Here is a 72089-nt window from a genome sequence, read left to right on the forward strand (position 1 = left end):
AAGAAAATGTACAGATACATGTGCCTTAGAATAAATCTTTATTGACTTTACTTTAGAACTAGCAATAGAACAATAGACATTAGCCTACAAATGCCGTAAAACAATGCATTCACTCGGATAATGCAAAGTATGTAACACGTAACGTTTACAAAGGATATAAAAGATGCAGGGATTTTTTTAAATAACTGAAAGTAGTAATCAAAGTTATCATTGATTTTTTTTCTGTTTTGTTTCCAATCTCAAAACCATTTGATCATAAAACAACATAACTAATGCTCCTATTCATTAATTCATTTTAAGATCCGTTAAATTGAGAATTTCGTAAGTGACGCCTACATTTTTTTATAAATAAATGAACGTCATTTAAATTAATAGTGCAACAAAGCAAACTCTTTGTAATAATCCTATCGAAGTGCATAACATGTCAAGGCAAGAGGCAAATACATCTTTTTAAAAAAAATCACATTTATAATGGAAAAGGCTTTACCACTTTTTAATTATAAATATTTTTGAAAGACATAGCTAATTTAAAAAGCTTTCAATATTTACGAGAAATACTTAAATAAAATGAATCATGCGCATCACTATACTTGTAAAAATCTGAATAAAACTTTTTAAATAAATACCTACCACACAATTTTTTTTACGAATTATAAGGCGTATTTTTAAATGACAAAAATAGCAACTGCGATGGTTTAAAATTTGTTCACGGTAAAATTCAAATAAATTTTAAAGACAACGCGGAAGGAAATAAAATATTGGTTAAAACCTTTTTCAACAGAATTGTCCTTATCATAACAACACACAGACATATTTTGTTTAGCATAAATAATTAGCCTTTTTTAATTGAATTTGAATTGCAGCTTAATACTTTTGAATTATCTACCTAAGAACAATTTGTGCAAATGACGACGTCGTACAAGATAAAGATGGTCTAGTACAAGACCTCCAATGCGTGTATGCAATTAAATGGTATAAATGGTTTAACAAATGGTTCACCAAAAAAAATTTGACTTTCTTTAAAAGTCCACATTATCATTTGATGGTTTATATATGCGTTTATGATATACAAACTGCAAATATACCGAAGCATCTTTCAAACAAGAATATAAATACATCAGTATGTATAAATGAAAAAAAAACAACAATAATCTATTCTAGAGCAGGTTAATAGAAACTGATCATAGTCTCTACTGATTAACACTATTTCAAATATATTAAAGAACACTTCTTTTACAATGACAATTTCAAAGTTCAATCCTTAACATTTTGCATCAAAGCATAGATACCAAGCAGAGGTCCAAAAATGTACCAGAATGCCATTTGTCATTCATAAAACAATCGGTCCGATTGAAAAAATTGTTACAGATTTTATATTTAATCTAGGTTTACATTGAAAAATTAGGAACAACTGCTAACTTCGTTAAATCATCAAATATGATATATGTTTTAACGTTTTTCAGTAGTAAAAACTCTCCGTCCGAGTGGTCTTCTTATATATTATATAATTAATATATAACCTACAAATATATCAAGTAACATCCAAACATGAATATGAATAATACATTCTAGGATGTGTTGATAAAAACTAACCACAGTCTTAATAATGATTTACAACATTTCAAATATATTGAAAAACATGATCTTGTGCAATAACAATTTCAAAGTTAAATAATCTTTTACATTTTATTCAGCATCATAGCATAAAAAAAAAAATTTCAAGCATTTGTTCCCAAAATGTACCAGAAGTCCACTAGTCATTTATAATACAATCGATCCGATTAAAAAAATATAACACAGTTTACATTTTACCTAGGCTCACATTAAGAACATTAGAATCAACTTCTAGCATCGTTAAAACATCAAATATAATGTATGTTATCACGGTTTTCAGTAGTAAAAACTCGTCTAAATCGTCTTCTTATTAAAACAGTTACAATTATAATTGAAAGTATGATGACCAAAGCACCGGTTATTGTTGATGCTAATATCACAGTTCTCACCACCATCGAGGAATTTTCAAAATGGTTCCCTTTAAAAAGAAAAGAACATATAGTACGATATTCGGTTAATTGCATGAAAAATATTCAAAATGAATAAAATTATAACCTAATTCGTAAGACTCTGTAACTACAGTTGTATCCATTCCAACGGTGCATCCTATTATATTGTTGCAGTCTGATTCATTGCATCTGCACATTCTTTGACATCCTAAACCATAATTTGGAAACCGACATGGTTTTGAACAATTGGGTCCATAAAAACCAACAGGACATTCTATGAATATTGAAATTAAAAAAAATAACAAAATTGTTACAAAACAATATAGCGAAATTATGTTTTACGAACATAGAAAATCCCAATATATCTTCATATCAGAAATTGAGAATGTTGAGTTTGTTTCTATTACAGAAATAATTGTTGCGTATTATTTGAAATGAAAGAAAACGTTCAAATTTACCTTGTGTTATAAACTTTCTAACTATATTCAATGCTTTGATATTATCACTGTGACATCCCAATACATTGCTACATAATTCTTTACTGCATTGGCAATTGTTCTGACAAGAAAGCCCATAGTTGGGATATCTGCAAGGCCTAGAGCAATTCTTCCCGTAAAATCCAGGACTACATTCTATGAGGAGACAAAAACACAGGTGACTAATCTAAAATAGTCTATTATTTTGAAACATAATTTTACAAATTATACTGAATGTCACAAAAAGTGCTATCAATACACACACAACTTAAACCTTATTCCGTAATTGATTTCTTGCTTAATACCCAATACATATACAACACGATATATTATATTGTATACAAGATTCAAATTAGGTGAATTGAATTGCATTGAATTGTTTATGAAAGAGGTTTTGCAACCTTTTATCAAGATCCATCGAGTCATTTAAACATTCTAAATGCAAAATGTTTGCTACCGACATTACTTTAATTTAATCTACCAAGTACATTTCTAAAATATTATTGTCTGATTCTTTTAAGTAATGAATCAACTACCGTTCTCTAATCTAATCAATTGTCCATCAGTAATTAAGAATCTTGAAACAACGAAGCATAAACAATTGAAAATTCAAAAATCAACCAAGTTATGTACTATACGGATAAAAATATATCAACAAATGTTATAGCAATGTGTAGTTGTATTTCTTAACAACGATAAAAAATCTTTATTAAATCATCAAGTATTAATGCAAAAGAATATTTATGAAGTAACAGTTATAACATAGTAAGATGTACCTCTGCAAATTCCCATCGTATTGTCCCAATGGTTGTCGGGTGAACAGAGTGTAGACATCTTCCTGAGAAAAAAATATAACTAAGCAAAGATGAGGAATGATAAAAAATACATTTGAGTAGAAATATTTTACTTACGAAAATTGTAAAAAGTCATAACCCTGAAAAGAATAAAATGAAAAATAAACCATCAGAAACATTCTCAGCATCTTTGACATTTTATTTTGAAACATGTTTTAAACAAATTAGATTTTATGGTTAACACAGGAAATGCTTATACACATGTATCAGGAAACCATTCAATTGTGGGTAAACGGACCTAATTAAAGTCATCTCTGGAATATAATAGCTTTATTTTTGTGATGTTAGTAAGTTTCAATGATAAATTGAACTTGTAGAATTTAACTGTATTTGAACAAACTATAATGCATAGAATACAAGCTATTATAAAAGCTTTTAGTAAACCCATGTGTTCTATAATTAAAATATATCAATAAGGAAATGTTAATCTACACAAACATTAACTCAAATATTCAAAATTGTCCGTTCAAATTCTAAAAATTAAGGATTCTCTAGAAGCATTGTCTAGCCGTTTTGCTATTTTTTGTTTTGATAATAGACTAATTAAATCTATTTTTAAAATACCATATACATTTATATATAATTAAATATGAATGATTTTGTCAAATAAAGAGCGATAACTGAGATAACTTTGTATTTTGGGTTAAAATAGCTCACTTCATAAGAGGAACTAAAGGAATTTGTTGTTTAAAACACCTCCTTCCCCCTTCCCCCGTAAAACAAAAAGTTCATTTGGGTGTATAATATATTGTTATTTAGCAAATTCATACCAACGGATTTGTTGCTTCATGGGGGAACATATGTCTACAGACCAAAATACATTCCAAAAACGCATTTAGCTTTGTTACATTTCAAAAAATAATTAACAAATATGAATAAACACAAAAATCAACTTTATTATCTAACGTAAACATGTGATTATCTACGTGTTTGCCCACACAGGCCTCTAGGTAATATTTTTTAACTCATAGAGACCGATTTCAATGAAAAAATGTTTAGATCCCCTGCAAGCAAAACTTTCGTTTTAAAAATAATTATTTGGTTGAAAAATTTATTTTCATGTAAATGAATTAGGGATTCATTATTCCTTTTAGTAGATCAATTTGTTTTTGAATATCTGACAGAAATTCCGAAACATTTTTATGTAAAATGTAGTCGGGAAACGGGCGTTAGCGTTCACAGTTCTTAAACAACTGCTACATCTCGCACTGTTGACATTACATACATTTTTAAGAGAATTTTCCAGAAGTATTCATAACGTCTAGGGATATCATTTTATGTGAAACATTAAATGCATAAACACTCTCTTTTAATCCTTATGTTTTATTTGAAGCATGCAATTTTGTATTTATCTTGATATATATTAGTGATTAGCATCAGACAGTTCAGAAATAAAAGGTTTTTTGCTAAATATATATGTTTTTTGTTAAGAATTCATATTAAGCTATTTTCATTCTTATTACATCAAAACAGTTTCAATAGGGTATTTAACAAATCCTTTATTTTTATTTTATTAGATTACTTTTCTTAAGTATGCCCAATTTTTAACAATTAGATTGGTTTTTTTTTTTAAATAGAAATCGTAAAAATAACAAATTAAAGCTATAAACTTTAAGTAGCAACGAACAATTGATATTTAGTTTGACGATAGTAATATAATAGAAATTTAGGTAGAGTGAGTTTGCAATAAATCATATTGAGGAAAACCATTTTGCTGAGAATTCATCTGAGTAAATTTTGTGTGAAAACATTACACTAAAGGACTATGTGCGGTATGGTCTAATATCTGCCCCCAATTTTAACCAATTTTTAAATAGTGTCGTATAAAAATCAAATCTTCATAAACCATTGTACAGTGGACGCCTGTCACTGTAATCTTGATTTTAACCACCATTGCTCATTGGCTTTTTTTCTATGACGTCAACTTTATGACCTTATTCCTTCAAATGTGCAAACGGATGAAAATATTCTCATTTTTGCTTTATATTTTGCATTCGGAAGTATAGAGCGCAGGTCTGCTCAAGTAAGATTTTAACATATGTTTTTTTCCAGATAATTATACACATTATACTAAAAAATGGTACTTGAGCAAGCCTGCGCTCAATGTTTCCCAGTCGAAAAAGCATCGGAAAACACCCATATGTTTCCTCAAAACATCAATTTATCAAAATTAGGCAATCTTCATGACGTCATTTCTACACTATGACGTCACTGTGGTGATAACCTTTTGCACCCTTATTTTTTATATGATTCTAACTATCTTCACCATTATTTTTAAAGCGCTTTATAAAACTTTAATTTTGGGGGCAAAAAATGCATAAAACCGCACATAGTCCTTTGTGTAAATGCTCTTTACACATACATTGTAAAGAACATTTAACTGCATTAAATGATCATACAATCAAACAAACATAAAATTAAAACTGACACCCTTTTACAATAACTTAATACTAGGAATGTTTAAAGTGTATTTTAAATATATTCTAAAATGAAACATGCAGCAATCGCATCTGGTGAAAACGCATTATAATAACCCCCACCAACATGTGATCGCATGGGAGGTCCTGGGAATAGATCTGGACGGTTCACTTCTTATGGGCGGATAAGTGCCAATCTTCATGGATCGGAAGAATATGTTTTCCCGCAAAAAATTAAACACTTCTTTCGATTGAGATGAAATTCAATCTCTTCGAATCTGTATCATAAGGCGAAGCTTAAGGTCATACTTCAACACAGATATGTACATAAAGAATACGGCGAATCAATTTGGTAGGAGTAAGAACAAATCAACGGAAATACTAGCTGCTTTGATAAAGTTTCTTCTTTCAAAATGACATTTTTAATACAAGTAACAACTGCAGACATTTGTCTTTAGGTTTTAATGCCTTCATCAAGTCTAACTAGCTAAGTTATTGTCATTTATCAGCCAAAATGATCAGTCAATATAATGAGAGTAATAACATGCGGTTAATATTACAACTATTTCTTAATATCTTTCGTCACTACACAATAAAATACGAAACGTAAAAATTACTGTAATCATTTGAAATACATTGAAGAATAATGAAGCCTGGATGTGAAGTTTCATTTGTATATTAATTAGAGTATGAATCATATTCAATCCCAGACGCTGATTTATTTGATTGAATTTAGTTTGGTCTGAATAAAAACCATGAAAATCATTCAAAACTTCTGTATTATATATCATTATTCGTTTATAGAAACACTTTATAAAGTTAAACTCGATATTAGTCGACAAAATATATTGAAAGAGGAACTAGCTGACCAATGTATATAATCATGTACAATGTTTCCTTGATGGAGCATAAGAGTAACAAGTAAAGTGTAATAAAGTTCAAAATATATGAGTACTGAAAAGTGGCTGTATGCATGTGGCTGTACATGTATGCATGTTTCGAAAAGAACTAGCTACGTGTCGTTACGCAATAATTATAGAACATTCCCATATTTCAGGTCGGTAAAATATCGTAATTTTAAAGTGATTTAACTAAATTACGACATATTCAATCATATAATGTTAATGTTATGTAAACACAAAATAGCCTGTAATGATGAAGAAAAAATATCAAATCTACACTTGAATATGATTTAATATAATTTCAAACCCTGTGACTCGACAGGTACTGTGTCTATGCTTAGTTAAACATAATCAGCAGTCTTATAATATTTTTGCTTTTTGCGATTCAAAAAAAGTTAAATAGACTCAAGTATCTATCACAGCGTTTTATTCAAAGAAGGAAGCTGCATATATAAATTTAGTTCTTAACAATTAATTTTTTTTGGCTCGTTCAGCTCTTTCAAGAATAGTTCAATATATTCTCAAAAGACAACTTACTAACTAAAGTACGTAGGATAAATCTAATTACTTCCGTTATCCTCAATTAATGATTTTCCTCATTGATAGATCTTCTATGTCAAACACCATTCGGCTCGATATTGAATGAGATTTTTTTTAAATTATAATGAATGAGCCCATTTATATGATTTATACTTCGTTTTTCTTCTCAACGGCTTATTCCTTTGTATCATCATCGTAAGTATGTAGTTTGATTTTCATCATGAATTAATTAATAAATTTAGTGTCATATCATCACCCTTAATTTTTTTTTTCAGAGAAAGTCCTTTGATTTGTCCTTTAGATAGATATTGGGACAATGTTGCAGGGATATGCAAAGGTAAATTTAAATATTTTTCAAACAAACAACAAGGGGATCGAGCGGTCACATCTAGAAAGGTTATTTTCATTTGACATGCGTGTTTCAAGAGAAAGAGATTATTTTCTTCTTTTCTGCATCATCTAAATCAAAAAATTAAATCTTGATGATAACTTTCCCATTTGATGATATTATTATGATATGCGTGAATACATACATTTAATAATAAAACGGGTCCGTTAGAATCACGCAGGGAAATTGCCTTAGATGTTACACTTACCTGCTGACAAAGACATGATTCAAAATGTATATCTATTTATATTTATCTTATTAAACGATTCTCTAAATATATCAACAAGGACACACAACATAATTCAGAATATGGCAAAGGAAAATTTTGTTAATATTTGTCTTTTGAATATTAGAAAATACTAGTTAGATTAATAGTAAAACGCATTTTTTTTACTCTTTTTCTGATTTGTGTAATTTCCACTATTTTGTTGACTTTAAATCTTATGTTCACTCATGAACAAGAGCTATGTTATTGAGAAAATAGAAAGACGTCACTTTGAACAAGAAAATATCAAGAAGTTTACAAAAAGAACAGTAAAAGGGGCCTTGTTTTATTTGTCTATTGAATACATTCCATCCATATAATAGTTATATTTATCAAATATAAAGCATATTAATCTTGTTTAATCTTTTAAAACACAAAAATGATTATGTTTTGCAACAGATTAGGGGGTGTAAGAAACATGGCTTAATGAGTCTGTTTCAATGTACATTGTACCTGAATTTGAATATGTACCTGGATTTGAATAAGGAGAGAAAAGATAACCTAATTTAAAATCTTACTAAAAATAAATTAAAATTTTTTATATTCTCTATCGTATGATGATCCCATGAAAACACTCAGAATGTGTCCGCATGTATGGGGATGTATATATTAATGTACCATAGAAATGTGTCTCAATTTTTTGAGCTCTTGTGAATACTTCAGCTGAAAAAAAGTTTAAATTGGTGATTTTTTAACCCCGAAAACATATTAAAATGTGGGCATTTCCAATTACATATTATATGCTTTCTCATTGGCCTCAATCAAATTCAAAATAGCAAGTTACAGGTGACAGAAATTAACAAGTAACACAAATGTATATTTGTATATATAGTTTGATTTTTTGAAGGCAGAATCATTCATCTTATAAAATATATTTTTCACGACATTTAAGATTAAAGAAAACGATTTACATTCTCTCTGAAAGTATCATAAATTGATTATGAATAGTATTGCACTTACTATAAGTTTTAAGACCCTTTTTTTAAATGAATGTCAATGAAGAAAGATGTATTACATGTATGTATGTTTCAATATTTTTAAAAAATAGATTTAGATTGTTCCGTTTTTGTAGAATGTCTGGATTTAATCATCTCAATTGCTCAATCCCATGTCGATTTCCAAGCTATAGCTTTGAATGTCGAAACAAGTGCAACTGTAGTGATCAGATATGTAGCAATATCTTGGGATGCAACATGAATTATGTCAGAAGAAGAAAACAAGAATTGGGAGAAAAGGGTATATAAGAAATATGTCTTTGACAGTTATCATTTAGCATTAGGACTCTCAAACGATTTTTACGATCTACACAATTGAAGGGACAACCCTAAAAAAAACTGATAAAAATCGATATGACAGCTGCGATTAATATACGATCAAAACTACTATATGAATCGCATGGCGAATTCTGAAAAAGAAAATGTATTGGCAGATATACATGTATACACATCACAAAGTAAAATCTAAATTTGAACACTTAAGGCTTATATCCTGACCTAGATTCTTTGCACATTATATCCATGCGAGACATGATCCAGTATGATATACCATATATTTGTTTGCCCATATTTTTCCATTTTCGTAGACCAAATCATTTTTATTAACACATCATGATCATTGAAGATTTTTCAGGGATAATTATACATCTTATAATTATGAGACATTATACATGTAATGAGATTGAACTAAACTAGGTCCGCTAGATGGTCATACAAATTTTATAACATAAAACTCGGTTATAGCGAAGTCCTAAGGAACAATGGATTTACTTCGTTACATCCGTATTTCGATATATTCATATAACTAATCCGTAATGAAATCTATAGCAAATGCACTATATACATGTTTTCTTTAACCGGGCTAAAATTTTTGCCTAATAGAGGCTAAGAATGAAAATACATTCCTTTGATACCATTAACAATCGGATTATTTATTGAAGAATTTGTGCGAAAATAAATTCATTCAAACTATTATATACTATACTGATTCCCTTTTTATCAAAAGCTCTTTTACTTAGATATATGTAAGGCAAATATTGTCATATTTAAGGCTATATGGCAGATGTGTTTGATAATTTGTCGACCATTTATTTTCCTTAACTCTATTGTGTGCTTAAAAAAACTGTGTAAAATAGACTCTTAAATGTTATAAATTCATAAAAGTTATATTTGGGATTTGTATCAGTTTTTCCAAATTTCACTCTTGATTTCGGTACGTAAGACAGTTTCTAAATTATGTGAATGACAATCCTTTTGTATCATTCTAAATTCTTATTTTTCTTTTCTTTTTCATTTTGGATATACAAATAGTTTGCAATGTTGGTTATCATGGGCTCGATTGTTTAAAGCCATGCCGATATCCTAACTTTGGTCCATTATGTCAAAACAAGTGTGATTGCAACGAGACAATCCGCAGCAATGTAAGAGGATGCATCTTGGATATTTCCACCAAATTTGTAACAGAAGTGAAACATATAGGTAAATTGATAACGATTTTTTACATCTGTTTAGAAGTCAGCACATCCTTATATATTTTTAGAAAATAGGAACTAAAATTACAAAAAACACATATTTTTAAAATACACAATATCTTTTTCAAAGGAAAAGAACTTGAAAATTCTTCGGTGGATTCTTTAACGGATTCTTCGGGAGATATTAATATTGGAATATTGACAACAATAATAACCGCATCTCTTCTTGTCATCATAGTTGTGACTCAATTAATAAGAAAGCAATGTGGTCGAAGGACGCCTTCTTTTGAAACCAACTACAACACTTATCATATATAATCATCATACAACTACCTCCTTTGGAATCATATATAACTGTAACTACAAACATTAACAAATAGCTTGTTAATTTTAACATTACTCGATTGCTCTGAACAAATTTTACCATTTTTTTAAATTTTCAAACCTCTTAAAGTAATTTACGGTAATATTTAGTGTTTCATTTTTGGCAAACCGATCCTTAATTGATTTTTCAAGTATTTGTTCAAATACAATTATCATAAGGAAACGTTTAAGTAATTAAAAGTGCTGATGGCTTAGTAAACTTTATAGAATGATTTAATTTACGACTAAAAAAAGAGCAAAGGTCGTGAAAAACAAGTTGAGCTCATTTCTGTGAAAATAATTCTAAAAACTGGCAACAAAGCAACAATATTTATCAAGATACACATTTGAGATAAAATTTGATTATCATTAGTATATCATGAGTATATTCTTATAATATTGCCCATCTTTAAGGATAATAACCAACTTATATTATGTGACCAGGGACGCATTACATGTAACACAGAGTAGCGCGTACTATACTGTCTGATTAAATATCAAACGTATATAATAATTTAATAGCTAACAGAAATATGTTTGTATGAAAAGCATTATTTGTTGTTGCTGTTTTGTTGTTGTTGTTTTTTTTTATTGGGGGGGGTCGTTTAAGTTAATTGACACTTTATACTAGTAGTAAATCTCAAAGTGCTGTTCAATTATAGATATAAGCTTTGTGTTTTATTTCAAAATTCGTAGAAAAAAGTTGAATTATTTTTTCAAAGTTTTAATTAACTAGGAAATAAATAGCAGTTTAATCTTTGTATGGGACATCAATGATTCTAGTTTGCCTCAAAAAGGGTATTCACAGCTTTTTCTACAGCTTCCACACAATTGTGTCATTTGAGCAATACTTTGACAACAATTCCACAATCAATATTTCCAGCAAGAAATTTGCAGCCTAATGTAACTTCATCGGGAAATAAAAATATCTAATATCGACATTTTTTTTGGTAAATATGTATAAAATTGTGTCATGATGTATTGTATTATAATTCATTGTATATTCTAACATAATAATATGGATTTGTAGCATATAACTGTTCAACTGTATTTGTAAAAAAATGATATGATGTAAGATCATTTATGTTGAGCAACGACTTTATCACAGTTGATTTCATTTATTTTATAGAGACTACAATTTAAGCCTATAGAATTCCTATTCTGTCAATAATCTAAAAGGCTGTTTTAATTATTAGCTTTATATGTTTGATATAAAATCATTTCTGAAACATCTTCTTTGATTTTGTTTTTGCTAAAATTGCTCTTCTATTACAGGGCATACCTACATGTATGATACTCTCAATGGTTTGATGATTCAAACTAATTACAAAGATCATACACAAAACTATATGTTGTACATTTGCCTAATGAGCCCTTGTCAATTGAATTAAACAACAGCGGGTTTACTACCACTTAGACAATTTACACCTCTAAATAGCCATTTAAATCAATTGGATTCAAATGTTCATCTCTCAATTTTCGGAATTCACTTCGATTAGTCTGTATGGTAATGATGATAGTCTGTCATAAACACGGCAAATTGATCGACACAAGTGACGTTATTTCGAATACATATATAGAATATGTACTTTTTTGTCGTTGAATGCACTTTGATACCAGGTTCATAATTTTAACAGAAATAAATTTTATCATCAGCAGAGAGAAAACAAGAAGTAATCAATATTTGGTTTATGATGGATTGTATATTTGGAGATGCTTATACTTTGCATTCTATTTTTACGTTAGCAAACATTGAAGGTAAACCTAAAGAAGACAATTAAACAAGCTTAACATTTTGAGAACAAATCGTGGATATTTTCACGATCTTTTAAAGTTACTATTATCTTATAATAAAAGTTCCTGGAAAAGGTGAAAAAAGAGAAGGGATTTCTTGTGTTAATAATGCGTTACAATATAAATGTATCTACAGAGTTCACGTTCGTTTCGCTTGTTTTTTAAATGTTGTTGCCAGTGAACTTTATTCGTCTTCATGTCATTAGATAGATTAAATTGGAAACTGCAGTCAAGCATACCCATAAAGCCAATTTTATACATTTTTATGATGTTTTAAAATAATTTTTAAAAATTGTGCACATTTGAAAAAAAAAAACCCCGCTAAACTCTCTAATTTTGGTACAGATAGGACATGAATTAAACATTTTCAGGTACGATTTGCCTATTATATCACATAACCCAGGCAGTTTTATTGTTGTCGACGAAATATTTATTATTTCTATGCACTTTCACGTTTTAATACAAAGTTCTTAAAAATAAAGTAATAATGTCTTATTTGCAAGATAAATGATGGGTTTTTTATTAGTTTTATTCAGAATCTGTTTTTTTTTACTTGCATAATACTTGCATAACTTGCATGTTTCTGTGATGATGCAATCAAAATGTCCATGAAAACAACATTTTAACATTTCGTGTCTATCTACATGCAATTTTTACTATTTGTTTACATCATTGTGCTTTACTTTGTTAATTTAGAGTGCTTGTGTAAAACGGAATAGGAAGGTTTGTTATTTTAAGATTAAAAAACACACCCAACGGGAACTGAAAAGAGAATGCCAGTTTTTATATTTGTGATACAAATTTTTCTTCTAATGTTCCATTGTAGTATTTTTGCCAATGGTAAATGCGTTGGGTAAGTGTCTTTATTTTTACTTTATAAAGGTTTATTTATTCGAGTACAGTAGCATGATTTATATTAGATAATTAATGATCATTGAATAAATATTCAGGTCAACAACTCAACCTTGCTGTGTTAATTACAAATGGAACGAGGAAATAGGAAAATGCGTCCGTAAGTAATAAAATATTACATTTTTGCTATGCATTGTTTCAACCACTATTGAAATAAAACCACTATTGAAATAAATTATTTCAATAGTGGTTGGGAATGTATTTCATTAGAAAAATCACCTTGCAACCACTATTGAAATAAAACCACTATTGAAATAAATTATTTCAATAGTGGTTGGGTGCGTATTTCATTAGAAAAATCACTTTGCAACCACTATTGAAATACAACCACTATTGAAGTAATGATTTAATAAAGAACTACTTTACAGACACCGTTAAAGTTCAACTACTATTAAATTTATTTTTTTTTATGGTACAATTTTCACTGCTATGAAGAAGTAAATAACCAATTCTCGCTGATAAACATGCATATACATTTGTTTTTATTTAACAAACGATTCAAATACACAATTAAGGTACTAAAGACTTGCATACTTTATAATTATAGTAATCAAGACTATGGTGTAAATGTACTTATTTTATGATTTTCACTGTTGTGGTAGAAATAACCAATCCTCGCAGATTAACATATAGAAATGTTTTCATATTTGTTCTTTGCCTTTTTCTTTCTATAGATATATCATGTTTTATGGAAATTGTAAACTATTTGTACTAGAAGACAACGTTGTAAATTGCCAGAACTTCTATTCAAAACCCATGCATATTAAAAAATGATTTATAGCTTATATATCATTGTTAAGATAACTAATTTCAATGATGGTTGGGAATGTACTTCATTAAGACCAATATTGAATGAAATAAATTATTTCAATAGTAGTTGGGTATCTGTTTCATTATAACCACTATTGAAATAAATTATTTCAATGGTGGTTGGGTATGCGTTTCATTATAACCACTATTGAAATAAATTATTTCAATAGTGGTTGGGTATGCGTTTCGTTATAACCGCTATTGAAATAAATTATTTCAATAGTGGTTAGGTATGCATTTCATTACAACCACTATTGAAGTAAAGTATTTCAATTGTGGTTAAGGATGCGGTTCATTACAGTCATTATTGAAATAAAATATTTTGATAGTGGTAGGATGTTATTTTAATGCCTATTATTCCGACTGTGCATAACACTTTCGGTTCCAGATGACAGGTGGTATGGGGAACATGACCATATAGAGGTAAATCAAAGAACATCATAATTCATCATCTCATAAGACATACTTCTTTTCTGAAGAAACTCCCCTAGCAGAAAGGAAAGTGTTACAAACAGACATAATAATAGACATAAAACTGAAACGCATCATCAACCACTATTGAATAACTTTATTCCAATAGTGGTTGAAATGAAAGGTATCCCAATCCACTATTGAAATAAATTATTTAAATAGTGGTTGAAATGAATCGCATCCTTAACCACTATTGAAATAATATATTTCAATAGTGGTCGTAGTGAAGCAACCCCCAACCCCTATTGAAATAATTTATATTAATAGTGATATTTATAATAATATTTATCAATAAATAATTTTTCAATATACAGGAGGTTTGAATAGAAGTTCTGGCAATTTACAAGATGTTCACAATTGTAAATTAATGAAGGAATTCATTCTAAGCTACGATTGAAAATATAATTTTAATTGAAATTGTACTTCAACAGTGTCTGTAAATTGATTTTCAAAATGGAAAACATCCCGGAATACTATTTAAATATTTTATTTTAGTAGTGGTTGTATTTCAATAGTGGTTGTAAAGTGATTCTTTAGATGAAATACATTCCCAACCATAATTGAAATAATTTATTTCAATAGTGCTTTTATTTCAATAGTGGTTGCAAAGTGATTTTTCTAATTAAATGCATTCCCAACCACTATTGAAATAATTTATTTCAATAGTGGTTTTATTTCAATAGTGGTTGCAACAATGCATACCTTATTCAAACTTTTGAAATGAAATGTCAAGTCAAATAGGTTTCTTAGGCCTCTTGGACATAAGTCACATGTCAGACAGTTACAAAACGTTTTATTTTTATGTTTTTGCAGGACCACACAGATTTTTATCAATTAAACTGAAATAAAGTTTGTAAAAATAATATCCCTGACCTTCCAAAAAGAAAATGTTTTTCCTTTTTTTTTTCAATCTATTATGATATGCGTGCATACATACATTTAATTATATAACGGGTCGCTAAGAATCCCACTGGGAGATTGCTTTAGATGTTACAAACAAAGATATGGTTCAAAATGTATATCTATCTATATTTATCTTATTAAACGATTCTCTTAATATATCAACAAGAACACACAACATAATACGGAATATGGCAAAGGAAAATTTCGTTAATGTTTAAGTGTTTTTTGAATATTAGATAATACTAGTATAGATTAATAGTAAAATGCATTTTTTTACTCATTTTCTTATTTGTGTAATTTCCAATATTTTGTTGACTTTAAATCTGATGTTCATTCATGAACAAGAGCTATGTTATTGAGAAAATAGAAAGAAGTCACTTTGAACATGAAAAAATCAAGAAGCTAACAAAAAGAACAGTAATTGGAGCCTTGTTTTTTTTATCTTTCGAATATATTTCATGCCTATAATAGTTATTTTTATCAAATATAAAGCATATAAATCTTGTTCAATCGTTTAAAACACAAATATCGTTATGTTTTGCAACAGATTAGGGTTGTAAAAGAAACATCGCTTAATGAGTCTGTTTAAATGTACATTATATCTGAATTTGAAATATGGAGAGAAAACACTCAAAATCTTACTAAAAAGAGATTAAAGATTGTTTTTTTCTTCCGTTTAATGATCCAATGAAAACACTCAAAATGTGTCTGCATGTATGAATGTATATATTAAAGAACCATAGTAGAAGTGTGTCTCCATTTTTTGAACTCTTATGAATACTTCAGCTGAAAAAACGTTTGAATTTGTGATTTTTTTTTTACCCCAAAAACATTAAAATGTTTGCTTTTTCGATTATATATTATGTGTTTTCTCATTTGCCTCAATCAAACTACTATATATATATATATATATATATATATATATATATATATATATATATATATATATATATATATATATATATATATATATATATATATAGTTTGCAATCAGACTTTTCAGCATGCTCAAAAAATGTCGACATCGATTTCGTGAAAAAATGACAAATTAATTGTGTGAATTGTGTGCCTAAACTGTCATGATCTTGAATCAAAGTACTGAAAGTACTGTTAGACGGTGGCGTCGTTTGAGAGTGGCATATTACACGTAACAATGTGTGATGTATGATAATTATTTTTGTCGGTCAGTATCGCATACATGCACTAATACTTAACGCTTACTCGCACAACTGGTCGTGAGTTTCCTACATGGATAATTCTGTGGAAATCGTAGCTGTGATCTCAACCTACACTTTACAAATGCTGTGTCTCTTGGTCGTCATCTTTTGGGGAAAACCCAAAGATTTATCACAGTAGTCTTTGTCGTATAGAAGTTTGTATTTATATTTTGTATCAATATGTTTGTATCTATATCAGTTGACATTAAAACCCCGTTTGAATGACTCAATAAATATATGGGTTGCCACCACATATTGAATGAATATTTAATCAAATCCAAAGAGATTTTATCACAGTTCGCCCAAATATTTGATTTTTTGAAGAAGGGGAATTTTGGTTTTTTCTCTTTTGACCTTTGGGTTGACCCCGCAAAGGGGAACAACTTTTGAAAAGTGTGGATTGGACTATTGTGCTTTAAATATATTGTAGATTTCTCAAGTAACGAGAACAAATAAAGCTTTGGCATGATAAAATACTTATTTTTACTAACTATTTGGGCATACGTATAGCATGTTAATTGTCCCTCTCGACAGCATTTTCCCTCAATTTCTTCACGGGGAAAAAGTTGCAGTCTTGTGGACCATCACATTTGATTTTTTCCTCATAGTCAGTTAATACATTTAGGTGTAAAGAAAACGGAATGGGTTTACAAGAACCTGTTTGATAAAATTGGTATTGCTTTTCGAATGCACGTCATCATGAAACAGAAGAGTAAATCAATATTTTATCTTCGACTTTAGTGGATTATTTCCATTTACTCACAGCGAAAGTGAATGAAAATTTTAAAGAATAGCATACAACATTCAGTCGCGGCAGTTTCATTAATCAACGTTTTAAACATATGTTCTATTGTATTTAGCAATATATTTATTCAAATCATTTGAATGAATTCGGGAAAGTCACATGCTATATTTTATCGCTTCTCGGTACACTTTAACACATATAAATTACTTGCTACATTAAACTTTTCTAGTAAACTTACAACAAATATTGATTAATTGTACAAAATTAGTTTTTAAAAACACCAAACAAACAAAATTCAAGTTAAATGCACGTTTTTCTGACCGTACAGCTGTGTTAATAAAGAAGATGGGGGAATAAGATATTTGATATGGTATTATACAAGTTTACAAAATGGTAATTTCTAACTATATTCAGTTTGAAATATTTCAAAAAGATAAGAAAAAAATAATAAATCTTTAAGTTTTGGTGGTATCGAACCCACAACCTAAAAACCCAAGTTCTATAAAGTTTCCTTGTGGCTGGTGCTCTAACCACTGAGCCATTTCATTCACAACAAAGTGTGTTGTTGAAATGCTATATGAGACTATGACCACGAATTTACGGACTTGTATTATATTTCTTAAACGTTCAATTGTTGAGCTACAAAATGACATTTTTGAACTGTAGTAGGTCATCTCTCCACATTTTAGTTAACTAAAATCGGTTTAAAATCCATTAAACCACATTTAGACTGTAAAAAAAAATATTGAGCTCAGACCCACTCTATGAAAGAAAATGCATTAAAGTTATAAAAATTACACTATTAGGAGGTTTTGACACTCATACACAAGTTTAAATCAATATATTGCAAGTATTTAAAATATTTAAAGATCACAACCCGATGTTACCTTAAATATTCATTGTTTTTAATAATTTTTTTAAAAAGTATCAGATTTAATGATATTTTAATTTTGCCGTATCTAACCATTCCTCATATGCGCATTTTACACGCCTTATTCACCCATTCTATTTAATGTTATTCTTTGCATGTACTATAGACAATAGATCTAGGGATCGCAAATCCCGGCAATATTTTCGGGAAGCTATAGTTCTGTAGCTCAGCAGAATTCTACAGTCATCTATGAAGCACATTTTTTTGCCTTCATGTTTCATTATTTATCGCAAATATAGCATGGATGTACATACGCTACGGCTGATGTAGCATTGCGTTCAGTGATGACACTTTCTAACCGGTGTGTATTTCAATTGCGAGTCTCAACAAGCTGGCGCATTTATATAGGCCCGCCTATTTGTAAATGCATGTTGACAAAATGATGCTAACACTTGGAAACAAATGTCGAAGAAAGTTCATAAAAGAGTTGTACTCGCGAGTTATAAAAATTATTTGAGAACAAACGGGGCGATGTTTACGTACAAATGTAAATAATTTTATCTGTTAGTGAAAAAATGCCCCAAAACCAAAGAAAAGATTCTCTAATACATTTAGCAGGGACGGGCGCATATGAATTAAAGCCACTATTTGTACTTCGCTCATCGAATTGCGTTATTCAGCTCATTGAAAAAATAATCGACAGAAACTGTTTAGTTAACAAATTATTATATCTTACATTACCGTTCACAATGTACCATAAATATATATGGAATATCGCATGTTTTTTCTCACAAAAAAGCTAGCGTTTGCTGCAAATTAGAGATACACGAGCTGACACGCCGTGAAATCCATAAGACGCATACTCAGTATGTAAAAAAAAAATCTGAACTAAAAATATTTGAAACATCGTAAAATGTAGTTTATATACATTTAAAATGGCGACTCGATTTGCACGTGAATTTTACAATCCGACGTCGATTAGCGTGTTTGAGAGAAAGTCAGCAGCAAGTAAACCGTCAACATCGGCGGTAAATATTGTCTGATGAATATCGAAGTGCCTGTAATAAAATTAATGTTTCTACAGACTGAGTGAGGTACAAATTAAGGTACATTGTAAATCCCAGGTCAGTCGAAAATTAACATAATTTTGTATCGTATATTTAAAGTTTTTTGTGTGTTTGAAAACACATGCACACTTGTAGAAGAAACTGTGCCATTGATCGGTTGAAGTTCAATAAAATGTAATTTATGTAATATTCATTGTCAGTATCTCTTGTGAATTCTTTGGAATAAGCTACAACGACAAAATTATACTGCTCAACTAAAACTAATGCGTTGAAAATGGCTGAATTTGTCGATGAAGCATAATTGTTGAAATATGAAATGGCAAACCAGTTTAAATAGTGTGTTTCTGACAAATATTTATATCATAAAAATAAACAAGAAGCAATTATTGTGACCATTTGTGACCAATTATCGCAGTGATATAGTTTATACAGTCCTGATACAGAGTTGCTGGTGCTTAAATTATTAATACCGCGTAAACAGACAGGGTAAGTAACGGAAAACACAATTTCATACATTATTTAAATGTATGTACAAAATAATTAGCAGCTATAATGCTTAAAATATCTGATAAGATAAAAATTAGTTCTCATACTGAAATCGACACGCAGATAAAACATTGTCTGTATGACACTGCATAAATGTACCTAACAGAGTTATCGTTCGTTATCCGCTAGGGTCCCCGTGAGAAATACTCTTCCGGTCAGGTCCGTAGCAATAGACCGTGGCTATTTATAGCCACCGTCTAAAAATGATTCAAATATAATTTCAAAAATGTTTAATTTGAAAATAATCTTTTGGAAATAACATTTGTAAGAAACAAATATATGTTTACGTTTCAGTCCCTCGAAAACTAATTAAAATATATCCGGCAAAAGCAGAAAAAACTAAATTTTAAAGAATAGAAAGAACACTTGAAAAATACCTCTTGTCAAACAACACATCTTTGTTTGACACAAAAACGTTTCGTGAGATCGTTGATGTCTTCATCACATTCATTCAAACTGTGTGTCGTATTCTATGCGTTAATGTATTACATGTATGTACATTTCACTATTTGTCAAAATTATATTTGGTTTGTTCCTTTTTGTAGAATGTAGGTCTGAATTTAATCATCTCAATTGCTCAAACCCATGTCGATTTCCAAGCTATGGTTTTGAATGTCGAAACAAGTGCAACTGTAGTGAACAGATATGTAGCAATATATTGGGATGCAACATAAATTATGTCAGAAAAAAAGAAAAAGAATCGGCTGAAAAGGGTACATAAGAACCATGTCTTTGACAGTTATCATTTAGCATTAGGACACTCAAACGATTTTCCAATCGACGCAGTTGACGTGACAGCCCTTAAAACCTAATGAAAATCGATATGACAGCTACGATTAATATACGATCAAAACCACGATATCAATCGCATAGCGAAATGTGAAAAGAAAGATGTAGTATTTGATATATAAACAATAAAAAGTAAAATCTAAATTTGAACACTTTAGACTCAGGCTCATATCCTGACATAGATTCTTTAAACATTATATCCATGCGAGACATGATCAAGTATTATAAATCATTTTTGCCTATATTTCTCAAGTTTTGTAGAACAAACCATTTTTATGAACACATTATGATCAGTGAAGATTTTTCAGGACTGGGACATTATAATGAGATTGAACTAAACTAGACCGCTAGATGGTCATCACAAATTTTATAACGTAAAACTAGGTTATAGCGAAGCCTAAGGACCAATGGATTTACTTCGTTTTATCCGTAATTCGCTTTATCAATAAAACGAATTCGTAATAAAAACTAGCGAATTCACTATATACATGTTTTCTTTAACCATGCTACAATTTTTGCTAATTGAGGCTTAGAATGAAAATACATTCCTTTGATACCTTTAAAAATCGGATTGTCAATTGAAGAATTTATGCGAAAATAAATTCATTCAAACTATTATATGCTATACTGATTTCCTTTAGATCAAAAGCTCTTTTACTTAGATATATGTAGGGCAAATATTGTCATATTTAAGGCTTGATGGCAGATTTGTTTGGTAGTTTGTCGACCATCTTTTTCCTTAACTCAATTGAGGGCTTTAACATATTTGTGTAAAATTGGCCTTTAAGTGTTATTCATTCATGAAAGGTATATTTAGTATTTGTATCAGTTTTTGTTTTTCCAAAACGTTACTCTTGATTTCGGCACGTAAGCCTGTTTCTAAATTATGTGAATGACAATGCTTTTGTATCATTCTAAATTCTAATTTTTCTTTTTTTCATTTTGGAAATGCAAATAGTTTGCAATATTGGTTATCATGGGCCCGATTGTTTAAAGCCATGCCGATATCCTAACTTTGGCCCATTATGTCAAAACAAGTGTGATTGCAACGAGACAATCTGTAGCAATGTAAGAGGATGCATCTTGGATATTTCCACCAAATTTGTAACAGAATTGGAACATTTAGCTAGTATAGGTAAATTGAAATAGTTTTTTTTATATCTGTTTAGAAGTCAGCACATCATTATATATTTTTTAGAAAATGGGAACTAAGAGTACAAAAAAAAAACATATTTTCAAATTCACAATATCTTTTTTCAAAGGAGAAGACCTTGAAAATTCTTCGGTGGATTCTTCAATGGAATCGTCGGGAGATATTAATATTGGAATATTGACAACAATTATAACTGCATCTCTTATTGTCATCATGGTTGTGACTCAATTAATAAGAAAGCAATGTGGTCGAAGAACGCCTTCTTTTGAAACCAGCTACAACACTTATCATATATGATCATCATACGACGACCTCCTTTGGAATCATATATAACTGTAACTACAAACATTAACAAATAGCTTGTTAATTTTAACGTTACCCGATTGGTCTGAACAAATTTTACCATTTTTGTTTAATTTTCAAATCTTTTAACGTAGTTAATGGTAATACTTAGTGTTTCATTTTTGGCAAACCGATCCTGAATTGATTTTTCAAGTATTTGTTCAAATACAATTATCATAAGGAAACGTTTAAATAATTAAACGTGCTGAAAGCTTAGTGAAATTTATAGAATGATTTAATTTATGAGTAATAAAATACTCAAAGGTCATGACAAACAAGTTGAACTCATTTCTGTTAAAATATCTCAAAAATCTGGCATGAAAGCAACAATATTTTTCAAAATACACATTTTAGATAAAATTTAATTATCATTACAATTCTCATTTTATCAGGGGTATATCCTTATGATATTGATGTTTGTTTATGATCACCTTTAAGGATAATAAGCAACTTATATTATGTGACCAGGGACGCATTATATGTAACACAGAGTAGCGCTTACTATACTGTTTCATTAAATATCAAATGTATATGATAATTCAATAGCTCAACAGAAATATTTGTGTAAAAAAGCAATTTTTTGCTTTGCTGTTTTGTTGTTGTTGTTTTTTATTTTGGGGGATGGAGTCGTTAAAGTAAATTTACATTTTTATAGTAGTAGTATACCGTATATCAGGTTTTTTCCGCGTGTATCCAATTTCCGCTTTGTTCGCGACGATTTCCGAATCGCGGAAAATAAATCAGCGTAAATTTGATACAAAGTTTCCTTTTTGTAATAGAGTTCTCTCTTTCCTGATGAAGTGTACAGGTAAATAAAAGTACGGTGAACTGTGTTCAGTTAGTTTACTTAGAGGTACAAATCGCGGGATCGGAGAACAAGTGCCAGATAATAGATTTGTATGCCGCGTTGTTTATTTAATAATCCATTGACAAGCTTATTAAAACGTTCGCTTTCCTTGCATAAACCGATGTCTAATTATACCAGAGCTATTGGTATATGTAACGGTACAAGATATTTTTATTTATGACTGTTTGCGTCTCCGAAAATAATTGTCGGTAATTATTTCACATTACGGAAAACGTGTAAATGGATTCATTGTCCGAATTTTTCATTACAAAGAGCGACAATTTAGATACTTTTCGCCACTTTCCTCACAGGTTTAGGCAATCGTAAATTATATTTACAATGTGACTTTGAAATAGTGAAAATTAGATTCGCGTAAATTTTATATACCCTTCCAGGCTCTGATTCGCGGAAAAAACATGACGCGGAAAAAACCCGATATACGGTATCTCAAATGTGCTGTTCAATTATAGATATAAGCATTGTGTTTTATTTCAAAATTCGTAGAAAAAAGTTAAGTTTTTTTTTAGTTTTAATTAATCAAGGGATTAATGCAACAATGTCCACCTTTGATTGACTCGTTTGAAAAACATTGATGGATAAACGACTGTGGCAGTGCTCGGTGCAGATTAATTGTTAACCATCTTTATAATTCCTTGAAGTTCCTAACACGTCGGTCAGTACATCCCTTAGAGGGACCAACTATTATATGGATTAGCCCCCATATACCCATATTATTTCTATATTTTTATTTTTTCTAATGATGGGAAAATAACAGCCTATTTTTATTCCAAAAAGGAACTTGCTTCCAAAATTTACAGGTTACTTTTAATGTCGTGTCAAATTGTATTCAAGGTATTTATTTATATAAATTTATCTTTTCTTGTTTGTCTTAAAGCGAATTACATTTGACTTTAATAGAGTACATTTACTGCAGCTTTTGTAATCTTTTAAAGCAGTATGAACAGCATTTTTAAAGTTTTCTGCTATTTTGACAATTTTGCATTCAACATTGACCGATAATATATACACATAAGATGAAAATAAATCAGGTGAAATATTTGACAACTAAGAAAAAAATAGCAGTTTAATCTTTGTATAGGATAACAAATAACAATGATGCTAGTTTGCCTCAAAAAGGGATTATTAATAGCTTTTTCCACAGGTTCCACTCAATTGTGTTATTTGAGCAATACTTTGACGACCATTCCACACTAAATATTTCCCGCAAGAAATTTGCAGCTCACGCCTAATGGAACTTCATCGGGAAATAAAAATATATAATTTCGACATTTGTTTTGGTAAATATGTATAAAATGGTGTCATAATGTAATGTAATTCATTGTATACTCTAACATAATAATATTGATTTGTAGCATATATCTGTTCAACTGATTTTTAAAAAAATAATAATATAATATAAAATCATTTATGTTGAGCGACGAGTTTATCACATTTGATTATATTCATTTTAGAGAGATTACAATTTTAGCCTATTGATTTCAAAAATATTCAATAATCTATTTTTTATTATTTTGTTTGAGCTTTAAATGTTTGATATAAAATCATTTCTGAAAAATCTTTTTAAATTTTAAAGATTGCTAAAATTGCTCTTCTATAAGAGGGCATACCCACATGTATGATACCCTAATTGGTTTGATGATTCAAACTAATTACTAAGAACATACACAAAAATACATGTTGTACATTTGTCTTATACGCCCTTGTCAATTGAACTAAACAACAGTGGTTTTACTACCATTTAATCAATTTACACCTCAAAATAGCCATTTAAATCAATTGGTTTCCAATGTTATCTCTAAATTTTCTCTGCGATAAGTCTGTATGGTTATGATGATATCCTATCATATACACGGCAAACACATGTGACGTTATTTAAATTACATATATAGAATGTGGAATTTTTCGCCGCTAAATGCACTTTGATACTAGAATCATAACTTTAACAGGAACAAAGCAAATTCAATCATCAGCATAAATGAAACAAGAAGTAATCAATATGTGGTTAATGGTGGTTTGCATGTGGCAATGTTTATACATGTATAATTCTATTTTGACGTTAGTAAACTTTAAAGTTCGCTACCTTAGACATTAAGAGCTGATTTATTAAATGATTTAAAGTAATATGTGTTCAAAGATTTAAAACAATATATAAACTTTTTACACATTTAAAAGTTCATGCACACGCAGCATAATGACATACGTTTAAACACTCATCTTTAATCTGGGCCAATTTAAGCAAAAATAAACAGAACAGTATTCTACAGATGACTATTACACAAGTTTAACATTTCGAAAACATATCATGAGTATTTTCATGGTTTATTTAACGTATCCAATACCTTAAAAATAAAATTCTCTGGAAAGGGTGAAAAGAAAGAGAAGGGCTTCCTCTATTGATTATGGGTAACAATATAATTGTATCTACATAGTTTACCTTCGCTTCATGTGTTCTTTAATTCTTTATTCGTGTTCATATCATTTGGTAAAGTAAACTGCATACAAGCATACACAGAAAGCAAATTACAGACATTTTTAGGATGTTTTAAAAACAATAGTTAATAATGCACATTTGAAAAGAAAACGCGCTGAATTCTAGAGTTTTTTGTTTAGAAAGGGCATGAATCAAATATTTTCAAGTAAGATTTGCCTATCTTATCACATTACCCCGTCATTTATATTGTCGTCAACGAAATATTTCTAGTATTGAATAAATTAATTATTTCTTTGCACTTTGACGTTTTTATATTTAGCGCTTAAAAATAGAGTCATAAACATTCTATGTGCTTTTTTGTAAGATAATTGATTGTTTTTTTTTTTTTTTTTTTTTTTTTAATCTTATTCAAAATCTTCTTCAAATTTTTAAATTACGTGTTCTCATAACTTGTATATACAGTGCTGCTATCGTGAAAGTTGACAAAACTATCCTATCCTATCCTATATCCTGTATCCTGCATCCTATCCTGCAAATAAGCTCTATCCTATCCTATCCTATCCCATACTTTCAAAATATAGGAATGCAAATTAAATGAAACGAAATTTAAAAATAAAATGATTTTATCAAATAATGTAGTACTCAAAATGAATAATTAAATCTTAAAACCGAATATTCATCGAGCGGGATAACTTACTTACCTGTGCTACGGTAAAATTAAATCGTACGCGGGATGGACACAATAACGTAAACAAACAGGTAAGCGATTAGTTTTTGATTTAATTATATTTATACATAAAAAACAGATAAATAACTTCGATTCACTTATTGAGGAACTGTTTAGTCACATATTTTTATCAAATTATTTTCTTATCACATATAACTGAGCGTAATTCTCATTATTCGAGCGATTCGTTCGGCGATAAATGTAAACACGATCTGAATATAAATAATTCCTTTAGGAAGTTTATATCGTTTATAGTTAAACAACTCGAAGTTATTTTTAAAGCATTTATAGCTAGCTAACATTTATTAATTCGATATGTTCAGGTTAATATCGGACAGAAATATGCGTCCCTGTTATTGGGCATCGAAGAAATTATATAAACGTGAATCAATGTCTGATTCTTGTATACATGTTTATCTTTTAAAATGCCAAATTAGTCGTTTATAAATTCAAGCTTTTATTAATTTGCAGACTTTAAATGAAGTAAATACAGAAATCTATTTCTGACGTTGTCAAATGTTGCAACGAATTCTCGCAGTAACTCCGTATTTGCGTACGAAATGACATAGATGTAGCGCCGACATTTTAGCGCGCATTAATGTTATGCACCGCGTTCTTGATATAATGATTATTCTTAAATGGTTTAACTTGTAAAACGTATTAAATTGACATTGAAAATACATTGTTTAGCCAATTTTCGTTTCGCAAAAAAACTCTGAAATTTATACTCGAATCTGATTGGCTACAGGATGCAGGATAGGATAGGATAGGATAGGATAGAACCTAACTTTTATATTTCTATCATGTATCGTGCATCCTGCATCCTATCCTATCCTATCCTTGTCAACTTTCAGGATAGCAGCACTGTAAATCATGCTTCATTCGATCAAAATTCCCATGGATGCAAAATTTTAACAACCTGTGTCTATCTACGTGTATTTTTTTTCTATACCTTTACATTATTGTTCTATACTTGGTCATGTTAGAGTTTCGCGGTAAACCGGAATGGGAAGGATTGGTTATTTCGGAATCAAACAACATACACGATGGCAAAAGAGAAGAAAATATCAGTTTTCCTATTTGTGATTAAAGTTTTTCTGATCATGTTCTATTGTAATATATTTGCGGATGGTAAATGTGTTGGGTGAGTTTCTTTGTCTTCATTTTTTAAGGTCTATTCATTCGAGTACAGTAATATTATTTATATCAAATAATTACCACTTAATGAATATATATAGATCAACGTTTCAGCCTTGTTGCACTGATTACATATGGAACGAGGAAATGGGAAAATGCGTCCGTAAGTAATTAAATTTGTGCTGTTTTATTCGTGCTATGCATATCATAGTTAAACTTATTTTAAATTTAAAATTCAGGAGGAGAGTAAGGTTTCTTTGTACATTTGTCGACTGTCTGTAAGAAAACATTTCATTTTCACAACTTTTCAGGACTACAAAACTTTTCTCTCAATTAAAATAAATTAAATTTGTAAAGAGATATTTCTGACATGAATTTGTTTTACAAAAGAACTATCTACATAAGCCAAACTGGGTGCAAAAATAAATTTGAATAAATTCTGACAAATGGCAGACAGCAAAAAAGTTTGCTGAATACATATTTGGCAAATATATAAATTTGACACATAATTGTATAAAAAGGAATTTAATCAATTTCACGCACAAAGAAGTTCAGAGAAAGTTCAACTTAAACATTACCAGAGTTACCAGGTAATAATTAGAAAAGTTTTTGTTAGTGAAAGGTGGTTAAATGTGTATTCAATAGTCGTGTTTTGTTGATCTTCTGTATTGGTATTTTTAGGTTGCATGGCCGGTTTCTATGGCGTCAACTGTACAAAAACGTGTCGTTATCCAAGCTATGGCACTGATTGTCAACAAAAATGTTACTGTGCTGAATACCAGTGTCATGTCATCATAGGATGCGTAGATATTGGTGGGTAAATTGCATTAATATGCCTGTTTAATCCATGCAAAACAAATTTTATAAAATGTATATCGAAATTCAAATGCATAGTTAATAACTCAAATCTCTATAAGAATCCTGGTCGTATACCTTTCTCAAATCAAAATAATTATGAGCACATAAAGTTTATGAATATCTATGTTTTCTATACTATTGATTACGTTTATCTTATTTAACAGGTAGTGATAAAATGACAGTGGAATTTCCAACATCTAATTTCTTACTGGGGTGTATCGTATGTCTTCTTTTTATTCTTGTCATCTTCAAGGTCATAAAATTGATCCCATCCTACAGGGGGTACTTTGAAATCAGACAAAAATTAAACCGTCAGTCCACACAAAGAAGGTATGATTCCATAATTTTTGACGTCCGTTCACCTACCGATACTGTTCTACAAAACTCATTAGATGAACAAGAGAGAAACGATGACACTGTTTGAAACAATGTAATTACTGTTACTCAAGGACTATATGAAAGTGAATGACAAACTAATGTACCGACATTAATATTTCGAGAAGCTTTGGTTTCAACACAGTCTTTTCAATTGCTTATAGGAATATGATGTTTTAATGTTTATATAATTGCATGATTTAATCGTACATTGTATATTGTATTTTGACTGCCCTGCCATTGTCAATAAAACTAAGATTAAATTGGGTGACTTGTGTCTCAACATATGGATAGTAGGAATTCTAAAATATGCCACTGATTATCAAACATTTGAATTTAACTTTGATCAGGATTAAATTTAATTGAACATTGATATTATCTTAACGGTTCATTAGGCGCATTGCTGATCGATTATTGTTTTCATTCTATTCATTTTTATTCATTGAAAGGACATAGTTATTGTCCACAGACTGGAAAGAAATTATGTTAAAGGATGTACAAAATCATCAATAATTCGAAGTCATTACAAAAAATAATCATTCAAGCTATGAACACAAATCAAAATGTGTCATTTTTCCTCACTTTCATTCTAAAATTATCACAAATTAGTACATAAATTCTGTAATTCGACACCTTAAAAAATGTTAAAGGAGTGCAGATTGAATTAAACGCCATAGATTTACAATAGAAGTAAAAATCAGTATGACGATTAATGACAAGACAAATATACACTAACAGTTACTATATAAAACAAATCTTAAAATATAAGTAAATGTTCTACCTCAATTTTTGGAAAACACAAATATTAATCTCGATTAAACAAACCCTGTCTATAGCTGCATGATAAGATCATCTTCTCTCAAGTCTGACGAAAAGTACTCTTCTCAGAAAGACACAGGAAAAAGAAACAAACATCACGAACAATCCCGAAGACATCATCCCTATGGTGACGTAAATTACATGAATTGAGCTTTCAGAGATTTCCTCAGGATAAGCAGTACCTAGATAAAAAAATTCATGATAAAACGTGTTGTTTTATAGAAAAGTGCCGACTTTATCATTCACTCGTTTAAATGTGTTAGTCTATCTTTGACTACACTGTAAATATTCATTAACATTGTCATTATTTTCTAAAATATTTCAGACAACCTTTGGGAGTTATATCAGTTGTGCCACAGCCGATTTTTATATCACATTCTTCTTTTTCACAGTGAGAACAGTCGTGTTGGCAATTCGTTCCATAATTTGGATATCTGCACTGCATCGAACAGTTCTTCCCAAAATAACCAACCCGACAGTCTATAAAATTAAACTTATGTTTAAGACAATATGAAGTACACTGGAAAGATTTGTACTTAATCCAAAGTTGGTATTTTTGATAAATTTTAATTCATTGTTTTAGTCCTTTTTAGCATGGTTTTCACATTTCTAGGAAATTATCGGTATTATATACCCTTATTTGATTTTTTTGTCTTTTTCATATTTTTTTTAATTTTAATTATAACAAAATCATGACATTTCTATGAATTTTTTTTTTGGGGGGGGGGGGGGGTACAGATAACTGTTAAAAATAGGTTGACAACAAATAAGCAATGGTCATAACAAGCAAGTACTTTACTTTATTTCATTTGATATGTTATTTTTCATATTCCTAGAACACACTCCATTGTAAAAAATAAAAGTAACTATTAAAAATGTATCAAACATCTGTAAACAGGCACGTAGCAGGGGGGGGGGGGGTGGGCAGTTTATGCTAAGCAAAGATTTTTCTTAAATTTACATACAAAAAATTGAGTTAACATGGAATCCCCCTCCCTCCCTTCTTAATGGGACCATGTAAAATATTCAATTGAAAATAAGGAAATAAACGTAAATGGCGTTTCACTTAAATGTAGAAACGAAAACCTAAATCAAATTCATTTCATTACTAATTATTAGGGGGGTTACATTCCTAAACATCACGATAACAATACATTTTTGTTGCCTACCTTTCGAATATACAATTCTCAAAATCAGAAAAACTGCCAAGACAATTTGGTTTTTCATTTTAATGATCTTTTGGTTGAAGTGTTTAGGTGTTAGTAATAATTTCCCCTTTCCTTTCGATTTTGGTGCTTGTAATTATTAAAATGAAATGTGAAATTTGTGAAATCATTTTGTTGTTTGTTGTTGTGTAAGTATTACATGACGGAAGTCAAAATAGGCATTGTATTAATTTATGTTTTCCGTGGGTTTGTTTCCTATTATTGCATAAGGAATTGAAGCAATTGTTGGTAATCATAGTATACTTAATTTAGAAATATTAAAAAATTTTCAGTTAATGTAAAGTTCTAAATTTATATTCATGTAAAGAAAAGAACAGCAAAAAAAAACAACAAACAAATAAAAAACAAACACGCAAACAAATTAATCATTCACTTTTAACCAATATGTTTTTGAAAGATATCATTGACATAATATGTTACAATTGCAAATAAAGAGATACAAAATAACAGGGGCTTATTCACTCTCTTATTCAATTTTCTATACATTTAAGAACAAGTGTATAATGTCAACTGACTTAGTTTATACTTCATTTTTAGATGTTATATTAAAAAAAAAATATTTATTTAAACTCGGTGAATAAAAAAATCATATCACTAAAAATACAAAATGTCCTTTTTTCGCAATGACAATTTTTTTTAAAATTATGTTGGTTAGTGAATGCCTTTAAGACAACCACGTCGTTGACTTTGATTTGTTGCCTACGCTATAAACCAGTCTACTGAAATTATGTGATTACTGGATATACCGATTTTATTTCATTAATTTTGATAGAAGTCCATCTCATGGTTCTAAAAATAAGGACGATGAAGTTCTATTTAGACATTCGTTATATGAGTCTTTAGAAGAAAAATAATGCTGTCTAAAACCACTAAAATTTTCACCTAAATCCAAAAAGAAAAAAAGACCTTGGTGTTGAACTACAACCCTTTATATATATATATATATATATATAGAGATATGTATATATATATATATATATATATATATATATATATATATATATATATATATATATATATATATATATATATATATATATATATATATATCGGAGGTATGAGGCCCGGCATGAGATTTCAAGGTCAAAGTATTATGACGTCCATAGCTCTCACGCATATCCACAGTTAGTAAGTAGCTATATGTTGTAATCCCTGAAAAGTTGCGAGATCGACTGTTGCTGGAGATACATGAAGAGAACATAAGCATGTAGCGCACAAAATCTCTGGCTCGTGGATATCTGTGGTGGCCTTCTCTAGACCGGGACATTGAAGATATGATTGAAAGATGTTCAGCTTGTGCATCAACTAGAAGCACTCCTCAGGAGAGTCCTTTGCATCCGTGGATATGGGCCTCACGACCAGGTCAGCCAGTGCATATAGATTTTGCAGAATACAAGGGACAGTCCTTTCTTGTTATAGTGGACAGCTATTCTAAGTGGCTGGAAGTAATACCTGTTCAGTCATCCACAAGTAGCAATACAATAGAAAAATTGCGGACATGGTTTGCTTCAGCTGGGATACCGAAAGAGTAAGTGAGTGATAATGGGCCCCAGTTCACATCAGTAGAGTTTAGGGACTTTGTAAAGCATGATTGAATCAAGCATATCCTTGTGGCGCCTTATCATCCTCAATCAAATGGATTGGTATAAAGAGGAGTGCAAATTCTCAAGAAAACGTTAAAAAGGCAGGATTTTGATGTGCGCAAATGGTCTCTTCAGCTACAACTGGCAAATTATGTTTTTTATTGAGGTATCGTGTCACACCTCACCACTGGGACAACTCCAGCGGAGCTGTTCCTCAAGCCTCAGCTGCGTACCAGATTAAGGTGCATCAAACCTAATCTACGAGAGTATGTTGAGGGAAAACAACAGAAGATGAAGGACCAGCATGATGGGAGAAACTCCCAGATGAGAGAATTTCAGAAGGAGGACCAGGTTCAAGTGAAAACGACTGTTCCAGGACAAAAATGGAAAAGGGTATCAGGGGTAATTCACAGACGATTAGGACCATTGACCTATCTTGTGAGAGTTGGAAAGAGAATTCGGTATTGTCATGCTGATCATCTTCTAACGTCGTCAGCCATTTTATTGGAGCGGGACCCTACACTTCAACCGCTGGAGTTGTTATCTCTGTCAATGAAAAACCTGTACCGAATGACATACCGGTGCTTTCAGCGTCTTCCGGACAACCTGAGGAGGAACCTGGAGAACCAAGTCTGGAGGACGCCACGGACAAGTTGGAGAAACCGTATGCGGAACGAGGAAATGAGACACCAGAGTTGGTAAACCAGCCCAGCAAGCGCCGATATCCCGACCGCATTAAAAAGCCCACCATAAATTGGACTTGTAAATCTTTTGTTTTGGGTTTGTATTTTGCCGGAGCTATGACAATATTAAGTTTTAAAGTATGGTAAAGGATCATTTGTTGAAACTGTGGTCTTTGTTAAATTTTTTTTTTTGGTCTACCTTTATATTTTGTCCATTTTTCTATCTCCTCTTTTGAATGAAACAGGTAGGAGTGTATTGTATTTACGTTTTTGCTCGGGTTCGGGGTACGCATAATATAGTCGAGCATTCTGGAATAAATGGATGTCTGAACCACATGTTTATGTTTTCTTCGATTGAATATACTACACCATATGCTATCAGTTTCTGAAAGCATTCTACCTCTACAACATCTTCTGGCTGATTTTGATGCAGTAGACTTGTTTCCTTTGGCATTCCGTTTATTGCATACATTCCGCTCTTTAGCTATAATTTTTATTAATGAATAGATTGATTTTAATTTTATATAACTGGTTATGATTTTTATCTACAATAAAATTCTTTCTGTGTATATATATATATATATATATATATATATATATATATATATATATATATATATATATATATATATATATATATATATATATATATATTCAACAATGCTGATGCCATAAAGTTTTTGTCTACATGTACGTGTTTGAGCATCGTTGTGCCCGACGAAGAGTTTATGAATTTATCACTAACATCACCACTTCTTTTATACATGCCGGATATATCACCAATAAATCAAACATGGAATAATTATTTTATTCGCTGTACAACGTCAAGTGTATTATTAAGGAAAAGTACATTTGATTAATTGTTCCTAAACATTAATTCAAATGAAAATGTTAGGATTTCAACATAGTTTAACATAAACATAATTGTTCACAGTGTAATCATGCACTATTAAAATTTCATCAACGTGTGAACATATCTCGTTTTCTTCATCAAGCCATGATTTTTAAAAAATAATTTTTTGTAGTGTCTGAATTAAATAAGTTTCCTTTTGATTAGAGTCTTGTTATCGACATGAACTTGCTAACATGTAAATGCTGCTCTCTGTAGCCTCACTTGCACTGCAATAACTAGTATATGGTTCAGGAGTTCTATCCAAATTGTTTCTTGTGTAGTTGTGCTCTGTGGCAACTGATCCAACATAATGGGCATTTTCTCTGATATGCCGCGTGTAGAACTTTCTGTTTGCCACAGTGATAACAACGAAAGCAACAATCATTAATACGATGCCAAACCCCAGAGAGAGACCTATGATCATTGGAAGGTCATGGTTACTTGTTGTACTCTCATGTCCTAGAGAAAATAAAGAATATTTACGATGAAACCATCACACGGTAGTTTTATCAAAATTTTCTACCTTAGGTGATTAATATTTTACACGATTTAAACTCAGAGATTTCAATAACATAAACTAGATTATAGCTATAGAATTGACACATTGTTAAGAGTTGAGAAGAATGTCGGTCTTCTTTCTTTAACGTGTCTCTGTCAATCTTTTTCAATGTATTTAAAATTTCCACCGTCTAAATCATATCCAGAGCATCCATTGACGTGACTGCAGACTGTCATATTACAGCTACATTCCTTTTGACACCCTGGCCCATATCCCGGATAACGACATGGTATCGTGCAGTTAGGTCCATAATAACCAGGCGTACAATCTACAAGAAAGTTACTAGAATTAATGGAGCTTATAAACTGCCTAACAAATGAAAAATGACAATCACAAACCTTGAATCATCTAAAAAATTAATAACACGAAACACAAATTCAAAGCAGCGCAACACGGACCACCATATAGATAGAAGTAGGATCAGGTGCCTAGGAGAAGTGAGCATCCTCTGCTGACCGGTCACACCCGTCGTGTGCTCTTTGTCGTAATCGAAAAAACCCCGAAAAAGTCCGTTTACAATTAGGTGATTAGTAGAATTTACGACATTTCTATATCAAAGCAGTAATAATTATGGCCCCACAAGGATTTGCGGGTGCCCTATAGTAATCACTCTGTCTGTCCGTCCGTCTGTCTGTCCGTCTGTCACTTCCGTCCACAAATTTTCTGGGTTTTTTCCAATAACTTTTTTTATGGTTGCCCAATCAAGTTTAAATTTAGTATGGTAGTTCAGTAGGCAGAAATACATATTTTGAAGCTAAGTTTGGTTATCTATGACTTCTGGTGTGGAGCAGAGGTGGGGGGGGGGGTAGATTCCTTAACTATGCATAAGAATGAATGGGCAAAGAGAGATAACTGCTGAGAATGTTACCATTTTATACTTGGGAGGCTGTGCAATATTTGTCCTTTGGCATTAATTAACCTTCCACAAGAAGAAAATCCTAAGCTTTATCTTTATCTGTCACATTGAGATTAATTACTGCACTGCCTGTGTCTGCAAATGAACTTTGTTTTGAAGTTAAGGTCAATTTTGAATGATGTGTAGTATTGTGTACATTTTTTTAAATACGGATTTGAAATATAATATTCATACTTTATTTTGTTAAAATACTGTACACAATGATTTATGATAATTTTATTGAATTCTAAAATCAAGATATATATTAAGATATCCTTTTCACTTTTTTATTTTTATTTTAATTTCTTCTGCCTTAATACTGTTAATTTTAACAGGTAATCAGATAGTAACCCCATTCTGTCATTTCTGAAAAAAAATCTTTTTGTAAATTTAGAAGAAAAGAATGAGAGAGCAGTACAATTAATCCCCTGGGATTAATTATCTTGCCTGCTGCAGAAAATTTAGAGGCTTATCTCTATCTGTCATATGAAAATTAATGAACACCTTTGTCTGCAACTGATGTTTGTTTTGAAGTTAAGGTCAACCCTGGGTGATACAATTTATTTGCATTCACTGAATGGAATTCAAAGTTTTTTTCACTTCTCTATATTATTGTCATAGCGGGGCCCTTCCTGACTGGTCAGTTTTCTAGTTTCCCTAAAATTAAAACATTCAGTATAATAAAATAAATAGTGCCTGTTTGGGAGGATAACAGTTGAAATGTTACACCCCTAGAAAACCATTGTCAACCTCCGCTTTGCGTCGGTTGACAATGGTTTTCTCGGGGTGTCAATTTCAACTGTTACCCTCCCAAACAGATTCCCATCCAATCCGACCGAAATAATGTAAAATTTCTAAACTCCATAAAGATCTGTCCAAGATTTCATGACAAAAATGTATGGGCTGCAGGTTTAATGGACTCTCGTGACACGTGGCATCATTCACCACGATGTGTATGTCTATCATGTATCCGAAAAACGTGCACATATCAACGACCATGTACATGCAATAAAGAAGTCCTTTTTCTTGTTGTAAGTTGGGTTTGCGACCTTAAGTTCTCAAACTTAGCGTGTGTATTTTCGCGTTGACTTACAAATAAGATTACATTTATCGTAATATGCAACGTCATATTTTTTGGAAATAAATTATAAAAAGATGATGTTTGCCTTATATATATATATATATATATATATATATATATATATATATATATATATATATATATATATATATATATATATATATATATATATATATATATATATATGAAATAAGGCAAACATCATCTTTTTATAATTTATTTCAAAAAAATATATATATATACTGTTTACCTTCAATGTTTCTAACATTATTTTACTATTAAGACATATGTGCATCATTGCATTATTACAAAAAAGAAATAAGCTTTTGCATTATTATTAGTAATTTGTATAAAAACACTTTTTTTAAAATCAATAATTGTTTCGAATGTATTATAAAAATCTAAGTAACAAAATGAATTCTTGAGTTTTTACTCAGAGATAATTAACCCTTTTCAGAGTATTGAATTAAAAATTGAAGTAAAAAATTTCAGTGCTAATTACACGACCTCGTATATTTTTTTTCAGATTATTGCTGTTACATGCAATATTGGCTGTTTCTTAATATTTATAAAAATCCCTTTCCTACTAATAACGGTATATCGTGATTTTACTTAATTAGGCAGGCAAAGAATTGATTACAAAATTACAAAATAGGTAAACTAACAACGTATTTTTATACAAACCTGTGCAGGTTTTCGTTATTGAATGGAAGTATTTATCATCTGGGCACTGCATGGCTGATCGACTAAATCAAATGAGAGTTGTTAGAGTTTAGATACATGAAATTGATTGAAATTAGAAAATAAATGTATTTGAATTACATTAAATAAGTAAATATATAAATAAATAAGAGAAAATAACACATGTATACTGCGTAAGAAGCGTTACCTTGAACATTAAACTTCTTTAGCTAACATAGCTCTTGAAGTATTTACACCGCAGTTTCATAGTTTGACGTAATTCAAAAACCAATTTGTATCATTTCGTTTTGTATTGCATGGAATATTTATATAGCGTGTATGAGTAATAATTAAATTTTGAGTAGATGTTTAAGATTAAAAGAGGGACTTTTAAATGAAAATTAACATTTATGAAAAGTCTGATAGTACGTGCACATATTATGTGACAAAGTTAGTCAAACTTAAAAACCAGGAAAAGAAATGGGTCGAAATTTATCAAATTTTCCGTGAAACCCTTCATTTCAAGCATTTTAACTTCACTATCTAATTTGTTTTTAATTGTTAAATAAAAGGTTTGATAGTAAATTGTTCATGTTTTATAACTTCCCTAATATTTAAACACTGCTTGTTTAAACTGGGAAATATAAATTGTCAAGCACGCTAACAACTTATGCAATGTTAAAAGAAAATGCTCATAGAATACTCAGAAGCATAAATCCCTTTCAATTTTTCTTAACTTAATTACGTTACATAAATACATTCCGAATATCAAAGTTTAAACGACAGCTTTTGATGTAACACTAAATAGTTTAAATCTTGTAGAGACCAAGTGTTTTTAACCAAATTATTCTAATGACGACAAAATTTAAATTTCGTGGATAAAAACTGAATGTTTCCCCAACTGCTATACGACTAAAAAAACATAGAACGCATGCTGACTCAAGTACTATAATATATACTTAAAACGATGTGTGAAAATGGAACCTCAGCAGCTATGCGAGTTATAATGTCGTGCTTTTTTATATTGAATTAGCTGCTCAGTTATGTTGCCAATAAAATATTAGTGGGTGACTATTTTATTGGCGTCATAATTGAGCAGCTAATAGACAATGATGACTATCAATAACAAGATTATTGTGATATACATTTCCTTCACGTTTTGAATGATTAATGCATTTATGTTCTGCAGTGTTGATAGCTTTTTATTGTATTTTAAGATGCACCAAAAAATTAACACTTATCTTTTGCTTAAAGGGACACACAAACTAAACTGAAAGGGTGAATATCATTATTTCAATATAATCGCAAAAACACGTTAATATTAATTCTAACGTCGGATATAAAATGACAGGGTAAGAAGAGTCAGTGTATGAGGAGACAGTAAAGGACTTAGTGCGGTTTTATGCATTTTTTGCCCCCCCCCCCCAATCAAAGTTTAAGAAAGAGCTTTAAAAATAAGGTGAAAGATAGTTAAAATCATGTTGGAGATAAATGTGTAAAATGTTATCACCACAGTGACGTCATAATGTAGAAATGACGTCATGAAGATTGCATTATTTTGATAAATTGATGATTTGTGGCAAAATATGGGTGTTTTCCGATGGTTTTTCGGCTAGGAAACATCGAGCGCAGGCTTGCTCAAGTACCATTTTTTAGTATAATGTGTATAACTATCTGAAGAAAAACATATGTTAAAATCGCACTTGAGCAGACCTGCGCTCTATACTTCCGAATGCAAAATATAGAGCAAAAATGAGAATATTTTCATTTGTTTGCAAATTTCCGGGAATTAGGTCATTTAGGTAACGTCATAGATTAACAGCGAATGAGCAATGATGACTAAAATCAACATCAAAGTTATAGGAATCCTCTATACAATGATTTGTGAAGATTTTATTTTTATACGATACAATTTAAAAATTGGTTGAAATCGGGGGCAGATAGTTGACCATACCGCACATAGTCCTTTGCGAGATATACTATACTCTGTCCAGAGTTTTTGCTTCCACCACTGTTCGCTTCATATTTCGATAATCATAAATACCTTTGTGCTCAAACTACGTTCATCTACTAATATGAAAAATGTCTAGATTATCTTTTTTGAAACGCCCCCTCTACCGCTTCGCGTTTCAACACACAACCCAAAATAGAAAGTTTATGGGATATTTGGCATTGCATCAACCATAATTATGCCTGGATGATAACGTTGAAAAATTGTGCGAGGTATTCCGAGTGAGTTCCGATTGGCGAAAAGTTGTAAACATTTCCCATTATAAATCTCCGTAAGAAATTTGATTTAGTTCCTATATTTTATGATTGAAAAATGATAAAGTGTCAATGAAGATATTTTGGATATTATCCCTTTTAACAATTTCATCTGTATTTCTTTTACAGATAAGTGTATTTTTATTATAAGATCTTCAAAAAGCGATGGAAGTAATAACTTGGGACAGACTATGACAAAACAGCAAAAGCGATACACAGCTGATGATGATTCGTTAAATGAATGGAGTAATATTCAACGCGAGATAAAAAATGTGACTGTCACAAAATGACAGAGTGAGCTAGGGATAATAGAAGATCCCGACTCTCAAATGATAAAAAATACGAACTTTACATAAATGATTTATATTTCCTTTCTACATTGAATTATGAAATACATTGACACAATGATTCTTCCATGAATCTGGAATTGGATGAGGGCACTGCTTATCAAATAGATGATCCGTGAAATATAGCGGTTATGTGAGAGTCAGACTGTCCTTCAGATATTGTTCTGCTGGTGCTGGTCCTGTAGGAGGCTGATGCTCCATTCAATGTCAAAGATGTCTACGATGTTTATCCGTGGAACCACACAAGGAAACTACCATGATTCTTAGACCTGTTAATTGTTCAAATACAAATACATACTAATGTCACAAGGTTGACACCATACCAACACGTGGCATATACATAAATACTGCATGTCTCAACGGTAGACATTTTACTTACTCGTAACTTCTGTTACGCATAACATACATGAAATACATGCATTACTTTACACATGGATACACTGACACTTACTCACACTTTACACTTAGTAAAATGAGACCAACGGAACATATCTCATTCATATACATAGAGATATATTTACATCCACCATGTATAATTTCCTCTTTTTCTTACGGAAAAAGATAGTCAATTCATAGCTCTATAGAAAAACAGCCAAACTGAAATTTACACGCCCCATTTATCGATTGGTCAAAATCTACAGCGGCTGAAAGTGTCAGGACTGAAATTGACACGCAAAGTTTATCGATTGGTCTGAATCTACAGCGACCTAAGTAAATTCACGGACTGCACGAAATAATCATGATGATGCCAGACTCAAAGTCTCACAAGAGAAGATTTGGCTGTTTCTTTTACCTAACGTACTTATGTACATTAACAGTAATTTAGTGAATTTTACTAACTTTTCATAATCAATTTATTAATTAATTAAAAAAAAGATGTTAATATAAACAATTAAATGCTTTCTTTGATGATTTATGCGGGTTATGAAGGTAGCGATCATTGCAGGAAAAATTAACATAACCCGCTAACGCGGGTTATGTATTACATATCCCGAATGAATCACCAAAGAAAGCATTTTATTGTTTAAATAAACGGACCACCATAATAAGAATACTAAATATAGGTATTCAGATGGTTAGGATATTTAATGATAAACGTTAATAGCTTTAAGTTGAAATTACCGAGAAACTTCGTAACTGGATGTTTAAGACATTTTCTGCATTTATGAAACAATAACATTAAAACATAATAATTATGACAAAATAAGGCTTACCTCAGAGAAGCTGGACCATAGGCATTATAAATATGAATGCTTAAACAGGTCGGGTACACTACCTTATATGGATAGCACTATTAAACATGTGGCAATATTTACGTCAAACAGGTTCTCCAATCCATTGAATGAGTCGCAAAGCATGACGCTCTACAACGTGTTTACTTTTCAACACATACACGTGGTTTGTGGCTGTTTTATACATGATATTTAATTGCTTGCCGGAAAATTCTAACAACTTGATTTTTACTTTGGAAGGTAAAAAATGAAAGATTACGTACCGTAGACTTTGTTCCATGCTCACATTGAAAATTACTGTTGTTTTAATTTATCAATTGTTGCTTCAAAACTTGATCAGTATCAATAGACCAGCTTACATACGCATACAAGTACAAACAGATTTTGATGTGGAAAACTGCATAATTGTTTATTGTTGACTTAATATTGTACACCATTAATAAATGCAGGTAATTGTACATTTTTAACATAGTACGTAAATAGCCAAGATAGTAGAAATGCAAAATATACAAATACAGAAGTACAAGTTATAGATCATGTTGTATTTTGTAAACAAAGCATTCTTGTGAGTGTTCCTGAAGAAAATTTCAAAATTCTACTAACTAAATGTTGTCCAAAACCTGGGATATCACGTGAAAAACGTCTCACTGCTTCTAATATAAAAGGACGTACCTCTCTTTTGAACTTTGACAATGGGGTATTTAAATAGGTTGATATAAGGCCTCATAGGCAATATTTTTCAAATGTGAGCATGGAAATGAAAGATCAGATATAACTTACCATATTTATTTCATTACTTCTGAAAAATAATTGAAAATGAGTTTCCAAAGAACAATTCAAAATGGTATAAATTTTCAATACATTTTGAATAAACTGAAACTTGTAGTACTTAGCCCACATTGCCTTGCAATTCATTCACCTGATTGGTTTGTCAATAAAAGTAAACAGATAGCTAATTTTGTATGCAAATTTATGCCGGTGTAATAAAGAATAATGACCCCCGTAGAATAATGACCGGGGTCATTTTTCTACGTAGAATAAAGACCCCCCTAGGGGATAAAATATTGTATCAATTTTATGCCCCCCTTCGAAAAAGGGAGGGCATATTGCTTTGCTGCTGTCGGTCTGTCGGTCAGTCCCCTAACAGTTTCTGTTCATTTTCTTCGCAGAGGATGACATATTGAAATGATATTTGGTATACATTTTATCATGATAATATCTAGGTCAAGTTCAATATTGGGTACGATCGAGCAATTTTCGACAGAGCTATGGCCCTTGGACGTAGAAAAATTCCAGTTATTTGCGGTTTCCGTCCATTTTCTTCGCAGAGGATCAACATATTGGAATGAAATTTTGTATACAGGTTTATCATGAAATTAATGATATGATATTGTATCATGATATTGTTATGTATAGTATTGATTAATATGATACAATATTGTATAATATTATATTGTATTATTTATTTATTATTTAATCACATGATACTATTACATATGATATTGCAATATATAATATTGCATCCTATGATATAATATTGTATATTGTATGATATTGTATCATACAGTATTGTGTTATGATATTGGTTTCTGTAATATAGAATTATATAACATGAAATTGTATCTATGATATTGTATTATTTTAAAATATCGTATCATACGATATTGTATAATATGATATTGGTTTATATGATATATTATCATATCACATGTATTTTATGATATTTTAAGATATGTTATTGTATCATATGATACTATGTGTATAATATGATTTTATTATATTATACTTTACTTTATCCCATGATATTGTATCATTTGATATGATACAATGTTGTATCAAATTATATTGTATTATATAAAACAATATCATATTATGTATCAAATATGATACAGTATCATAAAATACAATATCATACTATAATATTTACATTAACTTTCTTTCCCTCTATTAAATTACATTGGTTCATTTGAGTGATATTTACGCACAACACAGAAGACCCAATCACCAAATCTGGTGCGTATGAATACATTTAGTGTTCCTTCAGTATTTCTCGAAGAAAAAGAACTGACTCTTCTCGCGACTTCAAACCGGATAACGACCTGATATTATATTTACGCTGATAAATATTTCACTGAATATATTTTGACAGTTAAATGAATTCAATTGATTAATTTCTTAGTTTACCAAGAGTAAATTCATTAAATTAGATAAAGAAAAATAAAATTGTGTTATTAGAATTTAAAACGCTGTGCACTATTTTTGTCAGCATATTTCGGCTGTTCCAGTGGCCATTCCGTTAATTTTGCATTACTCGTTGAATAAGACAGAGCTTTTTTAAAAAAAAAAAAAGCATACATATGTATTTGCGGGAAGGAAATACATGTTTAAAAACGTAAATATAAGCATTGATTCATTAATTTTTGAAAGATGAGGTCTTATAACTGCAACGATGAGTGAAAACAAATTTTCATAACGCGCTAGCGCGCGCTATACAATTTATGTGACCACATCTTTCAAAAAATAATGTTTGAATGCTTAATGATACAATTTAATATCATATGTTTCAATTTTATGATGTATTATTGCAATATGATATTGTTTCATATAATACTATATTGTATTATGTTTTATGATATTCTATTACCTGATCAAATACAATTATAATGTATAACACAATACAATGTTATATCATACGCTATAATATCATATCTCACAATTTTTTACGGTATTTTTTGGTAGTATATATTAATATTGGAAGTATGATAGGATGTAATTTTAATTATATATTATTGTATTGATTTACATATGAACATATGATTATCATACAATTTTTTTACAGATGATATACGATATTGTGTTAAAACAGAATCCATGAATATCCAAGATCATAAAGGATGGCTTTCATATACATTTGTAATATGATAAAGGTGGTCTCATAAAGGTGATGCCTCATAAAGGTGATGCATCGTCTCGGTGAGCTTTGTAATCTGTGATTACTTATATTTTATAATTGCGGAGCTCTCCATCGTTTAAAGGGTTCCGAGGCATATTTTGGAATTTTTTTTTTTATAAAATTAATAAAATTATCCAGGGGGATAGGGTCCGGACTCCCTCTCCCGTTTTACTGCGTAAAATTATTAATATCGAATTTTCCGGGGGCGGACCCCCTCTCCCCCTCTAGACCCATGCATGAGCAAGGCGTGTCGCATAATGAAATTAGAATGTTACTGTACATGTGTTTGGTCCACGGTAAACAGACGGCTGTGTGTGGAGTAGATAATGATTAGGCATAGCCATTACTGGTAAACATATATGTTACATGTACACATTAAAATATTTATAAACATTCATAGTAAGCGCGATGGCCTAGCGCATTCGTACAAATAATAGCATGGATTAATCGGAAAACCTTGGCGAGTACTGTGCCTGTATTGGATTCTATGTAATCGACCGAGACTTGCTGAATGCAATCAAAAAAGGCGAAAATGCGAAGATGCGAAGGCCAGAAGGCAAAGTTGGGAAGGAGCGATAGTAGTATCGCTCCTTCGCCTTCGCACCTTCGCATTTTAGGCATCACATCTTCGCGCTTCGTCGTCGCATTTTCGTTATTTTGCTTCTTCGTCTTCCCACTATCGCCTTTGCAACTTAGGTCGAAGTGGCCCTATCGGACCACCATAGATATATGTAAACGTAATTGTTAAGATGACAACAATACCCCGATGAAATACAATCAATATCTTGTTCTACCGGAAGGATTTTTATTTTCTAAGATATACCCCTTCTTTTACTGTAAGTTTATTTGAATATGAATTATAATTTCTGTTACTTTCTATAAACTGCAGCAGTAAAAATTACAATAGTGTAAAGATTATTTCACAAATAATAAAAGAAAATATATTGAAAAACTTTAATCTACAAGGGGGTCATTATTCTACAGGGGTCACTTTTGTTCATGTGGAGTGTACTCATTTTTATGAAAATGACACTTATTCTTCAGGCAAAGGGGTCATTTTTCTAAGTAGAAAAATGACCCCCGGTCATTATTTTACGGGGGTCATTATTCTTCATTACACCGGCGTCACAAAATCTAGTGGTAACGACCTTTTAAAGCAAAGTAATAATGTGCCAGGACTTGTACAAAAAAAAAACAAACAAAAGGAGAAGTTTTGGTTGCGTCCTTCGGACTGCCGTGTCCAAACTGTGCACGGACTGATTTTAATTTTAAAGGTCCAGTGAATCGAGGCTCGTTACAAGTGAATTGTACATGTAACATTTCGAAAGAGGGGGCTCACCACAGGATAATTACAATTGTCATAAAATCAAAACAAGTAATGTGTGGATTTTATGTGACAGTGACATAAACCAATTAAAAGACTTTTATGTCGAGTTATTCTACTCTCCAGGTATTACTTTATACATTACAAATAGACTAAAAAACACAAAGTAATCTTAAAAATGACTAATTGCATAACAAAATACCTGAAATACATATCCTTATCCGAACGGATCTTTTTAGTAAAAATGTAAATGTCAACGTAAGCAAAATAAAAATAAGACATTAATATATGTATTATTTCAAATTGCTTGGCAGTAGCTGTATTAAATCATCGAGACATAAGATATTTTCCATGTTATTTACAATGTACAACATCATTTTTGTATTTTACAACGAATAATATTATATGTAAACAAGTCGATAATCTGAATGGTTGAACATTTCTTTTTACCATAAAAAAGTTTCTAAGAAGGCAATATCATAATTGTATTAAACATGAAATCAATGTACTAATTCTAAAGATCGTTTTAATTGTTTAAAAAAAAAAGCTTAGTTGTAAAAAAAAAGGTTTGGGCAAGAATATCATTAATACGATTAACAAAAAGCTTTAAAATAATAAGTTAACAACGGAAATACATTTATTCATTTTACTTATTCAATGAATATAATGCATAAGATTTGGACAAACCGACCACAGAATAAATAAACGATAAATATTTGCATACTTGCATAAACTTAAATTTCATTTTCATTGGTAAAATTCTGATATCCTTGTATAATTTGTATACAGTTTAAAAACAATTTACGACAGCCTTTGAATTTAAAAATAAGCGAATAGCACAACATTATAGCATCCTATGCTGTTCTAGAGTAAAAGAACACTGTATTATTTTTTTTTCCGTGGAACATTCTCAAGCACTACTTTGCTGACCTGTAAAAAAGGTAATGAAGGTAACATAAAAATTAGCATAGTAAATTAATATTATTATAAGTCAATTTTAAAAAAAATTAATTAACAAATGAACCTCTCTTCCAAACTCCAATGTCTTCTCCGTTTCCTTTTGACATTCTTTTGATGGAGAAACATTAACCATCATGAGTGTTTTACTGTTCCCTCTTAAGGCATTTTTAGCAGGTGTGTAAGCTTTGAACTCCGATACATTGGTTGTTCCCATTAAAAGTGTACATATGTACATACATATATTTTTTGAAAAATTGATTATTTTCATATACTGACATAAGCATTTCTAATATTTTTTTCTGTTTTCTGAATGTGTTATTTATACTTTTTGCGAAGAGAGAGCGTCAATTCCAACAAACTTAAATTAATTTTTTTTGTTTCATTATTTGTACTGGTGTTTGCAGAATCCTCCAACCGTTCGCTTCCGGCTAAATCTACTAGCGTCAAAGTCCCTAAAAGGAAAATTAGAGTTTTTATTTTGATTAAAAAAAAACTCATTCTCCAAAAGTTTAATATTTGAATCAATTCTTTTTGTTCTACATGTACGTATTTATAGTTTGATACCTCCAGTATATATATGCATACAGTCATTCGATAAGTACGTTAAATGGACTCAAGTTAAAATAGGACTTCAGAAATAGAACAAACGTTTAATCATATATTCACATCTAATGAGGAAAAAATCGAATCCCATAACTAAAGCTGTTGTAACAAAAAATTACTGTAAACCAACTTTTATTCGCAACGAAATTCTTTCGCTATTTACTGGACACAGCGAGTGAGCCTTATAAAGACCTGTGTTGTTATATCAACCATACGACTAGGGCTGGTTCGCGGCGAGAAATATTCGCGACGACGATGCTATCGCAAACCTCGTGAACATTTCTCGCACGCGAATAAAAATTGGTTTACAGTAATTGAATAAACATGGTATTTTAGAGTAATTTAATGAACGACTAAATATGTAGTTAAGTTAGATTGTTAAGCTAAAAAATATAGTTTGCAGACAGATGACGAGAAATCAAATAGTTCTTTCTTTGGAATATTCAGTTTTGAGAGACGAAAGTGTATTGAAAAGAAATAAAATTCCTCGAACTTTATCACGCATTCCTACAAATTCCAATTTACACATATGCATAACTTAATCGGTTTATTCTTTTGTTTAAAAAAAAGTAATTTCTATAATCGTGATATGTACTAAAGGCCTTCGATCAAAAAAGAAATTGAGTTAAACTGCAAGACCTGTTATATGTTTAAGTAAAAGCAATCGACAGTACTCTTTATCAATTCATATTATTTGGTCAAGAAAGAGCAGCTTTCTGTGAGTAATGAGACGTAGTAAGGGATCTCATGACAATGTCATTCATGTACATTCTAGTCTTTAAGATGACATAAACTTTAAATTTGGTATACATGTAATTCCCATTTTACAGACTTATCATTTTACTATTGACCTTATTAAATAGTTTGCGTGGTAATTGATACTACATTGTATATACATGGATGATGAAGGAAATTACTGCCCAGAATTAATAGTGAGCGTCCAAAACCTTTTTTATGTTTTTTTTAAAATATAGCATTTTACTAAAAATACATGTACTTGGAGATTGACATTGTTTGAATAGTTGTGTTCTGTAAAAACAAAACACATTTATTTACCAGAACATGTTTCTTTAATTTCTTTAAAATGTTCAACTGTTCCATTCATTTCAAGCCGAAATATAGCATGACTTCTGGAGGATCTCTCGATTCGTACTGATTTCGAAGATGTTCTATCTTCGATGATTCTTTGAAAAACTTCAGAACCTGATTCATTACAAAAATTGCAAATTAATTAAGTTTTCAAAGTTTCAAACAAAAATAATGACGCAAAATTGACACTTCATGTCAATGTTTTTATTATAATTGAATTAGTCTCACCTCTACTGTAGTTTTTACTTCCTTTTCAATAATACTCGTTACAGTTGTCTTAATTTCCTTTGCACCCACGATATCATGCTTTGCATCATCACTTGACCCTTTTGCCAAGTCTCTTATCTCTTCGTTGTAGAGTTCAAGGCACAGAATTGAAACTGAATGAAATATATTTAATGCAATAATAAATTTTCTTCTTTAAATCTTATAAAATCATATTTGTCATAATTGATATTATTGTTTTCTGGGAAGAAAAATTCTCATACTTCTCACGATTCCGTGTCTGTCTTAAGGGATTGATATATGCAAAATGTCATAATGTGTTTTGTACACAGTTGGATCAATTATGGCTAAGTTTGCGCTATATCTTTATTTAATACAGTAACTTTCATTAAATATCAAATGAATGTGAAATAATGCAAAGTTATATTGCTCTTTATAGAGATATTAAATTCCGGGCAAAGCAGAAAAATTCATAGAGCGTCACAGGAAATACATGTGATGATCTCATCGATAAAGTGAAACTGACTTGTTTTAATTTCATATACTAGCATAAAAAAGATTTGCTTACTGTCCACCCACACACTAGTAAGTCTCCAGTCACGTCAAACACTTGCTTAATTGCTCTAGGTATTAACCCTTGTTCATCTTTCATTTCTATATCATTTACTTGGGATCCCACCATAGTGTATGTTTTACCAGACCCCGTTTGACCATAAGCAGAAATGCATAAATTGTAACCATCCAGGAAACTTTGAAATGCCAGCATTTTTTATGCAGTCAACATGTCTCATAAAGATATCGAGAATATTTTCGATAAACTTAATTAGTCAAGCATGTTCAAAAGATTTATTTTAGAAATAACACTTACAGTGCATGTACATGTATAATGTGGGGATTAAAAAAACTGGTGGTTCTAGATCTTGAGCATATGCTATACTAGTATTTGTATTTCATAAAACTTCCTCTGAATAATTCTCTGATTTCTTCGTACACTTTTTTCTGGGTGCTGTTAGCACCAAAAACCCTTTCAAATAGGTACGTTTTCTAAAATAGAGCATAAAAAATTTATGTACTTAATTAATAACATGGATTACTGATAGAAAACTCCGTAGTTTTTTCTTTTGTTTTGTTTTGTTCAAAGACTGCAATCGCTCCAAATGAGGTTACTATTAACATAACTTAAAAGCACATATAATTAAATTACCGACGATTCTTAACTTTCGGTGTTTTTGTCAATGGTTACAGAGGTCTTCGTTGATTTAACACTACTGCGGTTTTCACATTTTCTGATGCGGCAAAGAACTTGAATGTTTCCCTTTAGACAACAAGTAATTTTTTTTTTAGGAAGAATTTTCTCTTGATAACTTTAAAGGGGCATGGTCACAACTTTGGTCAAATTTAATTTTATTCTTATTGTTCTAATGAACAACCAAATTTTGAAATTATGAGTGTCAGTTGTAGAGGAATAACCAAAATAGATGATACTTTGTTATGAAAACAAGGCTCGTGCATTTTTTATTTATTTATTTATATTGGTTTAATATACCGATAAAAGTAATCTTTCATTTTAATTTTTCCATTTGCTAATTTGTTTTGACTATAAATACACATGTAAACAGTTCGATCAGAACGTTTCTCCAAACTTCCATTCTTCTTTTTAACATTAAAAATGTTAACACAAACCTGTCCTGAACTTTGTTTGTAAGACAAAAAAATGTGGTGTCTGTATTTTGTTTATTACCTGACGGCTGACACTCAAATTTTGGTTGACTATTGGAAATTCCTTTATGAAGAATTGTTAACGGAAAATGAATTTTGAACAAAATCCTGACCAGGTCCCTTTAACTGCTACATGTATAAGTTTAATTTTAAATGGAAATTGTGAACAAATAATTTGTTTAAAACATAATAATTAAAGCAGATATTTACCTTTGCTTCTTGCAACCGATTGTTAAGTGTTTTACATTCTTTGTTTTTTTCCAAAACTTGTCGCTTGAGTTTTTCTTTATCTTTTATATCTTTTTCTTTTTGCGTTTTCAATAATTGGATATTTCTGTTCATTTCTTCAAAGACAAAGAAAACTGTTATAATGAATTTTTTTATAATGAATACATAATTTGCGTTGTTTTGTAAACTATTGAAAACATCCTTATAATAATTAACTGAAGTTAAATGGATGAAATAATATTGCGTTCTAACATTCTTCGCTAATCCTGGCTATAATAGCTGCACTTGGGTCTTGAGTCATTTCTCAAACATCTGCCGTGGTGTCTCCTGTGTTTTCAAAGATAAAATAAAAATCTTGCAGTAGATTACTTAAAATTGGAAAATGATTTCTGCATGTATGCATATATACTATTGATATTTACATTCAGTATATTACGCCTTATTTTTGCTTTGGAAATCTGCGACGTTCATTTTCTTGTAAATATGGCGCTTTTACGGAGCATGAGCAAAACTATAAATGCCATGACGCGTTTGAATATAATTATTATTGTAAGATTATACGTAACTTTCTAACTTATATAACCAATTTGATTTGTACTTACAAAATATTATTGTAAAATCATGTCTATTCGTTAATAAAAAAGATTGTTCTCGATAAAGTTACTGGCACTGTAATTTTAGTAGCGGAAGAGAACGAAATAACCTGTTTATATGGCTGCTCCATGTACATGTAAAACTAAGTTTGATTTTTCTGACTAAGGGCGTTTAAAATTGTTTTACAGCGACGATGAACAAATATCTTTTACAATTAAACATCAATATGATTATAAGCACTGAATACTTTTTTTTGAAATTGTCGGTTTTATAAGCGTAGGCAGTTATCATGGGCTCGATTGTTTAAAGCCATGCCGATATCCTAACTTTGGTCCATTATGTCAAAACAAGTGTGATTGCAACGAGACAATCTGTAGCAATGTAAGAAGATGCATCTTGGATATTTCCACCAAATATGAAACAGAAGTGGAACATCTAGGTAAATTGAAATAGTTTTTGATATCTGTTTAGTAGTCACCACATCTTTATATATTTTTAAAAATGGGAACTACAATTACAAAAAACACATATTTTTAAAAGAACACATGAAGAAACACGAGAAGAACTTGGAAATTCGTCGGTGGATTCTTCAATGGATTCTTCAGTAGATATAAATATTGGAATATTGACAACAATAATAACCGCATCTCTTCTTGTAATCAAAGTTGTGACTCAATTGATAAGAAAGCAATGTGGTTGAAGAACGCCTTTTTTTGAAAGCAATTACAACACTTATCATATCTGATCTGATCATCATACGACGACCTTCTTTGGATTTATAAATAACTGTAACTATAAAAGTAAACATATAGCTGGTTTAGTTTAAAGGGGCATGGTCACGATTTTGGTCAAATTTTATTTTTCGGTATTTATTATTAACAATACTTTTTGAATGCATTTCTAATTATCAAATGAATCTTGGGAGTCAGTAGTAGAGATATAAGCAAGATACAGGGCTCGCAACTCTTTGTCCTGTAAACAAGGTTCGTGCCCTGTTTTTGTTTACATAGGTTCAATAAACCAGTAAAAATCTTTTTCAAACTGATTTGTATATCTTCTTATTCATTTTAAGCATAGATAAACATTTCGTAACGTTTAACACATTATTTTTTGTCTAAAACTGGAATTTACATTCCAGTATAAATGTAAACAAAAGCTTTGTTTACATAGCAAAGAATTATAAGCGCTTTATCTCACTTTTAACACGACGACTGACACTTAAATTTTGGTCAACCATTACAGTACCGATCAGACCCAACCTAACGCCAGAATAAACCCCAACTAAACCCCGGGTTTACTTTCTGGGTTTACTTTGGGTTTACTCTTTGAAAATTTGGGTCTACTTGGGGTTTGCTTTGGGTTTACTCGGGGTTTACTTTGGGTTTACTCGATAATTGCTTCTGGAGTCAACTATACGCACTGAAGTGTGAAGCAGAACTGTATTTTTTATTATCATCCTATTGCCTGTAATTCCTGTCCTTTGTATATTCCGAATACACATGTAGCGTCTGCTTTTAGGGTATAACTCTGATCGGGGTTAACCCTCCGTGTCCACTCTGTGGTTACTTGGGGTTTACTTTGGGTTTACTCTTGGTCTAGTAAACCCAGAAAGTAAACACCGGGTTTAGTTGGGGTTTACTTTCTGTTAGGTTGGGTCTGATCGGTACTGTACAAATGGCTTACTAAAGCATTGTAAACAATAAAAACGGGAAAATAATTTTTGACCAAAATAGTGACCAAGCCCCTTTAACATTACTCGATTCCTCTGAACAAATTTTACCAAATTTTTATTTTCAAACCTCTTAACGTAGTTTATGGTGATATTTAGTGTTTCATTTTTGGCAAACCGATCCTAAATTGATTTTTCAAGTATTTGTTCAAACAAAATTATTATAAGGAAACGTTTAAGTAATTAAAAGTGCTGATGGCTTGGAGAACTTTATAGAATGATTAAATTTATGATAAAAAAAATAAGCATATGTCGTGACAAACACATTTAGCTCATATCTCTGAAAATCATTCTAAAAACTGACATGAAAGCAACACTATTTTTCAAGATACACATTTTAGATAAAATTTAATTATCATTAGAATTATCATTTTATCAGGAGTATATCCTTATAATATTGATGTTTATTTATGACAACATTTAAGGATAATAACCAACTTATATTATGTGACGCATTTCGTGTAACACAGAGTAGTCTTTACTATGCTGTGTCATTGAATATCAAATGTATATAATAATTCAATAGCTCAACAGAAATATGTTTGTGTGAAAAGCATTGTTTGTTGTTGCTGTTTTGTTGTTGTTGTTTTTTTTATTTTGGGGGAGGTGGTCATTTAGGTAAATTGACATTGTTATACAAGTAGTACATCTCAAAAGTGCTGTTCAATTATAGATATAAGCTTTGTGTTTTATTTCAAAATTCGAAGAAAAAAGGTTAAGTTATTTTTTTTAAAGTTTAAATTAAACAAGGAATTAATTTAACTATTTTCACCTTTTGATTTAAGTTGCTTGAAAAATTTTGATGAATAAACGACTGTTGCAGTGATCGGTGCAGGTTAATTGTTAACTTTCTTAATAATTCCTTGAAGTTCCTAACACGTTGGTCAGCTCATCCCTTAGATGGACCAACTATTATATTCATCAGTCCCCATTTATAAGTATATATATATATATATATATATATATATATATATATATATATATATATATATATATATATATATATATATATATATATACATATATATATATATATATATATATATATATATAACACAATCATCCTCTTGAATTCACGGGCCAGAATGTCATTTAGATATGCAATATCACTTCTAAATATTTTTTGGATAAGGGAAAAAAACAGCCTATTTTAACAAAAAAGAATTGCTTTCAAAATTTATATGTTACTTTCAATTGCGTGTCAAATTATTATTCTGAAATAAACGGTAGGGATAATGTGTAATGAGTATGTGGTTAATTCAATGACCAAAAGAGACATGTGCATTGTTTTAGACAGTCTGCATGCACTAAAACATACCAAAGCAAATTATATGATATATATATGCTTCCTTCATAGCATTTATTGGTTAAATTTATCTTTTTCTTGTTTGTCTTACAGTTAGAGCGAATTACCTTTGTCTTAAATAGAGCATATTTACTGCAACTTTTGTAATCTTTTAATTGATAAGAATAAAAAAGTAGTTTTGAAAGTTCATCGGGATATGAAGTTAGTTGGTCACGTGATTAAAACCTGTGAAGCCCGAAGCGATTCTCACTCGATTTGATCACGTATCAACCAACTTCATATTCCAGTGAATTTTTAAACATTGCTGTTTATTATTTATATATATGTTTGAAAAAGTTAAAATAACCCATATTTTATGTTTACAATAATCAAAAAAAAAATGTTTGTAAGAATTGAACGTTTTCACTATTCTATAGGTTCATATAAGGAAACATATTTGCAAATGTAAATTTAACAATATGAACTGTTTTTTGTTATTATGACAATTCTGTATTTAACATCAACCGTTATGATATATTTTCTTATATGTTTGATATAAAATCATTTCTAACACATTATTTTTTAAATTTTATAGATTGCTAAATTGCTGTTCTATTACAGGACATACATACATGTATAAAACTTTAATTGATTTATTTGATTCAAACAAGTTACAAAGATGGTATACAAGAATATATGTTGTTCATTTCCCTTATGCGCCCTTATCAATTGAACTGAGAAACAGCGGTTTTACTACCATTTAGGCAATTTACACCTCAAAATAACAATATAAATTAATTGGTTTCAAATGTTTATCTCTAGATTTTCTCTGCAATTAGTATGTATGGTTATGATGATATCCTATTATAAACACGGCAAATTGATCAACACATGGGACGTTATTTCAAATATATATATATATATATAAATATATATATATATATATATATATATAAATATATATATATATATATATATATATATATATATATATATATATATATATATATATATATATATATATATATATATATATATATATATATATGATTTTGACGCCGCTTAGTGCTATTTTGATACCAGGATCATAATTTTAACAGAAATAAGACAAATTCAATCATCAGCGTAAATGAAACAAAAAGTAATCAATATGTGGTTTATGGTGGTTTGCATGTTGCAATGTTTATACGAATTAATGTATAATTCTATTTTGACGTTAGCAACCTGAAAGTTCGCTACCTTAGACATTAAGAGCTGATTTAGTAATATTGTGTTCAAAGATTTTAAACTTTCTACTCATTTAAAGATAAATTGCATGCACACAAAGCATAGTGACATACGTTTAAACACTTATCTTTAATCTGGGTCAATTTAAGTAAAACAAAAACAGAACACTATTCTAAAGATGGCTACTACACAAATGTTACATTTCAAAAACATATCATGAGTATTTTCATGGTTTATTAAACGTATCTATTACCTTAAAAAAAAAGTCTCTGGAAAGGGTGAAAAGAAAGAGTTGGTGTCCTCTATTGATCATGCGTAACAATATAAATGTATCTACAGAGTTCACGTTCGCTTTATGTCATTTCTATAGTACTTTATCCGTTCTCATATCATTAGATATAGTAAACTGAGTAAATGCATACAAGCAAGCACTGAAAGTCAATTCCATACATTTTTAGGATGTTTTAAAACAATAGGAAATAATGAACATTTGAAAAGAAACCGCGCCGAGTTTCTTGTTTAGAAAGGACATGAATAAAAAAAAATTCACGTAAGATTTGCCTATCTTATCACATTACCCCGTCATTTATATTGTCGTCAACGAAATATTTCTAGTAGTAAATAAATTAATTATTTCTTTGCACTTTGACGTTTTTATATTTAGCGCTTAAAAATAGAGTCATAAACATTCTATGTGCTCTTTTGTAAGATAATTGATTGTTGTTTTTTTGTTTTTTTTTTTTTTGTTTTTTTGTTTTTTGTTTAATCTTATTCAAAATCTTCTTCAAATTTTTAAAGTACGTGTTCTCATAACTTTTATATAAATCATGCTTGATGCGATCAAAATTCCCATGGATGGAAAATTTTAACAACCTGTGTCTATCTACGTGTCTTTTTTTCTATACCTTTACATTATTGTTCTATACTTGGTCATGTTAGAGTTCCGCGGTAAACCGGAAAGGGAAGGATTTGTTATTTCGGAATCAAACAACATACAAGATGGCAAAAGAGAAGAAAATATCAGTTTTTCTATTTGTGATTAAAGTTTTTCTGATCATGTTATATAGTAATATTTTTGTGGATGGTAAATGTGTTGGGTGAGTTTCTTTGTCTTTATTTTGTAAGGTCTATTTATTCGAGTACAGTAAAATTATTTATATCAAATAATTACCACTTAATGAATATATATAGATCAACGTTTCAGCCTTGTTGCGCTGATTACATATGGAACGAGGAAATAGGAAAATGCGTCCGTAAGTAATTAAATTTGTGCTGTTTTATTCGTGCTATGCATATCATATTTAGACTTATTTTAAAATTAAAATTTAGGACAGTTAGGTTTCTGTGTACATGTGTCGACTGTCTGTAAGAAAACATTTCATTTTCACAACTTTTTAGGATTACAAAGCTTTTCTGTCAATTAAAGTAAACTAAATTTTGTAAAACGATATTTCTGACATGAATTTGTTTTACAAAAAAATTTTCTACATAAGCAAAAATGGATGCAAAAATGAATTTGAATAAATTCTGACAAATGACAGACAGCAAAAAAGATTGCTGAATACATATTTGAAAATATTTAAATTTGACACATAATTGTATAAAAGGAATTTAATCAATTTAAATTTCAGGTACAAGGTTTTGAAATGTGTATTCAATGGTCGTGTTTTGTTGACCTTCTGTATTGGTATTATTAGGTTGCATGGCCGGTTTCTATGGCGTCAACTGTACAAAAACATGTCGTTATCATAGCTATGGCACTGATTGTCAACAAAAATGTTACTGTGCTGAATACCAGTGTCAGGTAATCATAGGATGCGTAGATTTTGGTGGGTAAATTGCATTAATAGGCCAGTATAATCTATGCAAAACAAATTTCTTAAAACGTATATCGATATTCCAATGTACATTTAATATATCAAATCTCTATAAGAATCCTGGTCGTATACCTTTCTCAAATTAAAATTAGTATGAGCACATAAAGTTTATGAATTTCTATTTTTCTATACTATTGATTACGTTTATCTTATTTAACAGGTAGTGATAAAATGACAGTGGAATTTCCAACATCTAATTACCTTCTGGGGTGTATCGTATGTCTTCTTTTTATTCTTGTCATCTTCAAGGTCATAAAATTGATCCCATCCTACAGTGGGTACTATGAAATCAGACAAAAATTAAACCGTCAGTCCACACAAAGAAGGTATGATTCCATAATATTTGACGTCTGTTCACCTACCGATACTGTTCTACAAAACTCATTAAGAGGAACAAGAGAGAAACGATGAAACTGTTTGAAACAATTTAATTACTGTTACAAAAGGACTTTATGAAAGTGAATGACAAACTAATGTACCGACATTAATATTTCGAGAAGCTTTAGTTTCAACACAGTCTTTTCAATTGCTTATAGGAATATGATGTTTTAATGTTTATTTAATTGCATGATTTAATCGTATATCGTATATTGTATTTTGACTGCCCTGCCATTGTCAATAAAAATAAGATAAAATTGGGTGACTTGTGTCTCAACATGATTTGTAAGAATTCTAAAATATGCCACTGATTATCAAAACATTTGAATTTTACTTTGATCAGGATTAAATATAATTGAACATTGATATTATCTTAACCATTCATTAGGTGCATTGCTGATCGATTATTGTTTTCATTCTATTCATTTTTATTCATTGAAAGAACAGAGTTATAGTCCACAAACTAGAAAGAAATTATGTTAAAAGGTGTACAAAATCATTAATAATACGTAAATCATTACAAAAAATAACCATTCAAGCTATAAACACAAATCAAAATGTGTCATTTTTCCTCACTTTTATTTTAAAATTATCACAATTATAGTACATAATTTCTGTAATTCGACACCTTAAAAATGTTAAAGGAGTGCAGATTTAATTAAACGTCATAGATTTACAATAGAAGTAAAAATCAGTATGACGATTAATGACAAGACAAATATACACGACTATATAAAACAATTCTTAAAACATAAGTAAATGTTCTTCCTCCATTTTTGGAAAACACAAATATTAATCTCGATTAAACAAACCCTTTCTATAGATGCATGATAAGTTCATCTTCTCTCAAGTCTGACGAAAAGTACTCTTCGCAGAAAGACACAGGAAAAAGAAACAAACATCACGAACAATCCCAAAGACATCATCCCTATAGTGACATAAATGGCATGAATTGAGCCTGCAGAGATTTCCTCAGGATTAGCAGTATCTAGATAAAAATTAATGATAAAACGTGTTGTTTTAAAGAAAAGTGTCAAATTTATCATTCATTCGTTTAAATGTTTTAGTCTAACTTTGAACACACTGTAACTATTCATTAACATTGTCATTTTTTCGAAAATATTTCAGACTACCTTTGGGAGTTATATCAGTTGTGCCACAGCCGATTTTTATATCACATTCTTCTTTTTCACAGTCAGAACAGTCGTGTTGGCAATTTTTTCCATAATTTGGATATCTGCACTGCATCGAACAGTTGTTCCCAACATAACCAACCCGACAGTCTATAAAATTAAGCTTATGTTTAAGACAATATGAAGTACTCTGCAAAGATTTGTACTTAATCCATAGTAGATATTTTTGATAAATTTTAATTCATTGTTTTAGTCCCTTTTAGCATGGTTTTCACATTTCTAAGAAATTATCGGTATTATATGCCCTTATTTGATTTTTATGTCTTTTTCATATTACTTTTAATTTTAATTATAACAAAATTATGACATTTCTATGATTTTTTTTTTGGGGGGGGGTACAGATAACTGTTAAAAATAGTTTGACAACAAATAAGCAATGGTCATAAAAATCAAGTACTATACTTTATTTCATATGGTATTATACCAATCAATACCAAAAACTCATTTTGTCATTAATTATATTATTTTTCTTATTCCTAAGACATACTCCATTGTAAAAAAAAAAGTAACTATTAAAAAATTATCAAAATTCTGTAAACAGGCACGTCGCATTGGGGCAGTCTTTTGCGCAGCAAAGATTTTTCTTAAATTTAGATACAAAAAAAATTGAATTAACATGGAGTCCCCCCCCCCCATCTATATGGGACCATGTAAAAAAAATTGAATTGAAAATAAGGCAATAAACACTGAAATTGAAATTAAAGGTATACGTGTCTAGTAAACTACACTATTGGATTACTAACCATATAAACGAGGTAAACGTAGAATAATAAGTGAGAACACAACTTTGGCGTTACAATTAATTGTAGAAACGAAAACCTAAATCAAATTTATATCATTACTTCTTATTAGGGGTTTACGTTCTTAACGTCACGATAAAAATACATTTATGTAGCCTACCTTTCGAATTTACAGAGCTGAAAATCAGAAAAACTGCCAAGACAATTTGGTATTTCATTTTAATGATCTATGTGTTAAAATGTTTAGGTGTTCGTAATAATTTCCCCTTTCCTTTCAATTTTGGTGCTTGTTATTATTACCATGAATTTGGATTTGTGAAATCATTTTGTTGTTTGTTGTTGTGTAAGTATTAAATAACGGAAGTCAAAATAGGCATTGTATTTATTTATGTTTTCCGCGAGTTTGTTTCCTATTATTGCATAAGGAAGCAATAATTGGTATCCATAGTGTACTAAATTTAGAAATATTGAATTTTATCAGTTAATGTAAAGTTCTAAATTTATATTCATATATAGAAAAGAACAAACAAACAAACAAACAAACAAAAACTAAACAAAAAAAGCCCCAAACAAACACACAAACAAATTAATCATTAACTTTTAACCAATACGTTTTCAAAGATATCATTGACATTATATGTTACAATTGCAAATAAAGAGATACAAAATACCAGGAGCTTATTTACTCTCTTATTCAATTTTTTAAACATTTAAGAACAAGTGAATAATGTCAACTGACTTGGTGTATACTTCATCATTAGATTTTATATTTTAAAAAAAATATTCATTCAAACTCAGCGAACAAAAATTCATATAACTAAAGAGACGAAGTATCTTTTTTTCGTAATGAAATTTTTCTAGAATAATGTCAGTTAGTGAATGCCTTATAAAATACCACGTCATTAAGGTCTTCCGTTTCCAACGGAAGACCTTATTGTTTTCGTACTGTTTCTTATTATTAAGGTCTTCCGTTTCCAGCGGAAGACCTTATTGTTTTCGTACTGTTTCTTATTAAGGTCTTCCGTTTCCAACGGAAGACCTTATAGTTTTCGTACTGTTTCTTATTATTATTATTATTATTTTTTTTTCCAAATTTTGTGCACGCGATTTCTCAAAAACTATTGAACCGATTTTCAACATTTTTTTACAGATGATGAGTCATCATCTGAATTTTATATGTTTTTGAAATTTTTGTTGTCGTCACTTCCGGTACCGATTTATCGACCATTTTGTAGTTTTTTACGATCTATTTTGTGCAGAGCTGATCTCAGAAACTATCAGAGATATGACTATGAAATTTTCAGGATAGGTAGACTATAGTCTGAAGTTGTGCACTATTATTTTGTTTTACGTCAGTGGCGCCATTTCTTGGAGCTCGCCTGGGCACGAAAATTGAGTACGAATTTTCATTCAAAAATTTCAAACGTTTTGATCTGTATCTTTTTATCAGTTGATATTTTGTTAAGATATATATAACAAAAGTGGTAGATAATCATAAGTTCTTTCCAACGAAATCAAGAAAAAGGGGCTAGCCCCTTTTTTTAGGGGCCAAGGCACTCGTAAACTCTATTACATATAACTTAAAAACAATAAAGATTTTGTAATGCATTATAGAAGCAAAGTTGTTGATCGTACCAATATCTATAAGAAAAAATTATTGCCACGCCCATTTATTACGTAATTAGAGAATTTTTGGGGCCAAAGTACTTAAACTTTGACGAAAAATAACTAGAGAAGTATGCATATTTTGTTAGACATCATGGAAGAGAAAATGTTTGAATAAATGATTTAAATTAATTCCACTGATCAAAACACGAATTTCTGTCCCCATTAGGATCTAGAGGGCTGGCCCCTAAAATATTCAATCATTTGTATCTCAAAAATGATCAACAATTTTACATGGGTGTAAGAACAAAAAATGTTTGTATTCTTAAGACCTTTTCAAAGAAATTTAGAAAAAGGGGCTGGCCCCTTTTTTTAGGGGCCAAGGTACTCGTTAACTCTATTACAAATAACTTAAAAACGATAAAGATTTTGTAATGCATTATAGAAGCAAAGTTGTTGATCGTACCAATATCTATTCGAAAAAATCATTGCCACGCCCATTTATTACGTAATTAGGGATTTTTAGGGGCCAAAGTACTAAAACTTTGACGAAAAATAACTAGAGAAGTATACATATTTTGTTAGACATCAAAGAAGAGAAAATGTTTGATTAAATGATTTAAATTGATTCTACTTATCAAAATACGAATTTCTGTCCCCATTAAGGATCTAGAGGGCTGGCCCCTAAAATATTCAATCATTTGTATCTCAAAAGTAAACATCAATTTTAGATGGATGTAAGAACCAAAAATGTTAGTATTCATGAGACCTTTCGTATAAAATCAAGAAAAAGGGACTGGCCCCTTTTTTTAGGGGCCAAGGCACTCATAAACTCTATTACAAATAATTTAAAAACGATAAAGATTTTGAAATGCATTATAGAAGCAAAGTTGTTGATCGAAACAATATCAGTTTGTAAAACTTAATGCCCGACCAATTGATGACGTATTTATGGATTTTCAGGGACTAAAACCTTAAATCTTTAATGTGCTGTATCTGAAAAAGCAAAACTCTTTGTAAAGCATTTTAAAGGATATTGAGAATCGTATACATTATCTAAAAGGAAGTGGTTGAGGGAGAATTCTGAAATTTCATTGATATTTTAATCGAATCGTTTAAAAAATTGAACGGAAGACCTACTCGTTACTCGTAACGAGATCGTATCTAGTTATTATTATTTTTTTTTTCCAAATTTTGTGCACGAGATTTCTCGAAATCTGTTCGACCGATCTCAACCATTTTTTCACAGATGTTTTGGCGTGATCTAAACTTAATACATTTTTCTTAATTTTTTCGTAGTCACTTCCGGTACCGAATTATCGGCCATTTTGTAATTTTCGACGACCCATTTTGTGCAGCTATAAACTCGGAAACCATAAGAGATATGAATATGAAATTTTCAGGATAGGTAGACGATAGTTTGAAGTTGTGCAACATGTAGTTGTTTAATGCCTGTTGCGCCATTTCTTGGAGCTCGCCTGGGCACGAAAATTGGGTACGAATTTTCATTCAAAATTTTCACACGTTTTGATTTATATCTTTTTATTAGTTGACATTTTGTTAAGACATGTATAACAAAAGTGGTAGATAATCAAAAGTTCTTTCCAACGAAATCAAGAAAAAGGGGCTGGCCCCTTTATTTAGGGGCCAATACAGTCATAAACTCTGTTACAAATAACTCAAAAACGATAATGATTTTGTAATGCATTATAGAAGCAAAGTTGTTGATCGTACCAATATCTATTAGAAAAAATCATTGCCACGCCCATTTATTACGTAATTAGGGATTTTTAGGGGCCAGAGTACTTAAACTTTGACGCAATATAACTAGAGAAGCAGAAATATTTTGTTAGACATCATAGAAGAGAAAATGTTTGAATTTATGATTTAAATCGATTCCACTTATCAAAACACGAATTTCCGTCCCCATTAAGGATTTAGAGGTCTGGCCCCTAAAATATTCAAACATTTGTATTTCAAAAATGAAGAACAATTTTAAATAGATATCAGAACAAAAAATGTTAGAATTTATGAGACCTTTCGATTCAATTTAAGAAAAAGGGGCTGGCCCCTTAAATTAGGGGCCAAGACACTCGTAAACTCTATAACAAATAGCTTAAAAATGATAAAGATTTTGTAATGCATTATAGAAGCAAAGTTGTTGATCGTACCAATATCTATTAGAAAAAATCATTGCAACGCCCATTTATTACGTAATTAGGGATTTTTAGGGGCCAAAGTACTTAAACTTTGACGCAATATATCAAGAGAAGTAGACATATTTTGTTAGACATCATAGAGAAGAAAATGTTTGCATCAATGATTTAAATCGATTCCACTTATCAAAACACTAATGTCTGTCCGCATTAGGGAACTACAGGGCTGGCCCCTAAAATATTCAAACATTTGTATCTCAAACATGAACAACAATTTAAGATAGGTGCAAGAGCAAAAATGTTTGTTTTCTTAAGACCTTTTCAAAGAAATCAAGAAAAAGGGGCTGACCCCTTTCATCAGGGGCCAAGAGACTCGTAAATTCTATTACAAATAACTTAAAAACGATAAAGATATTGGTATCAATTATAGAAGCAAAGTTGTTGATAATACCAATATCTATCAGAAAAAATCATTGCCACGCCCCTTTATTACGCAATAAGGGATTTTTAGGGGCCAAAGTACATAAACGTTGACGCAATATATCTAGAAAAGGAGACATATTTTGTTAGACATCATAGAAGAGAAAATGTTTGCATTTATGATTTAAATCGATTCCACTTATCACAACACCAATGTCTGTCCCCATTAGGGATCTACAGGTCTGGCCCCTAAAATATTCAAACATTTGTATCTCAAAAATGAACAACAATTTAAGATGGGTGTAAGAGCACAAAATGTCTGTATTCTTAAGACCTTTTCACAGAAATCAAGAAAAAGGGGCTAGCCCCTTTAATTAGGGGCCAAGAGACTCGTAATTTCTATTACAAATAACTTAAAAACAACTCTTACAAATACCTTAAAAACGATTAGGATTTTGTAAACCATTATAGAAGTAAAGTTGTTGATTGTAACAATATTAGTTTGTAAAACCCATTGCCACACCCACTGATGACGTCATTAGGGATATTAGGGGACTAAAATCTTAAATCTTTAATGTGCTGTATGTGATAAAGCAAAACTCTTTGTTAAGCATTTGAAAGGATATTGACAATCGTATACATTATCTGAAAAGGAGGGGTTGAGTGGAAATTCTGAAATTTCTTTGATATTTTAATGGAATCGTTTAAAAAATTGAACGGAAGACCTACTCGTTACTCGTAACGAGATCGTATCTAGTTATTAAGGTCTTCCGTTTCCAACGGAAGACCTTATTGTTTTCGTACTGTTTCTTATTAAGGTCTTCCGTTTCCAACGGAAGACCTTATTGTTTTCGTACTGTTTCTTATTATTATTATTATTATTTTTTTCCACAAAATTTGTGCACGCGATATCTCGAAAACTATTCGGCCAATTTCGACCATTTTTTCACAGATGATTGCCAGTGGTCATAATTCTAGAAGTTTTTTGAAATTTTGAAATCGTCACTTCCGGTTCCGATTTACGGCCGATTTTGTAAGTTTTTACGACCCATTTTGTGCAGACATAAACTCAGAGACTATAAGAGATATAAATATGAAATTTTCAGGATAGGTAGACCATAGTTTGAAGATGTGCAGAACGTATTTTTTTTGCGCCAGTGGCGCCATTCCTTTGAGCTCGCCTAGGCTCGAAAATTGGATACGAATTTTGCATCAAAAACTTCATACATTTTGATCTGTATCTTTTTATCAGTTAATATTTTGTTAAGACATATATAACAAAAGTGGTAGATAATCAAAAGTTCTTTCCAACAAATTTAAAAAAAAAAAGGGGCTGGATCCTTTATTTAGGGGCCAAAACACTTATAAACTCTAATACAAATAACTTAAAAACGATAAAGATTTTGTAATGCATTATAGAAGCAAAGTTGTTGATCGTACCAATATCTATTAGAAAAAATCATTGCCACGCCCATTTATTACGGAATTAGGGATTTTTAGGGGCCAGAGTATTTAAACTTTGACGCAATATAACTAGAAAAGTAAAAATATTTTGTTAGACATCGTAGAAGAGAAAATGTTTGAATTTATGATTTAAATCGATTCCACTTATCACAACACGAATTTCCGTCCCCATTAGGGATCTAGAGGGCTGGCCCCTTAAATATTCAAACATTTGTATCTCAAAAATGATAAACAATTTTTAATAGATGTAAGAACAAAAAATGTTAGAATTTGTAAGACCTTACGATTGAATTCAAGAAAAAGGGGCTGGCCCCTTAAATTAGGGGCCAAGACACTCGTTAACTCTATTACAGATAACTTAAAAATGATAAAGATTTCGTAATGCATTATAGAAGCAAAGTTGTTGATCGTAACAATATCTATCAGGAAAAATCATTGCCACGCCCATTTATTACGTAATTAGGGATTTTTAGGGGCCAAAGTACTTAAACTTTGAGACAATATATCTAGAGAAGGAGGCATATTTTGTTAAGCTTTGTAAAAGAGAAAATGCTTGCGTTGATAATTCTAATCGATTCCATCAATCAAAACACCAACATCTGTCCCCATTAAGGATCTAGAGGGCTGGCCCCTTAAATATTCAATCATTTGTATCTCAAATATGATCAACAATTTTAGATACGTGTAATAACAAAAAATGTTAGAATTTGTGAGACCTTTCGACCGAATTCAAGAAAAAGGGGCTGGCCCCTTAAATTAGGGGCCAAGCCACTCGTAAAGTCTTTTTCATATACCTTAAAAACCATAAAGATTTTATTATGCATTACAGAAACAAAGTTGTTGATCATAACTATATCAGTTTGTAAAACGCATTGCCACACCCATTGATGACGTAATTATTGATTTTAGGGGACTAAACTCTTAAATCTTTAATATGCAAAATGTGAAAAAGCAAAACACTTTGTTTTGCATTTTAAAGGATATTGACAATCGTATACATTATCTGAAAGGGAGTGTTTGAGGTGGAATTCAGAAATTTTATTGATATTTTAATCGTATCGTTTAAAAATTGAACGGAAGACCTACTCGTTACTCGTAACGAGATCGTATCTAGTTATTATTATTTTTTTTTTCCAAATTTTGTGCACGAGATTTCTCGAAATCTATTCGACCGATCTCAACCATTTTTTCACAGATTGTTGGGCGTGATCTAAACTTCATACATTTTTCTTAATTTTTTCGTAGTCACTTCCGGTACCGAATTGTCGGCCATTTTGTAATTTTTGACGACCCATTTTGTGCAGCTATAAACTCGGAAACCATAAGAGATATGAAATTGAAATTTTCAGGATAGGTAGACTATAGTTTGAAGTTGTGCAGCATGTAGTTGTTTAATGCCTGTTGCGCCATTTCTTGGAGCTCGCCTGGGCACGAAAATTGGGCACGAATTTTCATTCAAAATTTTCACACGTTTTGATTTATATCTTTTTATCAGTTGATATTTTGTTAAAACATATATAACAAAAGTGGTAGATAATCAAAAGTTCTTTCCAACAAAATAAAAAAAAAGGGGGCTGGCCCCTTTATTTAGGGGCAAAGGCACTCTTAAACTCTATTACAAATACCTTAAAAACGATAAAGATTTTGTAATGCAATATAGAAGCAAAGTTGTTGATCGTACCAATATCTATTAGAAAAAATTATTGCCATGCCCATTTATTACGTAATTAGGGATTTTTAGGGGCCAAAGTACTTAAACTTTGACGCAATATAACTAGAGAAGTAGACATTTTTTTTAGACATTATAGAAGAGAAAATGTTTGAATTTATGATTCAAATCGATTCCACATATCAAAACACGAATTCCTGTCCCCATTAAGGATCTAGAGGGCTGGCCCCTAAAATATTCATACATTTGTATCTCAAAAATGATAAACAATTTTAGATGGGTGTAAGAACAAAAATTGTTAGTATTTTTAAGACCTTTTCAAAGAAATCAAGAAAAAGGGGCTGGCCCCTTAAATTAGGGGCCAAGGCACTCGTTAACTCTATTACAAATAACTTAAAAACGATAAAGATTTTGTAATGCATTATAGAAGCAAAGTTGTTTATCGTACCAATATCTATTAGAAAAAATCATTGCCACACCCATTTATTATGTAATAAGGGATTTTTAGGGGCCAAAGTACTTAAACTTTGACGCAATATAACTGGAGAAGTAGACATATTTTGTTAAACATCATAGAAGAAAAAATGTTTGAATTTATGATTAAAATCGATTCCACTTATCAAAACACGCATTTCTGTCCCCATTAAGGATCTAGAGGGCTGGCCCCTAAAATATTCAAACGTTTGTATCTCAGAAATGATCAACAATTTTAGATGGGTGTAAGAACAAAAATTGTTAGTATTCTTTAGACCTTTTCAAAGAAATCGAGAAAAAGGGGCTGGCCCCTTTTTTTTGGGGGGGGGGCAAGAGACTCGTAAAGTCTATTACAAATTACATAAAAATGATTAAGATTTCGTAATGCATTATAGAAGCAAAGTTGTTGATTGTAGCAATATTCATCTGGAAAACTCATTGCCACACCCATTTATTACGTAATAAGGGATTTGTATACATTATCTGAAAGTGTGGGGGGGATAATTCTGCAATTGTATCGATTATTCATGGTATGATTTAAAACAGAAATCACAAGGAAGACCTACTCGTTACTCGTAACGAGATCGTATCTAGTTATTATTATTATTTTTTTCCACAAATTTTGTGCACGCGATATCTCGAAAACTATTCGGCCGATTTCGACCATTTTTTCACAGATGATTGCCAGTGGTCATAATTCTAGAAGTTTTTTTAAATTTTGAAATCGTCACTTCCGGTTCCGATTTACGGCCGATTTGGTAAGTTTTTACGACCCATTTTGTGCAGACATAAACTCAGAGACTATCAGAGATATGAATATGAAATTTTCAGGATAGGTAGACCATAGATTGAAGTTGTGCACAATGCATTTTTTTTTTACGCCAGAGGCGCAAAGTTTAGGAGCTCGCCTGGGCTCGAAAAGTGGATACGAATTTTTAATCAAAATTTTCATACTTTTTTATCTGTATCTTTTTATCAGTTCATATTTTCTTAAAACATATATAATAAAAGTGGTAGAGCATTGAAAGTTCTTTCAAACAAAACCAAGAAATAGGGGCTGGCCCCTTTTTTTAGGGGCCAAGGCACTCTTAAACTCTATTACAAATAACTTAAAAACGATAAAGATTTTGTAATGCATTATAGAAGAAAAGTTGTTGATCGTACCAATATCTATTAGAAAAAATTATTGCCACGCCCATGTATTACGTAACTAGGGATTTTTAGGGGCCAAAGTACTTAAATTTTGACGCAATATAGCCAAAGAAGTAAACATATTTTGTTAAGCATTGTAGAAGAGAAAATATCTGTATTGACGATTCTAATCGATTTCATTAATCAAAACACCAATGTCTGTCCCCATTAAGGATCTAGAGGGCTGGCCCCTAAAATATTCAATCATTTGTATCTCAAAAATGATCAACAATTTTAGATGGGTGTAAGAACAAAAAATGTTATTATTCATGAGAACTTTCGAATGAACTCAAGAAAAAGGGGCTAGCCCCTTTATTTAGGGGCCAAGACTGTCGTAAACTCTATTACAGATAACTTAAAAACGAAAAAGATTTTGTAATGCATTATAGAAGCAAAGTTGTTGATCATTACAATATCTATCAGAAAAAATCAATGCCACGCCCATTTTTGTCGTAATTAGGAGGTTTAGGGGCCAAAGTACTAATATTTTGACGCAATATATCTAGAGAAGGAGACATATTTTGTTAAGCATTGTAGAAGAGAAAATATCTGTATTGATGATTCTAATTGATTCCATCAATCAAAACACCAATGTCTGTCCCCATTAAGGATCTAGGGGGCTGGCCCCTAAAATATTAAATCATTTGTATCTCAAAAATGATCAACAATTTTAAATAGGTGTAAGAACAAAAAATGTTAGAATTTGTGAGACCTTTCGACTGAATTCAAGAAAAAGGGGCTGGCCCCTTAAATTAGGGGTCAAGAAACTTGCAAACTCTATTATAGATAACTTAAAAACTTGCGTTTTTTAAAGGATATTGACAATCCTATACACTATCAGGGAGTGGAGGGGGGATTTTGAAATTCCATTGATATTTTAATTGTATCGTTTAAAGATTGAACGGAAGACCTACTCGTTACTCGTAACGAGATCGTATCTAGTTGACTTTGAATTATTGCTAAAGCTATAAACAAGTCAATTGAAATAATGTGATTACTGGATATACCAATTTTAGGAATTTTAGGTTTACTTAAAATGCTTTATACATATAGATTTTGCAATTTTTTGCCCTACCAGTTTTCGCACTTTTTAATGTGTATTTTCAAGAAGTAGAGAGTGCTCTATTTAGTCATGTAATGTTGGTATCATCATTTGACCAATGAAATTAAACGCGGGAATTTTAACAACTCTCTTTGTTTAGAAAGACGCGCCAATTCACTTTCTTTCAGGAAGCCGCACGGGTAACACCTTTGAATACTGATTCTGTTCCTTTGGACTATTTCTTTAAAAATTCAAACGGTAAGCGTTGTATATACTATAAGTCTTATGTTTGTATGTTCGTCACTGATCTATTACAAACAATTTTAATTTATTATCTTATACGCTAACAATGAGCTCAACCAAAGTGTTGATTCTCGGACACTCTATTGTCCGTCGTTTCCATCATTTTCTTATCGATGAAGATTTAATTTAATATATAGATGATCTGGGTATTAACTCACATCAATTAAGGTACAAAGGAAAAGGGGGTCGTACTATTGAAGAAATTTTACGTCACGATGTACCTTTCATTAAAACATTCCAGCCGGATCATATCATTCTTATGGTTGGGGGCAATGGCGTAAGACGATTATATTCACCGCAGGAACTTGCATGCAAACTCCTAGGAGTTGTATCACTTTTGCATAAAAGTTGTAGTGTTTCACAGATTCAATTGTATGTAAATTACTTCCAAGATTTAGGCAGTCATTCGATTATAATCAATTTGTCGATGCAGCCAACGCTCTTATCAAGAAGGACATAACCAATGTGGATTATGCGTCCTTCTGGGAGCATAATGGATTGTTTCCTTCACCAGCATCAGACAAATATTGCCATCATAAATTCTTAGCAGACGGCGTCCATTTAAACAAGCAGGGCAATGTTCATTTTTATCGCAGCTTGCGTGGTCTCATTCTTTCAAGGGCTCGCTAAGTAAAATTGGCCGCATTATGTTATCACAGACACTTCAGAATTTTTCTACAATTAAGTATACTTTCAAATTTGCAAAGCAAATGATAGGATACAAATGTAATAAAAATATGATACAAATGTAATAAAAATATAAATAATATAAAATAATAATAATTAAAAAAAAAAATTATCATTAAAAAACTCATCCGTTTAACTACTGCTTATAATATCTATGTTTCTCTCTACATGAGTAAACTTTATGTGTAGCTTCGGATATTTTCCCTTTTTGAATCGTGTTGCTTTTAACGAGACTGATCTCTTAAAGCTGACGTGAACTCGAAAAAGCGTTTGGTCGCCATATTAGTTTTGATCGCTCCTCTACTGCCACTGGGGTATATATACCGGTCGAGAAAGTTACGGTCCGTTGCTTTCCGATCGAGGCATTCAGGTTACACGGACTTCTAAATGCATGAACGACATATTGTAGTAAAATTGTTGTAGGAAAGAATAAAGGAAACAGCAATCAATAAAATACAAAATATATTTATTCTTTGAAAGAATTTCCAAGGTATCCGTATTATTTTGCACAAATAGTACTGCTTTACTTCACATGCACATCGAACACGTGCCTCGTTCATACAGAGTGTATAACGTCTGAATCTTTTTTGAAAAACCCGGCGGCACTACATCCAACACAGTAGATGAATGTTAGTAAATCCAAGAAAGTAACATCGTTCCATCGGTTTCTACAAAAAAAAATTCATGCAATCATTGACAATGCTCGATCTACCACAGTGTGTGATTGCGCATGTGCAATGTTATAACATATACAGGAAAACGGTCTACAATTATGGAGGATTTTTGAAGTATCTGTATCTGGATTTCAGTTTGTTTTGTTTCGTCGTTCATTGGATAGTCCTTGCCAATGCAGTGGCAATGCTGTATTGTTTTCATTTCACATATTAAAATGATTACGTATTTTTAATGCACTTTTTGAAAACTCCTTATCGATTATTTTAGAGACATTTTAATTAAAGAATCATCTGCTCCCGTAATAAATATCATGTAACTGTTGATATAACTATTATTTCAAAAATATTTAATCATTCTTATAATGTAATCTACATGACGGAGAGGGTTAGAACTATAAAATATTATTTTTCACTTTTTTAATGATTTTAAACATTTCCGACTACAAAAATGTTTTAATCCATATCAGTTTGTAGCTCGTTTTACGGCACTCTCTCGATGGTCAAGACAATTAATCTAGTCCGTGACAGGCACATGCTACACTGAGGACGTTTACCTACGGTCAACGGCATGATATGAAAATTTTACTCAACCCTTAAAATACTAAATTATATTGACATAATTTTATGTGAGTTCAATATGAAGTTACAACACAAATGTACATGTTGTATCAGCTGCGAATACCGTTTTTCGTAACCGCCCCCTCCACCTCTTCAACGTTTTAATGACTGTGAAAGTACATGTAAATTGTACTTGACTTTAGTCCCAATTGTTTAACACAAAGGTGTGAAACCATCGCATTGACGGGAAATCACTCTACGCTTGAATGCACAGAATACACTGGTACATGTATATGAGACAGGTGGATAATCCGTGTAACGAGTGACCATCAGGAATTTCATTTGTTTTTCAAACAATTTTACTAACAACAATAACAATAAATAGTTATTCATTTTACTGTTATCTGTTTAACTGTTAAACGTGTTTAAGATGCACCCCTCCGCAAAAAACCTAAAACCTTCAATATATAAATATAGAGAGAGAGAGGCTGTCGATACTCAAGACAATTAACCTAGTCCGTGACAAGCACACGCTACGCGGTGTACGTATACCATACGATCAACGGCAAAATATGAAAATTTTACTTTACCCTTAAAATATAAAAAGATATTGATATCATTTTATGTGTGTTGAATATGAAGCTACTACACATACGTCGTATCTGTAGCGAATTATAACGTTTTTGTACCCCCCCCCACCCCCACTTTCCAACGTTTTAATGAATGTCAAAGTTAACTGTATTTGTCCCAACTGTTTTACACAAAGGT

General features: G+C 30.7%; 6 protein-coding genes and 1 pseudogene across 6 annotated transcripts; 4 read left to right on the top strand and 3 right to left on the bottom strand.

Annotated features, from left to right (window-relative positions):
* Positions 1–1689: 1689 nt before the first annotated feature.
* On the bottom strand, positions 1690–3462 carry LOC128183010 (multiple epidermal growth factor-like domains protein 10). The gene is made up of 4 exons (XM_052851797.1): positions 3256–3462; positions 2462–2635; positions 2110–2277; positions 1690–2032 (listed from the first exon to the last, which is right to left on the bottom strand). The coding sequence occupies exons 1-4, from the start codon at positions 3311–3313 to the stop codon at positions 1863–1865; spliced, it is 570 nt and encodes a 189-aa protein (XP_052707757.1). The 5' UTR covers positions 3314–3462; the 3' UTR covers positions 1690–1862.
* A 3854-nt stretch (positions 3463–7316) lies between these two features.
* Positions 7317–11797, top strand: LOC128185428 (cell death abnormality protein 1-like). Its single transcript, XM_052855023.1, has 6 exons — positions 7317–7387; positions 7468–7529; positions 8425–8437; positions 8918–9081; positions 10152–10319; positions 10443–11797. Exons 1-6 carry the CDS (start codon positions 7317–7319, stop codon positions 10628–10630), a joined length of 666 nt encoding a protein of 221 aa, XP_052710983.1. The 3' UTR covers positions 10631–11797.
* Positions 11798–13306: 1509 nt separating this feature from the next.
* Positions 13307–22321, top strand: LOC128185429 (cell death abnormality protein 1-like). The gene is made up of 4 exons (XM_052855024.1): positions 13307–13322; positions 20557–20724; positions 21759–21929; positions 22066–22321. The coding sequence occupies exons 1-4, from the start codon at positions 13307–13309 to the stop codon at positions 22248–22250; spliced, it is 540 nt and encodes a 179-aa protein (XP_052710984.1). The 3' UTR covers positions 22251–22321.
* A 5028-nt stretch (positions 22322–27349) lies between these two features.
* On the top strand, positions 27350–28924 carry LOC128185666 (scavenger receptor class F member 1-like). Its single transcript, XM_052855286.1, has 4 exons — positions 27350–27465; positions 27560–27621; positions 28140–28271; positions 28481–28924. Exons 1-4 carry the CDS (start codon positions 27368–27370, stop codon positions 28738–28740), a joined length of 552 nt encoding a protein of 183 aa, XP_052711246.1. The 5' UTR covers positions 27350–27367; the 3' UTR covers positions 28741–28924.
* Positions 28925–33814: 4890 nt separating this feature from the next.
* LOC128185664 (uncharacterized) lies at positions 33815–37386 on the bottom strand. Its single transcript, XM_052855285.1, has 4 exons — positions 37319–37386; positions 37114–37175; positions 34581–34721; positions 33815–34353 (listed from the first exon to the last, which is right to left on the bottom strand). The coding sequence occupies exons 2-4, from the start codon at positions 37163–37165 to the stop codon at positions 34067–34069; spliced, it is 480 nt and encodes a 159-aa protein (XP_052711245.1). The 5' UTR covers positions 37166–37175; positions 37319–37386; the 3' UTR covers positions 33815–34066.
* An 8629-nt stretch (positions 37387–46015) lies between these two features.
* On the bottom strand, positions 46016–50169 carry LOC128185665 (kinesin-related protein 2-like; annotated as a pseudogene).
* A 5720-nt stretch (positions 50170–55889) lies between these two features.
* On the top strand, positions 55890–57178 carry LOC128183492 (uncharacterized). Its single transcript, XM_052852514.1, has 4 exons — positions 55890–55987; positions 56082–56143; positions 56588–56719; positions 56928–57178. Exons 1-4 carry the CDS (start codon positions 55890–55892, stop codon positions 57176–57178), a joined length of 543 nt encoding a protein of 180 aa, XP_052708474.1.
* Positions 57179–72089: the final 14911 nt, after the last annotated feature.

The sequence above is a fragment of the Crassostrea angulata genome, chromosome 5, assembly GCF_025612915.1.
Source record: "Crassostrea angulata isolate pt1a10 chromosome 5, ASM2561291v2, whole genome shotgun sequence".
NCBI lineage: Eukaryota > Metazoa > Mollusca > Bivalvia > Ostreida > Ostreidae > Magallana > Magallana angulata.

Bases quoted from the DNA above. Each gene is read 5' to 3' on its own strand.
- LOC128183010 (XM_052851797.1), bottom strand. From the start codon at position 3,313: ATGTCTACACTCTGTTCACCCGACAACCATTGGGACAATACGATGGGA. The intron at 2,636-3,255 runs GTACATCTTACT...GTCTCCTCATAG, and splicing joins TACGATGGGAATTTGCAGAG to AATGTAGTCCTGGATTTTAC. The intron at 2,033-2,109 runs GTTATAATTTTA...TTCTTTTTAAAG, and splicing joins TACAGAGTCTTACGAATTAG to GGAACCATTTTGAAAATTCC.
- LOC128185428 (XM_052855023.1), top strand. From the start codon at position 7,317: ATGAATGAGCCCATTTATATGATTTATACTTCGTTTTTCTTCTCAACG. The intron at 7,388-7,467 runs GTAAGTATGTAG...TTTTTTTTTCAG, and splicing joins TATTCCTTTGTATCATCATC to AGAAAGTCCTTTGATTTGTC. The intron at 10,320-10,442 runs GTAAATTGATAA...TCTTTTTCAAAG, and splicing joins AACAGAAGTGAAACATATAG to GAAAAGAACTTGAAAATTCT.
- LOC128185429 (XM_052855024.1), top strand. The intron at 20,725-21,758 runs GTACATAAGAAC...AAATGCAAATAG, and splicing joins AAAAGAATCGGCTGAAAAGG to TTTGCAATATTGGTTATCAT. The intron at 21,930-22,065 runs GTATAGGTAAAT...TTTTCAAAGGAG, and splicing joins AGAATTGGAACATTTAGCTA to AAGACCTTGAAAATTCTTCG.
- LOC128185666 (XM_052855286.1), top strand. From the start codon at position 27,368: ATGGCAAAAGAGAAGAAAATATCAGTTTTCCTATTTGTGATTAAAGTT. The intron at 27,466-27,559 runs GTGAGTTTCTTT...GAATATATATAG, and splicing joins GCGGATGGTAAATGTGTTGG to ATCAACGTTTCAGCCTTGTT. The intron at 27,622-28,139 runs GTAAGTAATTAA...TGGTATTTTTAG, and splicing joins GGAAATGGGAAAATGCGTCC to GTTGCATGGCCGGTTTCTAT.
- LOC128185664 (XM_052855285.1), bottom strand. From the start codon at position 37,165: ATGCAGTGCCCAGATGATAAATACTTCCATTCAATAACGAAAACCTGC. The intron at 34,722-37,113 runs GTTTGTATAAAA...ACTTTCTTGTAG, and splicing joins AATAACGAAAACCTGCACAG to ATTGTACGCCTGGTTATTAT. The intron at 34,354-34,580 runs GTGGAAATTTTA...TATTTTCTCTAG, and splicing joins CTCTGGATATGATTTAGACG to GACATGAGAGTACAACAAGT.
- LOC128183492 (XM_052852514.1), top strand. From the start codon at position 55,890: ATGGCAAAAGAGAAGAAAATATCAGTTTTTCTATTTGTGATTAAAGTT. The intron at 55,988-56,081 runs GTGAGTTTCTTT...GAATATATATAG, and splicing joins GTGGATGGTAAATGTGTTGG to ATCAACGTTTCAGCCTTGTT. The intron at 56,720-56,927 runs GTGGGTAAATTG...CTTATTTAACAG, and splicing joins CATAGGATGCGTAGATTTTG to GTAGTGATAAAATGACAGTG.